This window comes from Gossypium hirsutum, chromosome A07 (genome assembly GCF_007990345.1).
Source record: "Gossypium hirsutum isolate 1008001.06 chromosome A07, Gossypium_hirsutum_v2.1, whole genome shotgun sequence".
In the NCBI taxonomy this organism is placed as follows: Eukaryota; Viridiplantae; Streptophyta; class Magnoliopsida; order Malvales; family Malvaceae; genus Gossypium; species Gossypium hirsutum.
Window position 1 is genome coordinate 2159410 of NC_053430.1, and position 72089 is coordinate 2231498.

The 72089-nt window shown below is 29.9% G+C and overlaps 6 protein-coding genes and 1 long non-coding RNA gene across 9 annotated transcripts; 4 read left to right on the forward strand and 3 right to left on the reverse strand.

Moving 5' to 3' along the window:
* Positions 1–154: 154 nt before the first annotated feature.
* LOC121231966 (ylmG homolog protein 2, chloroplastic) lies at positions 155–2308 on the forward strand. Of its 2 annotated transcripts, XM_041117142.1 has the most exons (4): positions 180–570; positions 661–875; positions 1433–1736; positions 1847–2308. In XM_041117142.1, exons 1-3 carry the CDS (start codon positions 220–222, stop codon positions 1704–1706), a joined length of 840 nt encoding a protein of 279 aa, XP_040973076.1. In that variant the 5' UTR covers positions 180–219; the 3' UTR covers positions 1707–1736; positions 1847–2308. The 2 variants fall into 2 exon arrangements, with proteins under 2 accessions (XP_040973075.1, XP_040973076.1); XM_041117141.1 differs by lacking the exon at positions 1847–2308 and having other exon boundaries at positions 155–570; positions 1433–1818.
* On the reverse strand, positions 2255–6016 carry LOC121231965 (F-box/LRR-repeat protein 4). The gene is made up of 6 exons (XM_041117140.1): positions 4272–6016; positions 3616–4049; positions 3374–3535; positions 3183–3258; positions 2817–2972; positions 2255–2679 (listed from the first exon to the last, which is right to left on the reverse strand). The coding sequence occupies exons 1-6, from the start codon at positions 5568–5570 to the stop codon at positions 2536–2538; spliced, it is 2271 nt and encodes a 756-aa protein (XP_040973074.1). The 5' UTR covers positions 5571–6016; the 3' UTR covers positions 2255–2535.
* Positions 6017–9947: 3931 nt separating this feature from the next.
* LOC107929921 (uncharacterized) lies at positions 9948–14138 on the forward strand. Its single transcript, XM_016861459.2, is given in 8 exon segments — positions 9948–10215; positions 10312–10351; positions 10435–10505; positions 11538–11635; positions 12786–12853; positions 13671–13781; positions 13896–13953; positions 13955–14138. Coding segments are annotated over 8 exon segments (699 nt in total). The 5' UTR covers positions 9948–10043; the 3' UTR covers positions 14036–14138.
* Positions 14139–14956: 818 nt separating this feature from the next.
* Positions 14957–21435, reverse strand: LOC107929920 (F-box/LRR-repeat protein 15). Its single transcript, XM_016861458.2, has 17 exons — positions 20569–21435; positions 20258–20480; positions 20028–20160; positions 19609–19708; positions 19321–19518; positions 18965–19235; positions 18772–18870; positions 18585–18673; positions 18334–18433; positions 18074–18244; positions 17619–17771; positions 17337–17497; positions 17055–17253; positions 15853–16307; positions 15702–15765; positions 15404–15490; positions 14957–15288 (listed from the first exon to the last, which is right to left on the reverse strand). The coding sequence occupies exons 1-17, from the start codon at positions 21012–21014 to the stop codon at positions 15208–15210; spliced, it is 3030 nt and encodes a 1009-aa protein (XP_016716947.2). The 5' UTR covers positions 21015–21435; the 3' UTR covers positions 14957–15207.
* A 17106-nt stretch (positions 21436–38541) lies between these two features.
* Positions 38542–39606, reverse strand: LOC121231968 (uncharacterized). Its single transcript, XR_005930193.1, has 2 exons — positions 39394–39606; positions 38542–38975 (listed from the first exon to the last, which is right to left on the reverse strand). It is a non-coding gene; the product is annotated as an uncharacterized lncRNA (long non-coding RNA).
* Positions 39192–41669, forward strand: LOC121231967 (uncharacterized). Its single transcript, XM_041117143.1, has 2 exons — positions 39192–39871; positions 39959–41669. The coding sequence occupies exons 1-2, from the start codon at positions 39405–39407 to the stop codon at positions 41271–41273; spliced, it is 1782 nt and encodes a 593-aa protein (XP_040973077.1). The 5' UTR covers positions 39192–39404; the 3' UTR covers positions 41274–41669.
* Positions 41670–57985: 16316 nt separating this feature from the next.
* LOC107929886 (transcription factor MYB123) lies at positions 57986–59280 on the forward strand. Of its 2 annotated transcripts, XM_041117145.1 has the most exons (4): positions 57986–58194; positions 58297–58426; positions 58516–58639; positions 58766–59280. In XM_041117145.1, exons 1-4 carry the CDS (start codon positions 57987–57989, stop codon positions 59126–59128), a joined length of 825 nt encoding a protein of 274 aa, XP_040973079.1. In that variant the 5' UTR covers position 57986; the 3' UTR covers positions 59129–59280. The 2 variants fall into 2 exon arrangements, with proteins under 2 accessions (XP_040973079.1, XP_016716909.2); XM_016861420.2 differs by having other exon boundaries at positions 58516–59280.
* Positions 59281–72089: the final 12809 nt, after the last annotated feature.

The window sequence follows — 72089 nt, forward strand, 5'->3', positions numbered from 1 at the left end:
AGACCTTAAAAACAACATCGTTGAAAGGAATTAAATCTCAAATTTTAAAGTACTATAATTAAATCTCAAATTCTAAAGAAGTATAAGGACTAATTACATATTTTAACTTATTTTTTTCTCCTGTAGTAAGTCCAAACCAGCAAATAAGTTGGTGCCACGTGAGAGACAAAAAATCTCTCTTTAAAAAAAAATCGTAATCCACAAAATCCACTTAAAAAAATGGAGGGGAAAACGCTATCTTCTTTTTCATCATCACTCAAAGCAAAGCTTCTCTCAGTTACGCTACAAAAAGAAATGGCCGTCACCGAGCTTACTGAACAAACCCCCAAAGCAAAATCCCTAAATTCATTTCCTACATCCTTATTACTCTCTTCGGCATTTATTCAAACGCCATTCGCACCTCCAATTTTGAAGCCATCAAAGCCCAATCTCGTCCCCGAAAATCTAATTCGTGACCTTCACCATTCAATCGTTTCAACCGCCGATAACTTCTTGAATTCCCTCCAACAAAATCCGGTTTTCAAAAACATCATCTCATTGTCCACTGAATTCCAAAGCTTCTTCAATGAGGTAACCCATCTCTATCATCTGTCTACTTTGTTTAATTACAACTTCTAGTTGACTACTGATTTTAATTTCTACTCTCTTCTTTTTCGGCAGGTGAAAACTTGCAGAAACGAGTACGTGAAGATTATGAATTATTCTCCAGTTTCAAATCACAAATTCGCTGCGGTTTTGCCTGGTGATTCAGTGGCAGGGGTCGTGGTTGCTAACGGAATCCTAAATTTCTTAAACATTTACAATACGTTGTTAATCGTTAGGCTGGTTTTGACTTGGTTCCCTAACTCACCTCCAGCCATTGTTAGTCCCCTCAGGTATTTCTACTCCCTATAATCAAATTGGTAAAAAGACCTTTTCAGTCCTTTCAATTTCGAAATTTGGCAAATTAGTCCCTCTAAAAAATCAAAGCAATTTAATCCTGTTCATAACGTTTAATGTTTTTAGGGTTTAGTTATCAACTGTACATGATTTTGATTGGTATAATAATAAATTTAGCCTTTAATATTAACACATTTGGTTAATTTGATCTTAATTTAACAAATTTATCCCGTAACATTTGTGTAAATACGTAAATGTTGAGATTAGATTTGTTGAATTTATTAAAATTAAGGTTAAAATGATAAAATATGTAATCATTGAAGGTTAAATTTGTCATTATACTAATCAAAGTTATGTCCAATTGACAAAAGATATTAATGCAGTGCTTAATTATCCTTAATTGCTCACTTTTGAAATTATCAGGAGTAAATTACGGTTTTTTTTAAGAGGAACGCACAATTTCAAATTGAAAGGGACCGGAGATACTTTTTACCAATCAAATTTCAAATAAAATATTTTAATTTAAAGCTTTTTAACTTTGATTATTGATCAGTACTATATGTGATCCGTACCTGAACATATTCCGGGGAATAATTCCACCATTGGGAGGAACATTGGATCTATCTCCAATACTTGCATTTCTGGTTCTCAACGCATTTACTAGTACCGCCGCAGCACTCCCGGTGGAGCTTCCGGTGGCTGGACAACCTCTGAGAAGAGCTTCATCTCCTTCGTTGTTCACTGCTTTAACGTCGTCGCAGAAGAAATGGATGAGACGACTCAACGAGAGCCGGTCCAAGAGCTCCAAATCGAATGCCACCAGTTAAACTTAGCACTTTCTTTTGAGTTAAATAAAGGTCCTTTAAACCTCTTACTCTGTATCAGTTTATCACTGGAAATTCTTTTGCTATAAAACTAGTCGATTTTCCATTTTGTTCATTTTGTTTTTTGTTTAATCATCTTGAAGGATCAAGGATATTTTGCAACTATGTTGCTCTCAAATCCATGAAGAGCGAGAGGCTTATGTCGTCTCTGGGTGGGTGGCCATATGTCTATGTACAGTTGAGGCACCCCTCTGTGAACCGTACACAGCTCTCTATGGAAGGGAACAATATTTTCCATTGTTAAAAGATCAAGTCGTATCCTCAAGGAGACACTTTGAAAACTTCTCTTGGGGGAGCCAATCTCTCCCCACAAGAAATTCATTCTTTTTGAAGTTACCATGTTTGACACGTGTCCAACATACTATAAAAACTTAAGAAAATCTAACCATATTGGTGTTGGGTACTCACACCCGAGTCCAAGTTACATAGTTTTACAGCTGAGATGGAAATAGAAGAAAACCATATAGAATAAACAGAAATAGTCTCAACAATGGAGAAAATTTCTCTCTCTTCAATTTGATTCATATCATGTGAACTATCCAAAACATTTCATTGAGCATTATACAGGTTTTGGATGATTGTGAATGTAATAGGACACCAAAAAGAAGTGAGAAGTATGTATCTCTACAGAGATTAGCTTGGTCTGGTGTATGGTAATTATTTTTGTAGGGTATGTTCTGATAAGGCTTTGAATGAATCAGTATTGCTTTTGTATATATGTCAATGAATGAAGCTGAAGCTAGCAAACTGAGGTTATTCAAGCTGGAACTAATTAGTGGAGATTATCGACCGGTGAATACCGCAATGGAGCTTCTCGGGGTTCAAACACGTTGAGAAATTCCAATAATGTTGCCATCTTCAGTCCAATGATCTGGACCTGGGGATTCGAATGCCCTTTTAGAAACACGTCGGTGATCTGCATTGAACTCAAAAAGGTCGATGATAAGAAGCGCGTTTTAATTTGCAGAAACACAGAAATCTAGCATTAAACTAAGGCAATCCTGCGGTGATGGGATGAGTTTTAGAGAGACAGAGAAAGTGCGGCAAGTTTACCTGTGTACATCCGAAGAGTTTTAGCAGCTTCAGTGACGAGCAACTATCTACAACCAACCCTAGTGCCTCATCGGTTAAATTCCGGCACCATGATAAGTCCAAACTGAACAATTTTCTCGAACATTTGGAAAGCGATATAGCAGTGTTCAGTCCCACCTGTTTCAAGTTGTTCAATGCGGTAAATGAATTGTTTACCGGTTACCACATGATCATAATATGAAATATGAGAAGCCGAAGCGGTTCAAGAGATGGAACATGAATGTCAATACAAGCATTTGCCTTTAAGCACAAAATAGTGAGTCATTCAATCAACAATCATTGCAAGATAATAGGTCCAAAAGCATAAGAAGGCAAGGCATATCTCACCGAGGCAATATTATTTAGGGAAAGTTCAGTTAGAGAACTTCCAGAGGCTTCAAAGAAGGCGGCAATAGCTTCATCGCTGTGGCACAAAATGAAATTCGTCAATTGCAGGTATCGCTTCCCTCAAAGTTGAAACAAATATATCATTATTTACAGAGGCTCGGAAATGAACAGATATATATAGAGAAGGAAACCTGAAACCATTGCGGCACAGTTTAAGCCTGTTAATTGATCGACAACCATTAGCGAGATATCTCATTGATAAATCCGTCAACTTCCGCAAGTAAGATAGGTCAATGGCGCATAATTTGGAACAATTTTTCCCCACAAATTTGAGAGATACATCAGTCAATTCCCTGCATCAGAAAAACACTTTTTTGTTACTACATCAGATGATAGATATACCTCTGAATCAATTAGATCTCGGAGAACTTACACACAACTAGCAAAAACTAGCTCTTTCATATTTTTGCCACATGCTTCGACCATTTTGATGACAAAGTCATCACAAACAGTCTGAATTCCAGCCATAGACAGCACTTCCAGACATTTAAGCTTCTTCAGTGCAGGCAATACAACCATGGCTTCTATATTATGACATTCATCAAAATAAAGCTCTCTTAAGGTAGATTCAAAGCAGTTAGCTAAATCATTGATGCCAGATGATGTGAGAAGGGAGCACTGGCTCAGATTTATTGACTGCAGAGCAGGTGCAGACAATGCGAGTGCATTTAGCCCTTGGTCCGTCAAGCGATATGCACCGTTCAAAGACAAGGTAACTAAAGCAGGAAGACTTTTCGATGAATGAGCTAACGTATCTTGTAGAACATAATCCGGTATACATGATCCACACAAGTCAAGCTGCAACACCTGCCTCCAGAATCAGGTATAAATAAGTCTCTCTCTGTCTAATATATATATATATATAGCGGAAGCAAGCAAAAGCTAAGTACTACTCTTTCAATTATAGCAACAGGACTTATGCAGGACAACAGGGTCAAATGATGCCTCTAAGTCAATTGATCATCTGGCAATTTTGGATTCAAATCAAGATGGTAAGAAATAGAACAAAATGTGAGAAAATTTACTTACAATCAAGTTTTTAGTCTCACAGCAACCAAATATCTTGGTGAATTCGTCTTCAGTGACTCGGGAGCAGTCATTGACTCGAATCTCTGTTGGTGATCCGCTAGCAAGAAGTTGCAAAAAATGGGCATCCATTTTCCTAGAATTGGACACTGATCGACTAAGCTTGTGCCGCAGCATATCAGGAACATGGTTGAGTGATACAATTGCTTCGGCATTCTTCGCAAGAGCACACAAACTAAGGTCAAGCAACGAAGGAACCTCACGAGCCATAAAAGAGGTTCTTTTAACATTCTTAGGTACCCATTTGAACTCAGCTCCCAATCCTTCACTTGATAACTTCTTCCTTCTTGAAGTTGAACTCGAAATTCGAGTTTTAATCACCTCCATTGCTATACTAAAAGGAGTTCCTAATTCTTCTTTATCATCATCATCAACAATAACACTCTTCGAAGCATCATCCTTAGTAGAAGAAGATTTTAAAAGGTCTCCTTCAGAATCAACTTCACGTGCAAGCCTTTGAGCAAAATCTTTAGCAATCTCATGCTGTCTTTTTGATTTCTCCTTTTTCAATAATTCTTGAAAATCCTCCAATAAATCAGCCCTTTCATGGTTAACAGTGTTATCACGTGTTAAACCTTGAAATTCAATGTAATTTGGCTTCTCTTCTTCAACTGGTGAATCCAAAATCGAAACCCATTTCTCTGGGTCTATTTGCATCAAATCATGAAGAATCTCTTTTTCGTCTAATTCAATACCAAACCCATCTAATTTTGCTTTGCCTTTTTCTTGAACGGAAAATTTCCTCTTTTTACTTGAACAACTAACGATTTCAACATCTGGGCATCTTTCCTTTCCCTTCAAATCGACACCAAAAACAACACTTCCTGAGTTTGTGAAGTTTTCTGTTTCTTTCTCGGGAAACCCAATATCAAAAACGACATTGGGGCTTCTTTTCGTCTTTATACTTGAAGGACTAACGATTTCAACACTTGGGCTTCTTTCCTTTCTCTCCAAATCGACACCAAGAACAACACTTTGTGACTCGGTGAAATTTTCCGTTTGTTTCTCGGGAAACCCAAAATCAAACCCCCCAAACTCGTTCCCGAAATCAATTTCCTCAGGCGGCTGCAGATTAAGATCGAGACCCAAGAACGTTGCATGCTGATGCTGCTGCTGCCTATAAAAAACGACAGCTTCTTCTTCCTCATGTTCATTTCTTTCCTTATTTTTTCCTTCACTTTCTTCCAAATTCCCTTCATTTTCCCGAGAATCTGTTTTCTCGAAAAACCCTACATCACCCATCCCCACTTTCTCGTTCTTCTTCGATATTCGCTATTAAAAAAAAATTTTAAAAACCTAGTAACGAAAATCAAGCTCTTTAAATAGCGCCCGCGAAAAAAAATTAACTGAAAATTTCGAGTTCCGTGCTAAACCTAAACCTTAAGAAAGAGTGGGTTTTTAAGTTTCATCTTGTAAGAGTTGTTAATTAGGAACATAAATTTTTAGTTTTGTTTGTGTTGGGGGTGATATGATGATGCCACGTGGAATTTGACTTTTGATCAATCGGTGGGTGTAAAAGCTATAGTCAATACTGGTGTTGTTAGGGGATGATAATGACTAGTGCTTTTTTGATGAAAATTGAAGCACATTATTTGATGGGGAAAGTTGTGAGAAGGTGAGACTACATTTTGTAGGAAAATGAGGCTTGAAAGATTATTGGTGTTTGGATGTGAAAAGGGTCAAAAGTAGAATAAAATCCAATCAAATTAAAAGAGAATTAAAGATAAAAAGGTGAGGACTTTGCTGGAAAAAAGAATTCCCTCTGGGTTTTTATAGGTCGAGATTAGAATTGCTTGCTTTCGATATGTTCCAAGGTAGAAAATTAGTGTTGCACACTGGCTTGCCAAGTGGAGCATTCAATTTTTGAACGACTTCATTGTGTTTGTTGAACCACCTTATGGTGTCTCCCAATCAATGCTATTTCAACATAGATTTATTGAACCGAAAATTGACCAATTTTTAAACTGGTTAGATCGAAAAATTGATATGAACTGGTTAAAAAATTAGTTAAATTAATAGTTAAAAAATTAATTAAATTAATAGTTAAATTAATAGTTAAATTTGAAGTTTTTTAAATTTTAAATAATTTTTTAATTAAATTGGTTGGATCGGTGAATTGGAGGCATGAATAAGTTGACCACATGTCAAATTGCTCCCAATTGTTACCGACAAATGCTCTTCAAATAGCATTTCTGAGATTAGTTACTAGTTAATTCTATAGAGTTTTTACTCTCTTATTTGATCAGGAAAAAAAAGTTTCTTATAAACACATTGAAATTAAAAAAAAAATTGCATCAGCATTTTAGCTAGAAAATTTATCAGTTGTTTAAACTAACTAATAATATTATAAAAGAAGAATGATTAAATTATACCAAATTAAAATATAAAAACCAGTGAGCATTTGCTTTTAAATAATCTCACATTTTCGGGGGTAATGTTAGATTTTGGGTAACATTCCCACATTTGGGTTCCAAATTTCACCTTGAGCTAGTAATCTTTCATTCATAATAGTGCTAAGATTCCAGAATATAGAAGGGGCATTTTGTTCACAGAATGTAAGATTATTTTTGATAATAGGATTACCGGAATATAATATTACTTAACTGATGTGATCACAGCCACATCATGTTATTGGGCCTCTAATTGGAGTTAGATCAAATCACCCAAATCATATTTGTTTGGGCCAAGATGGGCTTTTGAAACAACAAAAATATTTAACCAACCTTTCGTTTCAATTAAAGGCGTTGGGCCTAAGAAGGCCAACCATGGATCGAGTCAACATAATTGGGCTCGAACTCATGTGAAGCTCAAATGAAAATGAAACAACCCAATTTCAATCTTTATATTATGGGATTCATTAATGTTCTATGTCCTAATGTGTGTTTGATAATAATTCATGCTTTTATATCCTGCTCTTATTATTGTCATGTTTATTTCTTGTCCAAGTATGTTAGTTGTGTCATTAGGACTATCATATGTTTAGTGTGTTTATATTGTTTTGTCATGTTTTAAAGTGTTATATATGTTTGCGTCATTTGTTTGTGTCACTTGTGTATGTATCAAAGTATCATGTTTTTAAGTGTTTGTAATTGTGTTCACGGCTTGAAAGTTATTTTTTATTGACTAGATTGTTTTTCATGAAATAAACACACCTTAAAAGTACTATTACATTTTGTAGATCATACGTTTCGTAAATTCTAAATTTAGACATAATGTAAGGAGTAAAACCTAAATTTAACATTGTTAAATATGCATTAGGTTTGTTATATCCCTCCAAAAAAATAGGCACGTGTCAAGCTTTAAAGGTATCGTTGACTTTGCATAGACCCTCTAAGCATACTCATTCGACTCACTTCAAATGGAACCTATCACCCGTGTTCATAAGAGAACATTATCCTAAACACACTTAAGGAAACCATTTAAGCTTAGCTACATTATACAAATAAAATCTCATGATACGTGGCCATGATTATCCATCCATTATGCGTTTAACGAAACTAAATTACAGGATTAACCCTTTTTATACCCTAGAGTTACTACAAGTAAGGGATTAATCTTTTTTATAAACTAGAATTACTTTGAATATTTATCTTTTCAATTAATCTCCTCTTATCATTATTCGAACTCTCAACCTCTACAAATAAACCGACCCTCACTACATCATTTTGATGTCCTCTTCATTCCACCTTATAACATTATTGTTTATAAAAGTCACATGGCACTTATGAATTTGACCACTAAATTGAACTTTACAAGTTTCATCCTTTGTAGTGTAAAGCATGTTCTTTCTTCTTTCCTTTTTGTCGTTAATCACAATTGTTTTCAAGTTGATGTAACGTGTATCTAAAAATAGTTGATCTTACAAAATTACACGCATTTAATTTTTATATATTTATGAAATTTCATGACGTGTACTTTAATCTAAAATTAGAATATGAGGTTTAATTTAATTTGTTTGTACAATTAGATATTCAATAGATTTTGTTTTGATTCTTGATTTGGTTCCCACTAATATTATCGTAATTCAAATTTATTAAAGCGCGATTTTTTTTATTTAAAAGTTGAGTAGAGATTATAAATAATTTAAAACATTGTATAAATATACTTAATAAATTTAAATTTTAATATTAACATTTATAACTCTTTTTCATTTCTTAGCAATGATGTTTTAGAAGAGGTTTTACCATTGATTTAAAAATCAATCTAATTACCAATTAAATTTGATTATGAATCAGATAGTTGGTTTGGTTCAGAAGGTTTAGTTTATTTAGGTCAGATATAAATAATAATTTTTATGTCTTAATTTAAATAATAAATTTAAATTTAAATTAATTATAAAAATATTAATAATATAAAAATATTTTTAAATATTTTATTAAATTTTAATAGTAAAATAATTTTTTTTGGCTGAACAAGCTGGCTCGAAAAATAGGTCTAGGTTGAAAATGTTTTAAAATCAAGCCACATTTCAGCTCGGCCCATGCACAACTTTATTACCCATAAAAAAATCTTTATGGACAGCAAAACAAATACCTTAATTATAAAAAAAATCAAACTAATTTGTTATTCAATCATATAAATTGAGAGGAAAAAAAAGGAGAAAACTTATCAGGAACAATTTTTTAAGAATCGATAAAATCAATTTTGTTATGAATATTTTATTATTAAGTGGATGTTCATTAATATCAAGATGAATTTAATGTATTTTAGGACTCTAATATTTAATTAAAGGTAGAGTTTTATTTCATTTATACATCTTATGTCTATTAATATAGATTTTAAAGAAGTATGGTAAATATCTCTATTCATCAATAAAAATATGTACTTTTTTTGTCCCTTTTTCTTGTTCTTTTACTTTATTATTTATATCATAATATATTATCGGTGCGACGATTTTTCCCCACACATTCCGTCCTTATTTTTAACCCTTTATTTTCCCAATAAAACTTCCATCTATATCTAGTATGTTTCTTCCCATTCTTTATAGATTTTAATATTTGTAATAGTGCTTGTGATAATAACCAAAGTGATTACGATGATGCTAACTATTTTCATTTTTAATTTTTCAAATTTTTTTCAACGCCATTATAAAATAAAAAACCATTCAAATAATTTTTTCTAATGCTATTGTAACTTACAAGTATGACCTTGTTAACATTTGGGTTTTCAGGTTCAATTTGAAATAAGATCTAAACCAAAGGATTAAAATGTTATACGTCTTTGGAATTTAGTCACAATACTTTTATTTTCAGGAATTTAATCTTCCTTTTTAGATTTCGAAATTCAGATCCAATTGCTAATGTTGCTAATTTTTTCTGTTGAATTAGTTGTGTGACATTTCGAAACTAAGAAAAAAAAAACTTACTTGGTAGCATATAACTAAAAAGTAGTGTTGTAATAAGCCTCAATTTAATAAAATGATTTTAATAGTTTTAAAAAGTTGGACTTACATTTTGAAATTTAAAAAGTAAAGGATTAAATTCGTAAAATAAAAGTTAGAGACTAAATTTTAAATTTACTAAGAGTACAGGGACTTATATCATAGTTTAACGTTTAAAAACTAGTGGCAACCATTTTTTTCAAATTATTAAAAAAACCTGAAAGTTAAAATTGTGATTTATGAATAACTTTTAAATATACATATATACACTAACGGATAAGATTTTCTTTTTTTTTTGTCACTGTTTTTTTTTTTATCTCCGGACAAATCCACCGATGTTGTTGTGTCGGACCGGCCACAATCGGCGGCTACCCTTTTCTTCGCTTTCCTCCGCCAAACCTAAGCAATACTCCATCAGGTCCGCCGTGTCACCACCGGAATGGCGGGAGAGCCGGCGGTCGGTTTCTATATCTCTGTTTCTATCTCACTTGCTCCTTGCACCTAAACGTACGTTTCGTTGTTTTTTTTTCTTCCATTTATGCATCTATCACTTTAAAAAGACTTAGTTTCAAAGCTAAAATCATAGTTTATTTTCCAATGCAGATGCGATTGCAGGTAACTTCTTGGATAAATACGTGAAAAAGTAATCACTTACATCTTTTTGAATTTGTATTTTATACTCTGGGTTTTATTTATTTTATAATTAAATGATATGCAATTTAACAGGAAAAAGCTGGATCCGCTTGAGGTTTATGTGCCTGCTGTTATATTGACTCAAATACAAATTAAAGACCTGGGTAAGTCTTAAATTATGGTTTGATCCTTGATTTTTTGAAATGGGAATTTTCCATAATTAAACCTCATTCTTGCTCTACTTTACTTTATTCTTTTGCTGGATGAATAATTTTGTTTCTTGTTTCGAGTTTGAGATGAAGAACATAAGTAGAGGAGAGTATTTGGTCAGTTTGGTTGGTTCGATTAGAAGATTGAAAAATCGACTCAACCGATCGACCTCATTAACCGAGCTAACTTAACATCTCAGTTTGATCAATTAAGTAGATTATAAAAATTCATAACCGATAACCAACCGGCTTAATCTATATAATCACCTATAAAATCAAATTCACCATCATAACCAACTTGCACACAGGTGAAGCAAGAAATACATTCTAGGGCCAAATTTTAACTATAATTTTTTGAAAGGATCAAAATATAATTTTCCATTGGTTAAAAAATGCCATAAGATTCCCTATACTCCTCAAAAAATTGAAATTTAGTCCCTCTACTTTTCAGATTTCAAAACTCAAGTTCAATGGTTAATAGCGTTAAAATTAATTTGTTAAATTCAAATTCATTACGTCATTTTTTTAGTTACATGGCTAGCAAGTCAGTATATTTTTATTTCAAAATGCAATGCTAACAAATTTAACAAAAAAAAAAGCATTGTTAACAGTTGAATTTTGAAATCTGAAAAGTAGTGGGACTAAATTTCAAATTTTCAAAGTGTATAGAGACTTATGGCATATTTTAAAGATTAGACTATCATTTTTATTTTTATTTTTGAAGAGCTAGAATGAAATTATAAATATTTAGGGGACCAAGACCTGTTCTCGCCCCTAATACAGTTAAATTGATTTGAACTAACTTTTGCTCGGTCCTATTTTATTTTTAATGATGACCTATGTTTATCCTACAAAATGAATTCCCATTTCATTTTTTATAAACCCCTTTCTTTTTCATTTTAAAATTCTTGAATATGTTGTGGTTTCATCAAATGAAGATTGAAGAATATTGTGAAACTTAGATTTATAATCATCTAACCATTGCAGAGAAAACTTTAGAAGTTGATGATAAACCGGAATATGCAGCCTGCAGATCCCTGCTACGTTCTGGTCCGGCTGCATCTCTTCGTGTAAATATACGAGCTGTAAGTCGAGTTGTTCAATCTTTTCTCGTTTCTTTGTTACATTAATTGTTGGCACATTCGAGAATTCGTTCCTACTCCTAACAGCAATCGTGTTTCAAAAAAGAAAAAGGATTTTTGCATTTTCTGAAACTATCAACTTGCTAAGGAAATTCTGTTCATCAGAGAATGGTGTATGACAGATAGGTTATGCTTGTTGCTAAACCATCTGCAGTTGCACTTTCATTCTATTTAGTTTACAGCAGCTATATCTATAACTTTGGAGGGTATTTTTTATATTTTTATATAAAATCCAGACAATAAGTGAACATGAAGGGATTTGAACCCCAGATATCGTGATCTCTCTTCTTTCAACCTTCCCATTTCAACCAAATTTAATCTAGTATATACATAGAAAAAAATTTCCACAAGCAGATTTAGAATGATTTTTTTTAGATTTTCAAATGGTAAAAGTATTATAGAGGCCCTTGTACTACAAGTCAGATTGCATTTTACCCCCTCTACTCAAAAAATGGGCAAATTAGTCCTTGTGCATTAGACTAAAGATCAAATTAATCATTCCTATTAAAAATTGCATATATTTGTACTGTTAAAATTCGGTGTGTTTGACGAAATAACTGACCTACAAGGACCAATTTTTAACTGTAGAAATGGATGGAATTTTTAACAGAATGACTAGTTTATTCTTTGATCTAACGTATAAGGACTAATCTACCCATTTTTGAATAGAGGGGGCAAAATGCAATCTAACTCCTACTATATGAGCCTCTATATACTTTTACTATTTTCAAATATATCGTGTTATCATCTTAGCTTTGCCTGTGAATTTTTGCTTTCCACTGCCAATAAGGCCTTATGTCAAGGTTGAGCTCCTAAGAAACCTCAATGTCTAACATTCAAGTCCCATCATGTGTAAATATCACCTGTGAATCCTCTGCCAGGTTTATTTTGAGTTTAAGTCATCATGTGTTAGCACTGTCGGAATATATTTCAGTTTTCAGTCTGATTGTGCTTTTTATTGATTTGTTTCTAGTTATATTTGAACATGTATTATTTGTGACTGTACTTGCACTTATAAACTCCTTCAATATATATATATATGCATATAACTCTGGAGTTGCTGAAGTATTGGGAATTTTGTTTGGAAGTTCAGGTGGCACAATATGCTTCTGATGCTGGAAATGGTGAAAACGCTTTCAAAGACGTGGATCAATGTCTCAGGTACTCTATTTAAGCAATGGATGAAAATTTAAAACAATTGTATTCAATTTATAAGATGCAAAGGCCATTTTGTTTAAGTAGATCAATTACAGGGTTCACTCACTGGCTGGACGTTGGGGATATTAAGTGCTTTGTTATGTCATAATTTGGCATATTCTTTAAGAAAAATGGTTTCTTGGAAAAAATCATAACAAAACCAGATTTAATAAATTACCTTTACAAGTTTGGTCAAAATGTGATGCCAATCCTTGTACTTTGGCAAAATTTAAAATTTAGTTCATATAGTTGAAAAGTTAAAATTTATCCTATTACTTTTTTTATTTAAAAATTATAGTCCAACTATTGACATTGTTGGTATTTTCTGTCAAAATTTACCTACCATCAGATGGTCCATAATGATTTGTTTTTAAAGTTTATATTATTACATGAGTGTGTTTATGAAAAATTTTGAAAAAACATACAAACAGTGTCAATTATTTGACCAGGACTATAATCTTTAAATAGAAAAAAAAGGAAGATTTCATTTTTAACTTTTTTTTAAGTACAGGAGCAAAATCTCAGACAAGGACAAATAACATATTTTGACCTACAAGTATTTGATTAAAAAAAAAACAAATTGATGCAATTAAACTTTAGTTTAGTTGGTATTATTGTTGTTGCAACATACAAGAGGATGTGGGTAAGAATGTACCTAAGCGCATATTATCTTCTGATTTACGGATTTGTGGTGTTATTTGTAGAAGTACAAATCGTATAGAAAAAAAAAAAAAGAAGAGCAAACTTATGAGTGCATTGTAACCTATTGTTATTGATTTAGGGCATTGGAGGAACTAGATTCCTTGTTTCTACATGCATCAAGAAATGAACCAGATGCTTCAGTAAAAGTCATGAAAGCAAAGATTGGTACTGCCCTCAATGCCCTCGACAGGTATTATTGTTTTACACTTTCCATATATGTATGTATATCATTGTTGTCATGCATGGAACATGTAGATTAGGACAAAGTAAAATTCATGTCCTTATAAGCTATTTCCATTGGCAGCCTGCTTCAAACTGTTCCATCCGATGTATTAAATCAAGGCAAGGAAATTGCTGATGCTTTATAGAGCCCCTGATGATGAAGACCTGAAGCAACCTGAGGAGCTAGACCCGGATCTGAAGCAATTGGAATCAATTCTATAATATCAACCCATCCCATAGAGGGGTTCACTTACTGTAATGCTAAAATAATTTTGCGTACTTATGTAACTTCTGTATGATTTATATTCAATGGTTTATTTATATAGATTTTGCATGTTGAGTTTTAAATAAATTAAAAATATCTTATTTATATCATATAAAAACTTCAACTGTTAAATTAATGAAGTATTCTGAATTTATATGATGATATGGGATCAATATACATGGAATTATATTAGATGATTAAAATATTAATAAGAAAGCATGTACAACTAAGGATGAATCCAATGCCTCCCCAAATGAAATATTGAAATTATACTTTTGACCTCTTTTAACATATGATTTCTAGCTGTAACTCTCACCCCATTTATATCTTTATCTCGGCCCAACAAAATATTATTGACTTTGCCTTGATAAAATTACACTTTAAAGAAAATTATTTCATATGTATCCCAATTTCTCAATTTAAAAATCAAATTTGATATTTTTTAAATAGTTAAATTAAAATACTCTAGCACCAACAACCAATAACATAGTCATTTGGTATCTAAATTTTATTTATTTTTTTACCGTTTGAAATACTCTAGCACCAACAACTAACAACATAGTGACACATAATATAATGACACAAACTCACATTTTAACATGTAACAAAAACTAAAAAGAAGTTCAAAATTTATAATAAAAAAAATTACATGTCTAAATATAAAACACCGTACTATTAGTCATCAATGTCATATTAACATAATTTAACAGTGTTAGTAACATACCTATAAGTACAAAAGAGTTCAGGTAACCCTTTTTTAAGAATTTCTCACATATACAAGTTAATTATGTGCTCTGCACTTGAATTATCTTACTATAAACCCTAATATCTCCAGAATAGTAATTGAATCTTAACCCAAAGAAAAAGGAAAACCAATATAGCGAATATAGAAATATTGGTAATAATTTATTACACTGTTACACAAGGATGCAAGTAGGTCAAGTACCTATATGTATATTTTTTTTATATTTATATATAAAATATTCAAAACAAACAGAGGAAAGGATGCTGACCATTTACATACAAACAGAGCCCTACCATAACAAAAATACCAAGCTGTTGCTGCCATTAATTTGAGGCAAATATCCACATCCCAAGTGAAATAAAAATTCTTTTTATCACATTCTCATCATGCAGATGACAAGCTACTAAATATACGCTTCAAACTCGGACAAACTGCACGTAACCTCCCCATATTCATCAAGCAAATCTATCATTCACGTGAAAAATTCATGAACATGATTTAAGCAAAGCATGGTATAAGAAGGGAATACAGATGGGAGCAAAAATGGAGGGGGAACAAAAAGGAAAAAGAATGCTCTCACCTTTGGACAAAAGCGAACATCCAAAGTCTCCAGCATGCTACACTGTGATATAGCAGTTTCAACGGTTTCTTCCTCTATGTTGCAGGACTTCAAAACACCGATACACAAAATAAAACAGCATCATATGAGAAGCATATCCTTGTGACGAAATAAACAAATATAACAAAGACCTCACAGAAACCTTCAAAAAATATAGTCATCTGCAAGTTTGTACTCATGATAGAAAACCAGCAGAGCAAAGAGGCAAAAAGGACCTAAAAGTTAAACATCTATGGTTTTATAGACCGAGAATGCATACCTGAAGAAACAGACTGGTCAGTCTAGGACACCCAAGCTTCAAAATTTCCAAAGAGCAACAATTGCTGATTTATAAAAGAGGCAGAAAAATTGAGAAGAGTACCAGATAAAACAAAAACAGATAATAACCATGAAAGGAGTTGTATCAATACCTTAGGTTAAGAAAGGACAAATTGTAACAAGCAAGGTCAACTTCCTTTAAATTGACTGACAAAGAAAGATTTAGGGATGATAAGTGGAAACAACGTGCAGCTGGTGGGATGAGCACCTTCCTAATATTTGGACAACCTACGCAATTGAGGTTCTGCAGTAAACGATTTGGTTGCTCAATTGAGTCATTCATGTTCTCAAAAGGAAACATGCTAGATCCGTTAAGTGATTCAAATCCACCACCAGTAGAACCCCAATTTAGGTCATGCATATTTATGCATCCATTCAAGCTCACATGGGTAAGATGTGTGCAATAAGCAAGAAGCTCCTCTATGGCAGACTGGCACAGGGTACCATATGACAAGTCCAAATCCCGGAGTTCTCGTAAAGCACCTTCCTTGTAAAGGGGCTCCAATGATGAGTCCGCCAGATACTTGCATGCTTGTAATTTTAACACCTTCAATAAAGGAAAAGTGAGCCAAAGAACATAGCAGTAAATCATGAAAACACTGGAAGCTTGATTGAGACAATTTACAAGAATGTGAAAATTTTCTTAAACTTGCTCGCATCTTTTTTTTTTCCGGCAAAGTTGAAACAAGCTTTACTAGTAGAAAAAGAAGCAACACAATGCTTGTTATGGGAGAAAACTCTCCTCCTAAGTAAATATAATGGCATTAAAATTTAGATCAAAAAACAAAATCACTAAGAGCACAAACCAATATGACACACATATTGTGGTAGGGGCGATAATAGTTCACAGTTCAAATGGGTTTGGAAAAGGATTGCCGTTGCCTTGTAGTATTCTGGTTCTTAAAAAAGGAACCGAATTCCAATTATTTGGACCAGTTTGGTTCATCAGTTTTTAAAATTTTTCTAAAAAATTCCTATATACTTCTTAAGTTATTTTCACTAATTTATGTATAAAATATTTATTTCTATATTATACAAAAACTATAAATAAAATATAAATAAAAAATATAAATAAAATAAAATAAAATTTATTTTTATATTATAAAAATCAAATTTAATAAAACGAACTGAAATTGGATCAAATTTAATAAAACTGAACCAAACACTATGATTCAAATTGTTTTTTCAGTTTTTTTTCCCAACCCTATATTGTGGAGTACAATGAACTTAACATGAATAAACCAATGTGTTGTACGGTTAATCAATGCTTATATATCAAGGATTTTAAAGTTACCTTGAGCTGCAAACAAGACTCAAAAACTGGCTGCAAATTCGTCAAAAAGGTGTAAGACAAATCAAGTGTAGTTAAATTTGGAAGCCAGCGCAAAGAGAAAAGACCATCAGAACCAATAGATGGGCAAGACATCAATATTAGTGACTCAATAAGAGGGCAGGAAGCAGTGGTTGCAGATAAGCAATCATCCTTGAGTTGGCTGCATATAAAATTAAATAGAAGCGTCAGCCATGGGTCAAAACAAAGAATCATAAAAAAGAAGGTAGCACAATTGCAACAAACCTGCAAAAGGATGCATCAAGAGATGTCAATAGAGGACAATTTATTGATCCTTCAGATAATACACCACATCCTTTCAACTCAAGAGACACCATACATGGAGCATCAATTCTGAGCGTGTTCAATTTGGGGCATATTCCAAGATTAAGTGACCGAAGAGCAGCCTAAAAGGAGCAAAATGAATCAGCTTTTACATAACGGCATGGAATTATGCGAACCAAATAGTCGATAATACATAAGCAAATTAATATCAGTGAAAGTGTGCTACAGTCACTCTAAACTTACAGGACAAAATGATGCTCTTTCGAGATGATCACACCCATCCAAGCAGATTTTCTCAAGACAAGGACATGCAAGATCTAGAGTAGTAATAGCACGACACCCAACCAGAGAAAGACTGACTAAAGATGTACTGGACAACTGCACTGCTGTCAAGCTCTGGGCAACAAGAAAACAAGAAATATTTGTCAGAAAGCACAAAAAAACAACATGCAACAATGCAGGACCAAGGAGCTCTATTTATTTAGTAGCAACAAAAGGTAAGTAAGCAATGCTAGATGCAGACCAGAATTAAGACAGATAAATCTATGGTCCCATTTGAAGTTATCAATCAGCTGATAAAGCTAATCTCATAGATCTCTATCACCCAATCCTCGAATGTCCGATATAAAAGGGCTTTCTACATACACATGCATAACTGAGACAATGGTTTAGCATAAAGAAAAAGCCTATTCACAAACCTCGCAGTTATCCAGAACCAATGATTTTAGCATAGGGCAACCACCCCCATCACTAAATACATTACATATGGAATTTGTCAAAGATGCACAATCTGTAAGATCTACTTCTTGCAAACATTGACATTGCAGGGCCAACATCGTCAAATTCTCCTGCTTCTGCAATGCTAGTTTCTGCATTTTAATAAAATCAACAGCACAAAATCAATTTTTTATCAACAACCAAGACAGCAACAACAGATCAAATCATCAAAAAAACATACTTGAAGTGAACTTGAACTGATGCTAATGCGATGGAGAGCAGTGCAATTGGACACCATTACAGATGATAGCATGGAACATTGTACATTCAAGTCAGCAAATCTGCATGGGCAAAATTATAAATCATTATAAACCCCAAAAAGAGAAGAGGCACAAAAAAAAAAAGCAAATAATCCATCCAAAAGCAAGAGTCGAGGAGATCCTTTTGGGTTTGGCAAGAAAAAGAGGGGAATAAAATGAATTAACAGTATACTTTCGACAGTGAACCAATCGAATTTTCTGCAAACGAGGAAGATCCAGTGACACTGACGTTAACATGTGGCAATTATCAAGCTCCAACTCCTGCAACAGGCAACAGAATCAGCATGTTCAGCTAAAGTTTTTAGAGAACCTCAAATATCCAGGTAATAACAATCTATACAAGGAAAAAAAACTCAAACCTCCAACATATAACTATGAGCTATTGCTGCCATTGAGGCTGATGTGATACCCTCGCAGTTGTCAAGCTTAAGAACTGTTAACATTGGCAGTCTTACAGACTTCAACAAAGAAAAAAGCAAATGCATCAAAATACACCTCAACCAAAAGAGTAGACCTCATTAGAACTAAATTAATCATTGGCAAGAAACCAACCTCGAGTGATATGTTAGGACAATAGGAAGAATTCAAAACATGGAGATTAGCGCAACTGTGAGCTATCTCACGCAATGTTTCATCACTAACACAAGAACAATTTGACATGTCTAAAGATTCTAACTGGGGGCAAGAAGTCACTGCCGAACGAATAGCTGCATCTGTAAGTTTGTGGCATGCGCTTATGTCAAGCAGATTTAAAAGAGGGCAATTCAGGGCCACCTGAGCCATGTTACTACGTTTCAAAGACAAACTTTTTAATTGTGGGCACCTGCAAAAGTTTCAGACTTTAGCATAAGGATAAGCACATTGACGCTTAGATAAAAGTTAATATTCAAATAAAGCTTTTGTTTTACCTGATAGATATTCGCATCACACGGCATTTTGTTACTTTCAGATCACACAATCGATCATGGTTAATAGGTATTTCTTGAACACCATTTCCAAGAATAGCATCATTCACATCCAAACTCCGTAACATACTACACTCTACCAACGCATGGAAAAAAACATCTCCTAGTTGCCCTCTTCCCAATGTTAAAGCCTCGATATTTCTACCATTCAGAACACTCAAATGAATAACAGCAAGCTCAACATATTCATTTGGTTAGAAGAATAAAAAAATTATGATGAGAAAATATTACCGTAAAGATGAGACAGCTCTCATAACAAGCAGGTGCATATTAGTAGTGCCACTGAGATTCACTTCAGTAGCATTTGGATACCGTTGACACATGTCCTCAACTGAGAAATAAAATGCAAAATTATAGCAGTTATGAATCCAACTATATTACTAACAATGGACAATTGCCTTACAAAAATGACTACATGCATGTATCTTCTTGCCTAGGAACCAGCATTGTAGAAGGCAATCTCAACATATATAAATATAAAAGGACTGCTTCTATATAGTTGCATGCTTGCTTAATTCTTTTCATTAACATCCTAAGCCATTTAGACTATCTTTCTCATTTTGACAGCTAATTTCTATTATCTTTTTGGAGTTCTCTTTTTCAACCAAATGAAGAACAACGCAAAGATATTAAGCAAATACAAGACTCACATTGTTCAAGAGATATATTCCTGTTTTCAAAATTCAAACACCTCCAGAAATCCTCATGAGCACTAGCTGCTCGCCACTGCCTACAAACCATAGCAGCACGACAAAGATTACAATGGTCCAAGAATGAGAACACCTGAAAAAAGGAAAACAAAAGACAAGGTTCAACACAATGGAACAATGTGAAAAATTATAGTAACTAGAATAGAAACGAAATAGTTCAAGCTACCTACCATATGCAATAAATCATCAGTCAGATCCATTCGTATTTCGAAATCTTCCGCCCTCAAACCACCCTCATGTTTCTCATCTATCCCACCATTTCCATCAAAAGGATGCCCATCGCTCCCATCATTCAAAATGAAATTATGATCAAATAACCCATTATTAGATGAATTCGAAGAGCCTTGGCTAATGTTGTAATCTCTCCCTGTCGAAGGGCAAGACGTGTTCTCACTGCAGTCAAAACGTTGCAGAATAAGTATGACAAAAAAATTCTAGAATTTATTTATTAAATTTGTCTGTAGCTTTCAAGTTGACTCACTGAAAACCGGAGTACACTTTGGCTCGCTTATGGTACGAATCGTGGTTGTCACAAACTTCAACGGCAGTCGAAGCGGAGGCGCTAGTCTCACCTTCGGAAAGACGAGAGCACCGGTTCAAAGGGCGCCACGTAGGATCGTCCCAGCTCCCACCGCATCTCATGGCGGAGACCATTTCTTCAAACAACAACGACCCTTCTTCTCCTTGTCTTCGCCTGTTTAGGGTTAAGGAAAATTGAGCCGCCGCCGCGGCGGAGACAGCGACAGTAGAGGGGGCTTCTTCCTCTTCCCCTTCTTCTCGTTCCTCGCGGTCATCGTCGTCGTCGTCATTCACGATATTCCCCTCAAAACCGTCGACATTTGCTAAAAAACCTTCCTTCATGTTTCCTCCCGGTCGATTACCTTCCTCTTCGTCGTCGGTAAACCATAGGCAGCACCAAATCCTCATACACCCGGAGGTCAAAAACCAAACCCCTCACCAAAACAAGAAGAAAAAAAAATGAAAAATGAAAACCTAGCTCACGATCCTCCACATTCCATCCCCCCCCCCCAAGAAAACGAAAAAAATAACCCTAAATTTTAAAGAAAACAGAAGTAAAGCTCCGGCCTTTGAGGAACCCTAAGGGGGAAAAATCGGCTTGAAACTTCAATCTTTTTCATCAATTGAAAGAACAATCGATCGATACATACAAATAAACAAATATAGAGAGAGAAATTGAAAGTTTTAGAGGTAGAGAGGGAGGGACATGACCGGATCTGATCGGATCTTAAGAGCTCATAGTTGTTAAAGAAAGGAACTTTTTTTTTTTTTGAGCAAAGCTTGAAAAAATAAAAATAAAAATAAAAATAGACCGGCGCTAATGGGTTGAAAATAATCCGAGGGAATTCGTGCTTTTATTGAGGGGAGGAAAAAAAATCACTACTTTTTTCATTTTCTTTGTTTCTTTCTTTCATTTTCTTTTGGCTAAATTCTATAAAAGGTCCTTGTACTATATGTTTTTATTGGATTTAATTTCTCTATTATTTTTTTTATTTTTTTGAAATATGTTTTTTCAGTCCCGAATATAAAGTTTTTTTTCCTGTTCATTACATCAAATAAATTGAAATGGCTTTTTTTATAAACATATCACAGTTTAAGAAAATTATTTAGCTAAATTAATTGATTAAAATTAATATTAAAACTGAAAATAAAAAATAGAAATATTAAATTATAATAGAGGGACTAAATCTACTAAAGATATATCATAGAGGGACTTTTTAACAATTTGACATTTCTTTTCCCTCTTTTCTTGTAGGGTAGCCTTTCTTTCCGTTACGTGTTAAACGACACCGTTCGACAAACTTTATTAGAAAAAAACACATGATAGTTAAAGATCATTGTAAAATCCGAAAAAGAAAAAATTTACAGAGATAAAAAAATTTTAATAATTTATACTTGATATTATGATGGTATTTTTTAAAAATTATATTTTGTGAGATAAAAAAATGGAGGCTTTAATGGTAAAATTATCCTTGAATTATATAGTCCGGTTCTCAAATTGGTCTTTTCTTTTTGTCGTAATTAGTCCCTAAGGTTTCATTCTTTATGTGTTTTGGCCCCTGAACTGCAACTCCTTTAAAAGAATCTATGTGGCACTTTGTCCAAATGAAATCGTGAATTCTTGTTCTTCTGCCTCTCACCCTCTCCCCAGCAACCCAAATGAGGTTCTTATAGCTGAAGTGTCTTCCAGTTCTTGTAGCTGAATGATATATTGCAAGCAATTCATGGGGAGATGCTGACAAGCAAGACGAGTTTAGTAAGACTTTTGCAATAGAGTCATTGTTGTGTAAGTTAAATAATGCAGTTGATTGAATCTTAACTCGATTAGCATAGGCATTGTGATTAATGTAAAAGAATGTGGGTTCAAATGCGTTGAAGCACGTTATTCTCCTATTTATGGATTGAATAAGGGCTATAGATAATTTTAAGAATCATGTCAAAAAAAGCAGATATAATAAGACGAGGAAGGAAAAGAAAAAGAAAAGATTGTTATGGGGAGGGAGAGAGGAAGAAGAAGAAGAAAAATAAAAATTATATTAAATTTAATTAAAAAATTTCATGTGTTGCGATTTTATTGTTGAAATGTGCTACAATGATTTTTTTAACAGAATTATAAGTTAGGGGCCAAAACACGTGACGAAAGAAAACAATAGGGATTACTTATGACAAAAGAAAGGTAAGGGCCAATAAAAGAATCGAGGTTTAATTCACGAGTCAATTTTAAAGTTAAAGTAAAAAAATTACTATATATGTATTATTTTTAGTATAATGATAAATTTAATCTTTAATGTTTCCGCATTTATCATTTTGGTCCTATTTCTTATTTTTATCACTTTCCGAAAAACTTGATGAAATGTAATTTTTTTCACTAATATATATGTTATTTATAAATTCTTTAATAAAATAATTGTTTTTCCATCTATAACTTATAATATATATTTTAACTAATAAAAACATTTATTATATTAATTAGAATTATTATTTAATTTATAGTTCAAAGTATAACTTCATAAATTAATTTTGTTAAATTAATATTTTTATGGTAAATAAAATTTTATTTCGCGTTAAAAGTTTCAATTTGGTACTGACCTTAAAAATAATCAATTTATTGTTGTAAGTAAAAACAATTGAGACTTAAACAAAATTAATACACAATTTTTTAGTCAAATAAACTTTTAATTTGTATTAATTAAATAACCAAACTTATAATTTGTATTAATCCCAACATGCCTTTCTTCGTTATCTGTCTTTGAAACCTCAATAATCTCGAAACATACTTAAAAGAACAACTATAAACATACATAATCCCTTCGCAGATGATATTTTTAAACGTCTCTTGATTGTGATATCAAAATAACCTTCAACTCGTCAAAGCATGCACAAATATACCAAGTACCATGATACATATGAAAGTAGCATATTTATGTATGTAGACATCTTGAGTATAGATGATAGCTACTATCATGCTCTTGAAAGTATTGATGATAGTGTGATGTCATAGGTTGAGTAGAGCTTCAAGACTTCCAACGAGTCGATATCTACGTGCAAAAACAACAATTCACGAGTATACTTAATAAGTCCAAATGTGAATTATCATACTTATCTTATACTTTGAGGGATTCCATTAGACAAATGTGAATATAAAAAAAAAAGTAACATAAAAACAATTCTAAAGACTTAAATGACAGGCAAGGTCGAATTTTACAAAACCATATAGAAATTACTAACATCATTCAATTCATAAATAATGGGGTATTAAACATTATTAAATCTAATTCATAATCTCGTAAGTTTATTTTTTTCCAAATTGGATATCGTTATACAAATCTCATCTTTATTAACATTTTAAATATTTTTCTTCCTTTTTGGCTATTTATAACCTTAGTGAAACGAGAGTCAGATACTTGAAAATTCCACTCAACACAATTAAATATGTACATAAGTATATTACTATACGTGCATTTTCAACCCATATAATACTAAGAATGCTCCAACCAATACAACCAATGTTTTCAAAAGAAAATGTCCCCATGGCCCACATAGAAAGGTAGCATAACAAAGCTCCAAATCGATCCAACTAAAGTTCTAAAAAAATAACATGTTTTACTTTCGATACTTTACTTATCTCTTTCACTTCAATACATAGAAAAACACACGAATTTATTAAAACTAAATCTAAGTTATCAACTCCATGACAATTAATCTAAATTGATGTTAATTTAATCTTAATCCTAACTTAAATAATTATAAATCAAATTAATCAAATTTAATCGGTATCCTTGAAAGTAAAACTAACAACATCAAACTAGAATTATACATTAAACAAAAACTAAAAAACATAAAATTGTTATCAACTTGACATCATAACATGACTTAGCACTAAAATTTTAAACAACCTATATATATGTGTGTAAAATTTATCAATAGAATTAGTCATCTTTAAAGTTAAATCAAGCCTACATAAATTTAAACTAAATGAATTCTAAATCTTCTAACTCCAAAGACAATTAATAGCCATGTCCATTTAATAAAGGCATAAACTAGTGAACTAACATGTATTAGGTAATAGTTAATTAGGGGATAATCCAACACCTAGCAATTGAAGCAATGGGCAACAACATTGAAGCAAACCACATCTAACTGAAGTAGCAAGACTCAAGGAATTTGACAAGATAAAGCAAGAATGAGAAGTGGCACAATTGAAGCAAATATTGGCTATGAGGAGACACCAAGCAATAGCAAAAAATAACAGCAAATTGAGGGAAGAAGGTAACAAAATATGGGATGATGGAGGTATCAGCTTTTAAGGGATATTGGTCGACAATGGAATTGAAGAATCGGGCAACAATTTAATAAAGCGAGTGGAAGGGACTTGGTGCGAATTGAAGAAGATGACGACAGCTATGTGGGCGAAATTATAGCATCAAATGGATCAAGAATAGCAACGACAATTCGAAACCAATTGGTGGCAAAGAGAAATTGGTGTGATCAACTAAGAGAAAAAAAAAAGAAGGGTTAACTTCAATTTAATCCTTAAAATAAAGTTTAAATTCAATTCAGTCACGAATGTAAACTAAATGTTCAAATTTGTCCGTAATCCATAAAAATACTAAAAATTTAAATTTTATTCTTTCATTCGAAATTCTAAGAATAATTTATTTGACCAATATTGATGAATAAATGATGTAAATTATTCAAAAATTTTACCGAATTTATCTCGGATTGACACGAAATCCAATATTGAAATTTCGAGGCGTTACAAATGGGATTATCTTTCATCACTCTAATGTCAACTTCATATTCTTACAGAAAAAACAACATAATTTTATGGTATTGCACTTTTCCTTTCTCCTATGGATCTTCTTAATAAAATTAATTCTTGAGATCATAAAGTTTATTCTTTTGGAATAAATTCTAGTACTTGATTGGAAAGTTCAATGATATTATCTTGAGCTAGAGTTGTTGCTTGAACAATATCAAGTATAGTAGACTATTTTTTTTATTAATTATTAATAGCAATTACAAGAATGTGCTGAGGAAACGTCATTGTATTCATCTTCAAAAACAATACACTTACTTCTTTCTCCTTATAAACTCGACCTCTTTAAAATTCATGAATATTATCTTTTATTTTATAAGAGTAATTTTGTAAAATAATTATTTTTTATATTTTAATCAGTTTTTTAAATGTATATCAAATATTATAAAATAATTTTTTCTGCAATAACATTTCCATCAATCACATCAGCGAGTTTAATAGTATTAATTATTTTATTTAAGTTTTAAAATTAAAAAGTATAATGAATTAAATTTCTCAAAAATAAAATAGAAAGACTACGGATATTGTTTAAGTAAATGAAAGTTCCGGTAAATAAAAAAATTATCTAACCTTTTATTTCTTTAAATATTAGTTATTTTAAATAAAAATTATATGTAAAAATATTTATATATTTTCATCTAACATATTCATAATAAATAAGTGGATATCTGTTGCATTAAAATTTCATCAGCAGAATTAAGGTTCATTGTTACAAGCCTACATACACTGCCCTCCAAATCCAATAATTTTGCTCATGCAATGAAAAACATTAAATAACATAAACCACATTTATTTTACATTTTTACTTTTTGCTTTTATCATCAGATAGGTCAAAAGTTAATAACCATATGCACTACAATGATTATTATGTTTTTAAGCATTTGATCAACATTAATGTTTATCATTCTTATATAGGATTAATAATCTTATTAAATATATAATATAATACTTTTTATAATTATTCAAAGTTTGTTAAAATATGCTTATAGTCTTTTTACTTTTTGAATATTAGGAATTTAGTCCCTATACTTGTATTTTCAATAATTTAGTCTATCTACTTTTTAAATTTCAAAATTCAAGTTAATTACAAGCATCTTTTTCTGATTACGTGTTTACCAAATGTGTAGGTTCTTTTTTTTTGTTATTTCAAAATGTTACAATAACAAATTTTACAAAAAAAAAAAAGAATTAACAGTACTAACAGTTTGACCTAATTTTTTAAAAAATGAAAAGTAAAAGAATTAAATTCTTAATTTTTGAAAAGTTTATAGGCACATTTTAACCTTATTCAAATCTCAATACCGTGGGTGATAAAAAATCGTTATGCCTCATAATTATTAAAAAAAAGGTAAATATACATATAAAATTTTTAAATTATTGGTGATTTTTAGAGTAATTTACATTTATACTTAACACCATATATTCATATAAGTTACAAATCTTTAATTTCATCGAATTAAACTATTAATTTTTTTTAACTTTTATGTAAGTTACAAATTTTTTTGATTAAATAAACAAAGAAAATTACAAAGAAAAAATAGTAAATAAGTTAACAAAAGAACTATCATTCTTCAGAATCTCCTTAATCTCTAACGGGGGTTCCTCAATAATGTTCAAAGATTCAGCACTTGACAGAGCCATTTTCGCCAAAGCATCAGCTACCCGATTAGTATCTCTGGGAGCATAATTCAAGGACCACTTCTCTTTAAATGCTAGAATTTGTTGAATTCTCCTTATCAAAGAGTTTTTTGGATCACCCGTTTTACTATCATTGATTGAGATCACGTTCTCAAGATTGTTTCATTGTATAATGACCTCATCATAGCCTTGTTTTTGAAGAATAAGTAATCCATCCAGTATGCCCCACAATTCAGCTGTCGCAATTAAGCATTCCCCTAAGAAGCGATTGTCGCCTAAGATCCACTCCCCTTTGCCATTACGTATCACACCACCTGCAGCAAAAAGACCAGACACAAGGTGAACAACACCATCAGTATTAAGGAAAACGCACATACCTGAATTATGATGGGCTGAAAACTGCTTCGGCTAAGAAGCCATCTCTTCATTATGGACGGAGAGAAAGCGCTTTGCCCAGCTATAAGAGACACTGATAATGTCCTTTGGATGGATAACATGACCTTGAAAGATGTACAAATTTCAATTCTTCCAGATGCGCCAAAGAATGATCCCAAAAAGACAAGCTCAGGATGAGTCACCCATCTTGTTTGCGAAGAGAAATTGTAGATTCGAGAAAAGTCACTCCGAAATATTACCAGAAAGGAAATTCCCAAGATGATTAGGAGGGATGATGTTATGCCAAATCTCCCTCGCAAGAGAACAATCTCTAAGAACATGAAAAGTATCTTCCTTAATATGACCACAAATGTGACACGTCGCATCTTGCGCAATACAAGTTACAAAATTTTTAATTGATAAAATTACATTACTAAAAAATTATTATTAATAAATTAAGCCATTTAAATTGATGTCGTTATGTAATTCTAACAGAAGAACTAAAAATGTCTATATAAATGTCCAATAAATTTTTAAAATTATTCTCTTTTTTTTTGTCATAATTAGGGTATCCACCGTCAGTAGCAATGACTAATCTCTTCATCGCAAATATTCTTCAAATAGATAAATAGCTGACCATGCAATGTGCTCCATTCCCATGACTAAAATTAATTAATGTATGCCTGAACAACCAGCACAACTCAAACTTAGGCCATACCTAAAGCAATGAACACCCTTAACCATCAGGCCATCACATGGATTCCTTCTTATTATTTTTATTTTCTGAGGGTTTTTATGGAATGGATCATTATTTTTTATGGTGAAGGGTGACCTTCCCCGTTTTAAAAAATACACCTTTAATTTTTTTTATTTTTTAAAATTTTAATTAGGCACCAATATTTTTTAAAATGATTTTTATGTAATTTTCACTAAATTAACTCATGAAACTAAACTTAAAAGCATTTTTTAAACCTTATTTATTTAATATTTAAACTAAAATATTTTTATGCCCGTTTTATGACTTTTCCTTTTAATAATATGAGCTCCTCACGGGCAGTGTAATGTTCATTATTTTATTTTAATATATAATGAATTGTTTTTAATAAATAAATCAATGTTACTAGAGATCAAACTTTTTAAAAAAATCTATTTATTTTTATATCTGGTTTTATAAAATAATTATCCAAATATAGTGAAATATAAGAATGAGAAGGTTTTTGAAGGATTTTATTACCTACGATGATTATATACGCAAATTAACATGATTATGTTTTAAATTTTGTGAAATTCCTGAGGATGAACTAAATTATTATGCCGTCTCATACATTTTTTTTGTGATTAGAAAGGAATATGATTTCATAAAAATATCTTTTTTTTATGATTCAATTTACTTTTTTTTAAAAACTAAAAACTAAAATGGTATTTAAAATTATATTGAGTTCATACTATTACTAGAAAATATGGATTTTATTTTAGGTAAAATTACATCATTAGTAATTATAGGTAAATTTTCGTTTTGGTCATGTAATTAAAAAAATTATAATTTGGTCACTAATATTTTTAAAGTTGTTTTTTTTAACCCAACTATTAAGTGGCACTTTTTTAATTGGTATAATAATAATTTTAGTCTTCAGTTTTTATACTTTCTATTAATTTGACCCTAATTATATAGAAATTTTTAAAATTAAAAGTTAAACAAACGTATATAAATATTTAAAAATAAATAAAGTGAGAGAAAATCAAGGAAACTTGTTTTTAAACACTCTAAATTTCTTTAAAAAACATAAAAAAAATTGTTTATTTGTTTTTTACTTCTTCTATTTCGTGACATAACTTTTTCATTATAAGAAAAGAAAAAAAATCAAAGTATAATTTATTTTTACAATTTGGGTTTTGAAAAAAAAATTAGAATTGAATCTAAAAAAGGAAATTTTGTGGTACATTTTGTATGTTTGGCTAAAAAAATTGACATCAGAGCCTATTTTACAAGTCTCCATAATATCAATTATGGATGTTATTCAAGGGCATGAAATTTGACTTAAAGATATTACCAATTTGGTTTCGAGAAACATTGAGGAAGCATGTAACTATTTAACTTTTTTTTAAAATTGTTATTGGATTCTATTGAATGATAAATTTTTTTATTTTCCATACATATTAGTTTTCCAACAACAAGGGCAAAGCCAAAATTTAATTTTTTAGGGGGCAAAGTTAAGTTGTATATTTTTATGATAGTAAAATGCAATTTCACCATTTTTATGATCAGGTTCAAATTAAAATAAAATATAAAAATGAAAGATTAAATTTGTTATTATACAAATTAAAAAGTGTTACTTAACAAAGTGACAAAAAAAACCTAAAACATTAATGATTAAATTGTAACTTTTTTTAATAATCCATATTTTTATCATTTTTAAAGGATTAAATCAACTTTTTATCATTTAGAGAAACAAAATTCAAATTTACCATTATTAATTTAAATCTGTATAAATTATAAAGTGACTAAAAAATAAATTTTCCATTTTAAGGTGTTGGGCCTACCAACTCCTATTCAATAATCAACAACATTTTGAAGATTTTATTTTTCTAGATTTTTTATATAGAAATTTTTATTTTAAAATGATTTTGAGTTTTTAATAATTTTTATATATGACCAAAGTCAATTTAAAATAAAATATAAATATTAAATATTAAATTTATTATTATATCAATTAAAATGTGTTACTTAACATAATGATAAAAAAAATAAAATATTAATGATTAAATTGTAACTTTTTTTTGTTGAGAAAGTAATGTGGATTTGGAATTCCTATGAATGCATACATATATAATATACTACTAAAATTTTTATCATAGGGGTATGGAAATTATGTATTTAAATTTAAAAATAATATATATTAAATATAAAAAAATATATGATTTGAAATTAATAATATTATTATATTTATAATATTTATAAAATTAAAATGAAAAAATTAGTTTAAATTGTGAGTAAAAAGAAATTTAAATAGGTAAATACATCAAATTAATAATTTTAATTGCATTATAATTATTTATAATGGTATTGTCATTTCTCTACAACACGTCAAAATGGTATCATATTGGTGAAAGGAAAATTCAATATTGAGTTGACTTGTGACACAAACTCAATCAATATGAGGGCACACTTGTCTTTTTTAAATAAAATTAATAAAAATGTACAAATATTAAAATTTGAACCCATGCCATTAGAAACAATAAAACCTTAATTTTACCATTACAACTAAATCTTTATTTTCATTTGTTTTGTACATTTTAATATCGAATCTCATCACATGCAAGGGATTTATCGGTTTTATTAAAAAGACAAAAAGACAAAAGTATCATTGTAATAATATAAATTATTTTAAAAATGAAAGTACATTTTAGTAATTTCTTGGGTTGAAATGGTGTCTGGTTGACTTGAGACATTAACTTGGCTAGGGGTTTAAATAAAATAGTATAGATACAAACAACGTGGATGAAAAAGTTTGTCTAATAATATTAAAATATACAAAAAAATAAATAAAGCTTTAATTGAAATGGTAAAGGTAAAGTTTTGTAAATGTTGATGGTATAGGTTTAAATCCTGTCATGTAAAAGATTTTTATTGATTGTAATAAAAATATAAAAAGGATAAAAGTGTCATTGTAATAATATAACTTATTCTAAACATGAAATGACATTTTAGTAATTTTTTAAATTGAGTTGGTGCCTGATTAACTTGTGAATAAGTATATAACTACTCAAGAACTATAACTTATTATTTTGTTGTTGCCAATCTTTTGAACCAAAACAATTAGCATTGATTTTGTTGATCTCGTGGAAGTGTGTTAGCTCATGTTTGATGATAGAACTTTGGAAGATACAAATAGAAGAAGAAATGATTGTCAAGATTCTTGGATTAGTGGATAATGCTAAATTGGAGTATATCAATAATATTTCAGCATTTATCATTGTATTTATTAGGATACTTGCAAAGCCCTTTTTAAATTTATTTTAGTGAAATTTTGATTGTGATTGATAGGAATCTTAGCAAGCCTTTAACTCTTATATAATAAAGGCTTCTGTAAGTAAAAAGTGTGAGAGTCAGCACTTATATTTTGTTCAATGATGAACTTATTTGAGAGTACATATTTTTAAGTAAAACTTAATCGAGCCGTTTAATCTTACAAACTAAATTTTCAGGGAAAAACTTAGTGTAGATATCTTAGTACGAGCTGCATATACTTGTTTGGGAAAGGAGTTGCGAGCTTTAGCCGATAAGGAAAGATTGATTAAAGATTTATCTTGAGCGAGACTCCGCAAATGAAAGATCGTTTTGTATGAACTGCATAAACAAATATTGATAGTGTCTTTTTTTTTACACTATTTGTTTTCATTCTAACTACAGTTACAATGAACGTTAAGTTAAATCAATTTATCATATCTACAGACTAAATATTTTTTAAATGATAATCAAGTGATCTAACTTTTAGTAGCCAAAATATACAACTCATCCTTACGATTAGTGAGAATCATTAATTAACAATCAAGTGTTTTAAATATTTAAAAAAATAGACGCATAATATTTTTAAAAAAATTACATTGTCAGAATATTAAATACTAATTCTTAAATAAAATATATACTTTGACTTAAAAAACTAAAAAGTTCAAATATCCTAAATTGAAAAAAATGAAAAAAAATAGATTTATCAAAAAAATCCAAGTAATCCAAAATTTTAATTAAAAAAAACTAAGGGTTTTTGTTTATAATAGTACAAAACTACAAACCACCTATTGAATCGAAGGAAACAAAGAGAAAAGACAATGACATCAAAGCTCCACGCTTGGTTGGGACGAGTAGTAAAGAATCCTAGTACTCCCCAAACACCCTAACTCATCACTTTGGCCACCTCTCTCTCACATCATGCTTTCAAAAATTAAGTTCCCCATTTTGGAAACACTTGATGCATCACTAGCCAATTTATTATTTCTTTCTTTCCTAATTTCATAAATATGTTCCCTCCTATTTTTGTTTTAATCTTTTTTCTAATAATTATAATAACAGAAATATCTTAACCATTTGATCAAATTTAATGATTATAAGTCTTAAATTCTGTATTTATCTTACATTATCATGATAAAACTAACAACACCCAATCTTTTTATTCTTTTTTCTTTCCCCTCCAATTTTATTCTAAAAAAATTGAAAATAAAAATTATCCAAAAATTTTCCACACTAGTACTTTAATTACACGGTAAAAAGAAAAAAAATGAAGGGAAAGATCGGGTGTTGTTGGTTTTATTTTAATAAAGTAAGATAAATATAAGATCTAAGTCTTAGAACCATTCATTCTGATCTAATGATTAAGATCATTTTGATTCTCATTTTAAAAATTCTCATTATAATTGCCACAAATCTTCTCACCCTTTTTAAAAATTTTAAGATTTTATATTGCTTAACAAAAAACAACAATTTTATTCTATGAACTTGACTCACAATAACTTTATACATGGAAACTTATTTAGATTCTAAATAAAAAATGCTATATTGTTTAAGATTCGTAAAAAATGATATCGACTTGTCAAAGTTTAATTTCTGCTCTATTGAGCCTGTTGCTTCTTCGAACAATTTTAGGTACTTAGGCTCTTCGTTTTACTCACAAGTGCTTTATATGCTATATGGCATAGGTTCAAACTCTACCAAATGCAAATATCTATATTTCTTTGATAGGTAATTTAGCACTACGCATGGTTTATTTTAACTAGGTATTCCTACTTTATTAAACCCGTTGTCTTTTCAAGTAGCCTCAGACACTCTACTCTTTATAAAGCTGGAAGACAAAATCCCATCCCAAGAAGACTTCTCCTGAAGGAGTCAGTCTCCCCCTTAACAAAAAAGCGATATTGTCCACGGTTGGTGTTTTGTCTCTTTACTCTAATGAGAACTTGAATGCTTGAGGCTGCTTAAAAAGGCAACAGGTTCAACAAAGTGAGAGCGTCTTATCAAGTTTTTTACAAAATGGATTGTACGTGACACATGACCACCTATCAAAATATGGGCATATGTGCTTGGTAGATTTTGAGCTCGTGCTCTACAACATAAAGGGCACTTGTGAGCAACTATGCTATCACGACTTGTTTTGGTGAGATGCTCTGACTCTATTGAACTCACCGCCTCTTTAGAAAGCCTTAGACACTCAAACTCTCCATAAGGTTAGGAGACAAAACCTAGATTAAGAGCAATACAAACCCGTTGAGATGTTTGTTAGCCTTGTGCAAATAACACTTCAAAGATTTCTTATAAGGAGTGGACTCCCCTAAACAAATTTAATTACAATAAACTTATCAATAAGAATAAAAATATAATTATCTTTAAAAAATCCACTAATTTAATTATATATATATATGAAGATGATGAAATCTAGTTATCGTTAATTAACGTGTTAAAACAACTTAGATAATTAGCATGATTAGTAGGAAACAATTGGTTTTCTATGGCCACCTGATGTGGAGACATGTGGGTCCCAGTAGCTATAATCAACGGTGGAAAAAAGATATGGAAGAGATCCGGACACAATGTTTGATTTTTTGCTCTTCCTAAATGGCCGACCACTTACTATCCCATTCAAAAAATGTGGCAAATTAATACATTTTCTTAAAATTTACAATTGGCATCATCAACAAACTTTATTTAAATATAATTAAAAAATTATTATCACGTCAAAATGAAGCAAATACTTTAAAGAAATTACAAGTTGAAAGAATTTTTAAAGGTTCTTAAAAATAATTTTTATATAATGATTAAATTATGATATACTGAGTAAAAAAAATGTCAAATAACTTTACATATTAGTTTTTGTTATAAGACTAAATTATGTTAGTAGTAATTATATTTTTATTTTCTTTTTTGTCTTTCAATTATAAAAAAAATATTATTTAATTTTATATTTTTTTGTCACTAATTAACGTAAAAATAGAAATACTCAAAAATAAAAAAAAAATCGGGTGACCAAAAAAGACTATTAAATAGTTGAATGACTTTTTGTAACTTTTCATAATCAGGTGATCAAGAAATGAAAAGAAAAATATAATTAAATGACTATTAGCACAATTTACCCTTATTATAAATATATGTACATAATTCTCTAAACCCCATTAATTTATGAGAATGAATAGTGCAAGAGTAAAGTGAATGTTTCAATCAAAGCAATTAAACCTTAATTTAGTTGTACTTAATTAAATGTAAGAAAGCCCTTATATTATTTAAATATATTTTTATTCCAACAGTAACTTGTAAAAACTTATATTATCCAATTATGAAGCCATTGTATTGCATTCGAAGTTGAATTGCATTTTACATTTTCTATTAAAAATAGCAAATTGGTCTCTATACGTTAAATCAAATAGCAAATTGGTCCTCTTATTAAAAATTTCATTCATTCTTCCCGTTAAAAACTTGTCCCTGCACATCAACATGAGCTACACATGACACGAACGTGTTATTGTCCGATTATTCTGTTAGCCATGTCAGTTTTTAACAGTACAAATGGATGGAATTTTAACAAAAATGACCAATTTATTCTTTGCTCTAATGTACAATAACTACTTTACCGGTTTTTTTAAGTAGAGTGAGCAAAATACGACTTTACTCTTAATATAAAGTCGTCAATAATACTTTTACTGAATTTTGTAAATTATTTATTTCCAAGATGTCCTTAATTTTAACCAAGTATAAAATGGGCCTAACCCTTGATTAGCATTGCTATTTTTCCCGTTTTTTAAAGAAGTTGAGTCCAAGCAATGATGTAGGTCCAGTCCCATACACAAAGCAACAATATTTTTGAGTTTTTAGTTTTTTCTTATTGTGGGCTTTCCTAACAACAATCTACTACATTATATCCAACACAACTAATTACATTTATAATGAATTTTATTTTTTTAATAAAAACATATTTATGACCTAATAATTACTTAAAACCGAATTACAATTAATTAAAAACGTCTTGACCCAATAACAACAATTATTTTTCTATAAAAGATTGAAAATGAAGACTTAAATTCAAATCTTTTGTCACCCAATAGTTCATTCACCAATGACAAAAAGTTTTAAGCCATTGAAATTTAAATTTTAATATCTATGTATGAATATACATAGTGGCAATACTGAATTGAAATACTTATTTCAAAAAAATAAAAATTTAAAGGTTAAATATGTTATAAGTCTTTATACTTTACATAAATTTGAAATTTAGTTCCTATACTTTTATTTTTAGGATTTAGTCAATCTATTTTTCGGATTTAAAAATTTAAGTTCAACTATTAACATTGTTAATGTTTTTGTTAATTTTGTTGGTGTGACATTTTGAAATTTAAAAAAAAAAACCCACTTGGTAACAATGTAACTAAAAAATGACGTTGTAATGAATTTAAATTTAACAAAATCATCTTAACAATATTAATAGTTAGACCTAAATTTTAGAATATGCTTTTTTGTTGGATGCACCGGGTTACTAATAAAATATTTTATTCTCTTGCGAAGATGGCATTATTTTATGTGAATCACATTGAATGAGGTTGATCTCTGAACGATTTTCCCCAATTTTATTTTGTGATACCACATTTGATATCACTAATGAAGATGAATGACGTTAAGAAGTGTGCACGGGATAAGCTTATTGAAATCTAATTTATCCTTTCCTTTGGTATTTGTATATTATCTTATTTTGATTTTTTTAATAAAAGTTACATTTTCTTTAAGAAAAGAAAAAAAGAAATCAACATATATTTAATAAATTTTATATATAATTCTTTTTATCACTTTAACTATAATTTTTGTTGAGTAAATCGGAAAGAATATTTTTACATAAAATATATTTTTACTCATATTTTCAGTGAGGGAGAAAAATTAAGAAAACTTGATGGTTTAAAAATTATATGATAGTAAGTTTATATTTTGGTCACTCAAAATGGTTACTGGACTATTCAAAAGTTTTTATTTAAGTCACAAGACAATTAAAATTTTCGTTGTATGGCATTATCTGTTCCCACATCTTGATCAATCGAAAATTCTTATTTCCCATCTCTTTTACATTTCACTTTTTTATGAAATAACTTTGAATGTTGGAATCTGCGAACCAAAATTCAAATAATTTTCTTCTTCGATCTTCTATACTGATTGCCAGATCAACTTGAATTTAAGATATGTTCTTCTACTCATCAATGGGCATTAATCCACTTTACCGATCATCAAATTATCGCTTGGAGCTAATTAATTGTACCTAAAAAAAAAAACTTAACCGTACACTGACTATTTTATAACATTTTAAAATTAAATATTAAAATATAAACTTATTAATAATTTAATGACATAATTTAATTTTTTTATAAATTCTATATAAAAATTATAAAAGAATTCTAAACTCATTATAAATGAATTATTTTGCAATAAATTTTCAATTGAATTAACTTCAACTTATAGTAATTATATATTATAATAAGAAACTAAATTCCCAAAAGAAGAGTATAGGAATATACTGAATGAAATGTCAAAAACGAAGGAGATGAGTGTGGGACAGGACGACAACTTACTGTACCCGATTCACGTGCACATCAATTCCATGTTGTCTCTAATTTCTGCACTCTAACACGTGTCACCTTTTCTGTTCTTAATTCCAAAATACTACGGTTCTTTTGGGTCCCACCATACCTTTGTCTCGTAATATTGGATTTTTTATATGAATTATTTTATTAAATCGTTATTACGGATATTAATTCAATTATGAAAATTATTAAAATATTTTTATATTTATAATTTAAGTTATATATATTTTAAAGTATCTTAGTTTTTTATTTAATAAAAATAAAATATATAATTAAAGTATTAATTAATTTTTATATTTTTAATAAATATATTTATTATATAATTTTTCCACGTGTTCTCTATACCTTAAAACCATAATTCTAGTTTAATATATATGTTAGATTGCAATTCAACGTGAGTAAAAAATTATATAATAAAATTAAAAAATATATATACAACATAAATGGGGTTTTAATTAACATGGTGAAATTAAGATATAGAAAGCTATGATGTTTTAGATTTAAATCTTATTAAGTTTGTGTATTTTTTTTAGATTTTATATAAAAAAATATAAAAATGTATTTATAATAATATTTGTTCTTTTTAATTTTCTAATTGAGTTGAGACCAATTGGTAAGTGACATAAATTTAGTAAGACACTTAAACAATAGTATAAATATTTCGAGTTTCTCTTATTTTTTATAGTGATATAAAATCTCGACTAATTTTAATAAATTAGATCAAGCGTTGAATTTTAAAAATACATTTAAAAATATATTTAAAAATAAGGTTTTGGTTTAAATATATTTAGAAGTGTTTATGGGTTAGGTTGAGTTTTGGTCGGATTTAGGCATGATATTAACACACTTTAAGCTTATTAAGGTTGGTCTGACCCGAAATATGGGTCTAAATATTGTCCAAGCCCGCCCATATTTGTAAATAGCTAACTCAAGTCCATTTTTGATCTGTTCATATCATTTTTAACAAAATTTAAAAATATATTTATATTAATTTTAAGTTAATATTTAATAAATTTATATTTTTTATTAAAAGTACATATACAGTCATCTTTATATTTTTAAATGTATATATATTATAGTAGTGTTATATAGTACTATAGATTTATTTATATTTTGTTAAAAGAAAGAAGCTGGACAGAAAAAAACCAATCAATTTAAACAATAGCAGCAATGTTCATCCCTACACTATTTTGCAAGAGAATCGAAGCGGTATCCTCTAGTGCATGATTGGAAACATACATTCTTATGAGGTGATTTCTTGCTATCTTAGCTAGGTTATCAACAATCCTATTTGCAAACCGAGAAGTGTGTTGCAATTTGATTTCTTCACATTTTATGTTATAAATTATATAAAATAGTATAAATTTACAAAAACGGGTTGGGTTGAATTGTGCTGGGCTCGAAGGCTTGAATTTAGAATGTTCAAGTTCAAATTCGACCCATATATTAAACGAGCTTACTTTTTAAAATTTTAAATAAACTTTCAAACTCGAACTAATAAATTAACCAATAAGAAGATCTACTCAAATATCACCGCTATAATATTTTACAATGGCAGTCTCAGAGCGCCGCTATAGGTGATCAAAACACTGCTATATTAGACGATAATATTAGCGGCTTTCTGGGCAGCATTTTTGATAGTGTCGCTAAGTTTTTTTGCGGCTTTTATAAATGCCGCTAAAGGTGAAAAAGACCCCGCTATATCATTGATTTCCTGTAATGTAACTCGTAGAGAAAGATGACTAAGGTAGGACTATGAAGTAGTGACCAAAACTAAGACTTTGCATAACCATCCACTAAATAGTAATTATTTTCCAAATGCATTAATTGAATAGTACTTGACGGTTTTCATAGGGTATAAACCTTGTTCTTTCTTCCCTATTATTATTAATCGGATCCACCACCTATTGCTGGAGCTGAACCGCCCTGCATCACTTGAAAGAGAAATTATATATATTAACTCATGTTTTTTTTTTTGAATAATTTTATTATAAATTTTGATTATATTTATTCTTTTTAACATAATATCTAAAATTATTTATTACAGAATCTCTATTTTATGGATAAAAAATTTCAATGGACCCAAAACTATGTCTTCAAATATTAAATTTTATTTTTAAATATTAAAAATTACTTATTTATTTATTTTTGTATAAACCGAAACCCTATACCACTTCTAGAAATATCTAATGTTACAATTTATAATCCCATTCCCATAAAACAGCTGCTCTTTTTTTCCTTTAAAAAAAAATCAGTGTTTAATTCAACATTTCTATGAAGAAAGACCCTCGTTTGGTTCCTTCTTGGATTAATGTTGTTCAATAAACATTAAAAAAAAAGTAGAAAAAAAACCTTCAAAAGAAATGCATCCCATCAAATATGGTGCCCATCATCACCACCATCATCATCATCATCTACAACAACAGCAATTCATGGAGGATGATGATGCTTCTTCATCCGCTTCAATTTTCTTCATTTCCAATCCTCATAATCACCAACAACAACCTGTTTTCCCTTACCCTTCTCAACAACATAATAAACAACATGAAAATCCAGTTACCCATCAGCTTTTCCACCATCAGTTTCAACCATTTCAACACCCAGAACCTGTTCATCATCATAGTCAACAACAACAACAACCCTTTTTGGCTGTTAATTTCAAGTTGGGTCTTAACGAAAACAGTGGGAAAAAAGAGGCTGCTTTACCTTTGAATCATCAGCAAAATGGTGCTACTTTTCTGGATGGAAATGAGCAACAGCAACAACATTCCCCTTTCTTGCCCCGTTGTTTGCCTCCTCAAGAAGATTTTCCCATCAAAGAACCCTTTTGGTAATTTATAAAGATTGCTCTTTTTTTATTCTTTTCTTTTCAAAGTTGATTTCTTTGTCAGCCATGTGTTTGTTAAAATGTTACCAGGAAACCCTTAAACAGATGTGATGATAGGCAGTGTAGTGCAGATGGAGCTAAAATGATAGAGGGGACTAAGTACAACAAAGTTTGGCAACAACCTGGTCAATCTACAAGTGAGAGAAGCAGGAATTTGGATAGTAAATATGGACTGTTTGGTGAGCTTGAAGCAATTTATGGACTTGGAAAGCGTGGAGAAGCTGCTCAAGCTGGTTCAGGGTCTGCTCTCACAGGCGAGAATTGGCCTGCAAATGTTGGCCCTTCCATGAACTTAACTAAGTTTCAAGAGCATGACGTAGTAGGTGCCAATGGTGGGGGTGGTAATGTTGTTGCTACTGGGGTTGATCATGGATCCGAAGCTTCTATTGGGAAAGAAGCTTCATTAAGGAAGGTTCAAAAGAAGAAGAGGAAGATGAAAATGAAGGAGCAATTGAGTTCAATGGTTGTGTTTTTCGAGAGCTTGGTGAAGCAAGTGACTGACCATCAAGAGTGTCTCCATAAAAGGTTCTTGCAATTTATTGAAAGAATGGAGAAAGAAAGGTCAGTGAAAGAAGAATCATGGAGGCAACAAGAGGCTGAAAAACACAATAGGGAAGCCGTTGCAAGGGCACATGAACAAGCTTTAGCTTCAAGTAGAGAAGCTCTTATAGTTTCCTATTTGGAGAAAATTACAGGTGAAAGCATCAATCTTCCTGGAAAGACTCCATTACAGCAACCTGGAAATGCAATGGAACCCTTCAATGGAGTGAAAGTTGATAACAGTATCAGGTGGCCTATAGCTGAAGTTGAGGCCTTGATTCAAGTGAGATGTGACTTAGAATCAAAGTTTCGAGAACCTGGATTAAAAGGACCTGTTTGGGAACAAGTGAGCTCTTTGATGTCTTCCTTTGGTTATCAAAGAAGTGCCAAAAAATGCAAAGAAAAGTGGGAAAACATCAACAAGTATTTCAGGAAAAGCAAAGAAAGTGGTAAGAAACGTTCTCAACAATCAAAAACATGCAGTTATTTTGATCAATTGGGTCAGCTTTACTCAAGAATACCCATTACTTGTCCCACTTCACCAACACCTTTGATTAACAATGACATTGAGGTACAAAAGCAAGGTGATTCAGACTTTTTAGAAGCCTATCTTCCTGAGAGAGACCTTGTCACTGCACAAGTAAACATTAGTGGGAACCTTAAAGATTCTGAAATGAACATCCCAAAATTGGATTTTGATGGCATAGTTGGTGAGAATGTAGCAGAAGGAAGCAAGGTAAAGTACAATGAAAGCCATGAAAGTGAACTAGATGGTGATGATAATGACAGTGATAAGGGAGAATGAGAATTGTGGTCAAATGGTAAAAACCAGTCAGCTACAAGGTAAGTATCTGTTCCATATGATGGTGCGTTTAGTTCCACAATGTTGCCATCAACTATGGGTTTGAACTAAAATTTCATTACAAACTGACTGTCTATAAGGAATTAGGATATGAATTTAGTACTTTCAGATTCAGTCCATATAAAATAGTTGATGAAATAAAGTAAATGGGGACATCTGAACTTTTCTTGATGTGTTAGCCATTGCTTTTTCTCTTTTTCTTTGTTTTTTTTTGCTTTTGTATCATCTGCTTATGGACCATGGGTAGTTTTTGTCTAAAGATTTTGTTTCAAAATTTGAAACTCAATCTTTTGTCTCCCTCTTCTCTTCATAATAATAATGTCGTTGCTTTGGCTGCTATGATGAATCTATTTTTGTCCAAGTTGAATTATTTGTTGGAAGTTTGTGCTTGTATGATACTAATGAAACAGATAGAATATATATACATATAAACTGTCTTGAGAAACAACACTACTCAATATATACTTGCAAATGAAGTTAGCATTTGTATATGTCATTGTAATAGCACGGGTGCATTTTTTTTGTCTTTCTACTTTCAAATTGTGCAAAAAGGTTTTTGTCAATTAAAAAAAATGAGTAAAATGGTCCATTTTTTTAAAGTAGAAAGAAAAACTGATAATTTTGAGAGGAGGAATTATTTAAATAAGGAGTGCCCTTGTATCTTAAAAAATAAGAACAGTTTCATTTAATTGATAATTAGGACATGAAATTGAATCATGTTAAATACAAAATGATATGTAATTACATATGATTTAATTAAAAATTAGTCATTGTATCTTAAAATGAGGTATATGTAGCACACGTGTAAGTCTAGTTGGTTTGTCATCTGCATGAGTTTCTAATAATAGAAATAGATAAAATTTTCAATTGAAAGAATTAATTTACTCTTTTATCTAATATATAAAAATTAATTTATTTATTCTTTTAAATAAAAAAATAAAAAAAAATATAATATAACTTCTAATACACAGGTACGGATCATGATGATACGTTTACCCATAAAACCTATACAACACTTTCTTTAAAGAAGATGCTAAGCTAGCATGTCATTAATATTGTATTTGATGTAGATGGTATAGTTTTGTTTAGGGGTAAAAAAGAAGCATATAATGAAATTTCTCCGAAGAACAGTGCATGCAAATGGAAAGTACGTGTGTGTGTGTGGGGCCTATTTTCTGCATGGCATGGGACAAGACAACACACAGAAGAGAAATGATATGAGAATGGTGGGGGGTTTCCTTCACTCTTCCATTATAGAGTTGAAAATGAAATATCTGAAAAAACTGAGTACGTATATATATTGATTTTAATTAACAGATGAGAGATGACATCAACGTTGTAAGAAGAGCATGCACGAACGGTTGTGACCCGATTCTCACATGGCTGCCTGCATCTGATATTTTACTTTTCCAGCAGACCACTCCACTTGTTTTTCTGCAATCTTCTTTCATTGCTTTTTCCTTTCCATTGCTTTGTATCCAGCAGCAATTAAACTCATACAGCCTTCAACAGCCAATAATTTTCTTTTTGGGTTTATCAAAATTTTGGCTTTTTCATTTTTCAATATTTTTTTTGTTATTTTAATGTATATTACTATTATTATTGAATTCAAAAGATATAAAAACATTATTTATATTTTTCCTTACACAAAAAGAGATAGGTTAGAGTTGGGTAAAATTGAACTTCAACTAGGTTCGCTTACCCAAATTTTGTTTTAGTTTTTTAGTGAATTATAAGAAAAATTTCGAATAATAAACATAATTAGTGTAATTTATATCAATCTACATTTAAGGCGATAAGCACCCTTAACTATCAGCGAGGGAATGAATATAATAATAAAACTGTAATCTTTTGTAATTTTTTATCATTGTATCAATAATTTGTAATTGTGCCTATAATTTATGAATTAATCAGTCTATTTTTTTAGAGTTTTTTTTTGTGTGTTTGTTTTCATATTTAATTAACATTAATAAGATATTTTGGATCTTATGTTATTTCCGGTTTCATCATATTGGGTTTGTAGTTTTTCTAGGTTTAGATTTTTTTATCATTTCAGGTTTGAACTCTCAAGACTAATAATTGAGTTTTGGGCAAACTATATTCTAGTCTAATTTCAAGTGATTATGGATTTAAACTCCTTCAATTACAATTCAAGGATTAAGGATATAATTTTTATTTTAAAAAAAAATATAGGCATAATAATTTATTTGGCCCTCCAATTTTATAAAAAAAATTTCATTTTAGTCTTCCATTTATTTTTAGCCTCTTTTAACGATTAAACTTGCTGTTTTTGTCAAATTACCCAAAATGAATGGAAAAGTGAACGTTTGTTAACTTTGTTGACGTTGCATCCATATGGAAATCCGTGTCAACAATTAATTAATTTTTAGAATTTTAAAAATTATTTTTTTAAAAAATTATAAAAAAAAATAAGTAATTGCTAATGTGGTATACATGTTGTAATCCACATGTATTCTACACCAGAAGTCATTATGTCAAAAATCAAATATGCCTTTTTTTATTATCTAATTAAACCTTAGAATTGATAATTTTTAACAAGTAGTATTTTTGACTAACAAAAATCGCCTTTAAACATTAACATAATTAATTCCTACTAATATGATCATTAAGAGATGCATAATCTCTAACTTTTTTATATATGTAATAATTTACATACAAAAACATACTAAAAGCCAAATTAATAAATATATAAAAATTCCAAAAGATAGTGCATAATATTTAATATTTAAATCTATAGTGGTCCCTCCATGAGCTTCTTGGCTTTGATTTCTATTTAGACACCTTCAACGGGGAAAAAGACCATTTCAAATTATCCTAGAAAGCACAACATCATACACTTCCACCACTTGGCATATAGATTTCTTTGTTGCAGCTTTACTAGAAAGATACAAAAAGGTGTTCGATTCAGACATATTCCATCTAACTTAATATCTGTTTAAAACATTAAATATTGAGTCAAGAGTGATCTAATCTCCCACAATTATCAACCACCAAACTACAAATGTCATAGTTTGATTAATCTTGGGATGGGATCAAATCTAGTGATGGTAACGACGCTGAATGGGGTAAGGTGTGTCGGATTATTGCATGCCCCAAACTTGATTATATGTTCTATTCTCACGTCTTAATTTTGATTTTAAAAACATTTAACTTGTCATGAATTTGAAAATTAAGTGTATATTTGATATCAGAGTTTAATTTTTTTTTAAATTGTGATTAATTCATTTTAAAAAAAATATTTTGGCATCTCTTCGCATTGAACTTTTTACATTTTTTTTTTATTTTCAATATTGAATTTGCTACGTTCATGGTTTACTTTTGAGCTAACTATGCTTTACAACAAAGAGCATGCTTTAAGTAAAAAAAATACATCACGTACAGAAGAAAAAATAAGGAACGAAAATGAGAGGGAGACTTGGGAAAATAAATTAAAAAGAGATGAGGAAATAAACTGGTGTGAAATGGGAGTAAAGGTGGTAAAATAATGTTGCTAGTGATAAATTTTAAGGGTTTTTTAATTTAATTAATATTAAATATATTTCGATGCAGTTTTCACACTAAACTTGACTCAACCCGTCCTCTCTAGAAATCCAATTTTTATTTTAAAAAACAGCCCCTATTGAGTTAAATCGGCTTGGTTTTATGATTTTTTTTCCATCCTTAATTAAATGAAGAAATCTGGGGCAAAATTTTCTTGAAATAATGCAAAGCTATCTAGAAATAGATCGATGGTTGAACCATTCAAATTATTATTTTTGTGGTTTAATCATTCCAATTGATTAATCTTATTTAATTAAATAAATTATTTAAAAAATCATAAAAATAAAATAAAATAAAGCTAAATTTAAGTATCCTTAAATAACATAACTCCTTTATTAATAGAGAACATTAAGTTTCTCGTATATTTTTCAAATTAGGAACTATTTTTTGAAAATATCTCGTAATCTTTGATTGATTACTTATTGTGTTAGTGAGAGTTACACTTAAAAATACAAAAATAAGATCATAACTTATTGGTGTTGGAGTTGGGCTCAAATCATTATTCTTTGTACTGAGTCAATCTTAATAAATTGGTTCTTTAAATAAAACTCTGCAAACATAAATTAAGTCTTACATTAAGAATATTTGGTTACAAAGTTTTCTTGTTGTTCCTACCAAACTTTTAACTCCACATAACCATACATGCATGCATTCCAACCCATCAATAGCAATTTTTGAAAATTCAACCTTTGGATAACCTTGCCCACATACCCTGAAGCTGGTCAGCTATCAGCGAAATTCTATAAAAACAAGCATATGCTAATAGAAATTTTGCTTTTAACTTAGAATTTTTGGTATACCCCTTTTTTTCTCTAGTATTCAACAAAACCTCTTCAACTATTTTTTTTATTCCTCGACTTTTGTTGCACTGTTTTCAATCTGGTCCCTGATCACATAAATTCTAATTTCCGGTTCTATACAAAACAAAATTGGTAATTTCTATAATTCTTTTAGTAATTTCTAAAAAATTTTAAATATATTTTTAATTATATATATTCTTAATTTTTAAAAAAAAATTGTTAAAAATAATAAAAATGTAAAAAAGTATTAAAAATATATTTAAAAATTGTAAAATTATTAAAAGTTATAAAAAATATATAATTTTTTACAAATCGTAAATAGAGCAAAACAAAAACAACAACCCATAAACTCAACATGAGTAATATAAGCTCTTGAAAATACTTTTTAATCATTTTTACAATTTTTAAAATTTTTTTAATAACTTTTACATTTTAAAAAAAAATTCAATTTTAGTAATTTTTTTTACAAATTTTTAATAAATTTTACAATTTTCTATAAATTTTAATAAATTTTCTAACTTTTTAATAATATGTGTTCTTAAATTTCTAATGACATTAGAAATTCTAGTATCACTTAAAAATTTTGGTATCGTGTTAAAAATTTTAGTATTGGTAAATTTTCTTTTTTGTATCCATTAAAAATTTTGGTATTACTTAGAAATCTGGATATCATGTTAGAAATATTGATATCCATTATAAAATTTTGATATCATATTAGAAGTATTGATATCACGTTAGAAACTTTGGTATTAGTTAAAAATTTTGATATCGCCTTAGAAGTATTGATATCACGTTAAAAATTTTAGTATTACGTTAGAAATTTTAATATCCATTAAAAATTTAAAAACACTGATATCGTATCAGAATCGGTGGTATCAAATTAGAAATTTGAATATTAACTTATTTGATTGAATGTTTTCTTAAACTTTTCTTTAGCATGCAGCAGAACTTCCCAGAGCTGGGGGTAACTTCCTTCAAACCCAATCATTCATAAAGAGGTAGATTGATGATTGTGTTAGGTTGCATGTGGGTTGTAAAATTTTCATGATTAGATTTTGTGAAGTTCATCCCATTGTTAGGTTGAATTGATGTGACTCTATATTCGGTCAACCGCTTAATTTGAGCTATAAAATGTTATAACGATAAAATTTTGACATTGTTCAAAATTTAATATAAAATAACTAAACAATTCATTTGCAATTATTTTCCATGTTATTCAATCAAAACGGAATTTAATTCGAACTTACAGAACATTTAGAATAAATCGGGAACAATTCTGAATTAAAATTAATTTTTTGTGAAAATTTGAGTTAAAAGTGAAAACAAGGGTCACACGGCCGTATGACCAAGCCGTGTGACAGAGTTCAGCCCGTGTGGCTTCAGAATACGGTTGTGTGACCCTGAGTTACATGAGCATAGATTGTTACACGATTTGACCATACGACTATGTTTTTGAACCATACGAGCTGAGGAATCTAATTTAAATATTTTAAAATTGTCAAAAATTTAGGGTAGAGATAATTAAAATTTTCAGAAACTGAGGGGCCAAAACCTAAAAGGCTCCAACAAGTATCCGCCTTTGCCAAGCTCTTTAAAGTACTACTCCTTTTTAATCTCCTCATCCACCGTACACAAAGTGAATATCTCTTTCTCTTTCTTCATAACCTATATTTGTAATAAAATCAAGGTTAAAATATACTATTAGCCCTTGTATTTTAATGAAATTCAAATTTAGTCATTATGCTTAACAAGTTGAAAATTAAATTCTCTAGCTAATTTTTTTATTTAAAACTTTTAGCACAATCATCAAAATCATAAATATTTTTTATCCAAATTTTTCAACATGGAATTTTGATTAGATTGTTTACGTATGGTGAATGGAATAAACATAAGTTGACAAATTTTGATAAAAACTACCAACAATGATAATAATTTGACTGAAATTTTTTAAAATAAAAATATTGGAAAATTGAATTCTTAACTTTTAAAATATAGGAATTAAATATTAAATTCTATAAACAAATATGAATTATATCCATAAATAAAATAAAATAAAATATATTGGTATGGTATTAAGAAGAACATGATTTAAATCCATAGAAATTGGAGGATTTTTTAAAGAATAAATCTTTAAGAAGAAATAAATATTGTATTTTAGTAAATTATTTATATTTATATTTATATTTATATAAAGTGTTTTAAATCGATGTCAAGAGTTAACTTAACACCAACTCAGTTAGAAATTGTAACACCCCCTAACTCCAAACTGTCGTCAGAACAGGGTTACGAAGCATTACCGAATCTATCAAACAATTTACAATTAATTCAAAATAAATGATATACATAACTTGATTTAATTATAAAGTCCCTATAATGGACCCTCGAGGTCCAATTCGCATGTTAGAATTGAATCAGGACTTATCCGGGAACTCCGATTTTTATTTTTTTATTGTGCGAACTCAATATAACCCCTTTATAAATATCTAACTTTCCCTGCAAATTCAAATCAAGACCAATCCAAACAAATCAATTCATGAATTTATACATCTCTAATTATAACAAACTAATAATAATATAAAGTTCTAACATTTTTATGTTTATAACAATCTAACATAAAATGTCTAATTGATTCATTTAGATTATCATTTAATAAAATTGCCCAATACTATGTTTAAGACATATATAATTGTATGGAACAACCATTATCATCATTTATCATTAATATTTATGTATCAAAATAACAACAAATTACAACCTAGGCACATGCCATTTTCAAAATAGAAAAGTACATCACCACGTATTTGAGTTCGGGATTGGCTTGGATGCTGAGTCGTTAATCACTTTAGTACCTAACCTACGCACGGAAACAAACCATACGCTGAGTATGCACTCAGTGGTATTTCTATAAACTAACACTTAAATAGCTATAAAATACATATATAACACTACTCAAATTTAATAATTATTTAAATATTCAACTTTTAATCCAGTGCTCTATTTTAATTCAAACTCAGTATCAATCATTATTTTTCAATAACAATTATTTGATTATTGTTATTTAATAACAATCAGTTATTCAGTATCAAACTATCAATACCAATCAGTTATTCAGTCCAGTAATAAAGTCATTCAATTATTCAGTGCAATTGTTTACCCCTATTAACATAACTCGGACTTAGACAGATATATGGATCCAACCAACAAACCAGTATGGCACTCAGTGCCTCATCGGCTTTGCCGAAGTAAACAGTAGTAGTACAGTACTTAGTACCTCATTGGATTAAACTGAAGTAACAGTAACAGTACGACACACAATGTGCCTCATCGACTCGAAGTCGAAGTAACAGTACGACACTTATAGTTCCTCATCGACTGAAGGCCGAAGTATTCCTGAACACTTCCAATCCTATGGCATGCCAACTATATCTGACTCAACCCAATACAGTTAATAGGGTATTCAATTCATTTCTCAATTCATAGTAATTAATTATTTCAATATCTATTTCACAATAATCACAAATTCACATACATTCAATTCAATATCAAAACACTAATACTTACCTTAATATCTTTCCATATACATCAAATAATAACATCAAAAATTTAAATGTTAAGTTCGGTTTATAGAAATACAAACCGTAATTCAATAACAATCAGTTATTCAGTATCAAACTATCAATATCAATCAGTTATTCAGTCCAGTAATAAAGCCATTCAATTATTCAGTGCAATTGTTTACCCCTATTAACATAACTCGGACTTAGACAGATATATGGATCCAACCAACAAACCAGTACGGCACTCAGTGCCTCATCGGCTTTGCCGAAGTAAAAAGTAGTAGTACGGTACTTAGTACCTCATTGGATTAAACTGAAGTAACAGTAACAGTACGACACACAATATGCCTCATCGACTCGAAGTCGAAGTAACAGTACGACACTTATAGTTCCTCATCGACTGAAGGCCGAAGTATTACTGAACACTTCCAATCCTATGGCATGCCAACTATATCCGACTCAACCCAATACAGTTAATAGGGTATTCAATTCATTTCTCAATTCACAGTAATTAATTATTTCAATATCTATTTCACAATAATCACAAATTCACATACATTCAATTCAATATCAAAACACTAATACTGACCTTAATATCTTTCCATATACATCAAATAATAAAATAAAAAATTTAAATGTTAAGTTCGGTTTATAGAAATACAAACCGTAATTCTCGGATTACTCTTCGTCAACCTTCTCTTTTCCTTTTTTTGTCGATGTCTACGGTTCTTTGTTAACTACGAAAATAAAAATAAAAATAAAAATAAAAATAATTTATATTATTAATACAACACTAATTTGTATTGAAAATTTGAATTTTTATTCAATTTTTACCTTACTTTCAATTAGGTCCTTACTAACTCATTCACTTTACTAACTTAATTTATACTTCATTCTTATTCAAATTCCTTCCATATTCTACTTAACTATCTAATGTTCATAATAGAATCCTAATTTAAAATTTCTTTCAATTTAATCCCTACAGCACAAAACTTATAGCCTAATTTACAATTTAATCCTTTAATCAATTCTAACTTAAAATTCATTCAATTAAACCCCTAATTATGTAATATCCTGATTTTGGGCCTAGTCGGAATAGTGGTTTCGTGACCACAAAATCTGAGATAGAAATAATTATTTTATGATTATTTTTAGGCCTATGATATGATTGCATGATTGTGTGAAAATTTCGTGAAGAAATTTTATGCATTAAGTGCTTAAATTGAAATTAGGGACTAAATCGAATAATTTGTAAAACTTGCATTCTAGAAGTTTCTAGTATGAAATTGTTTTGAAATATTAATTAGGAGGTCTTAAATAGCAATTTTACCAATTTATAAGTCTATGGACAAAAATTGGACATGGATGGAATTTTTGGAAAGTTTAGTAGTAAGGGCATTTTGGTCATTTAGGGGTAAAAAGAATTAAAATACAAAATTTAAAGGCCAATTTTGCTCATCTTCAACCCCATGGCCTAATATAGCAAGGAGAAACATGGCTAGGGTTTTTCAATCTTCCAAGCTCGATTGTAAGTCTGTTCTAGCCTCGTTTTTAATGATTTTTACGTTTTTGGAGTCCCGGTAGCTCGATTTAGCTTATGCTAGCAATAATTTAACCTAGGGTTTATATTTGGAAAAATAACCATAGGTGAAATTTGTGTATTTTGGTATTTTATGATAGAATATGAGGTTTTAAATTATGTTAGGCAACTTGTGCTACTCGGTTTTAAGCGAAAACTAGCAAAAGGGCTTAATCGGTAAAAATACCTAATAGTCATAAGTACATGTTAGAGTGAGAATTTGATGTTGCCATAGAAGGGAAAAATGATCAGCATGTCATAAAATATAAGAAAATAGGCTGAAGTTTAATTTACGAGCTTTGGGGAAAAAGTGTGAATATGCAAAAGTTTAGGGGCAAAACTGTAATTTTGCCAAAATATGATTTTGGGTCAATTTGTATAATGTGATTCCTAATTAGACTATATTTTAAATTATAGAGCAAGGAAAACTAAAATTCGGGCTAAAATGGGGAAAATACCAAGTTGTGGACGAAATGATAAAAGTAGCCATTTTCGCATACGAGGTAAGTTCATATGTAAATGTTGGTAACATAGTTATTATTTTAAATGTTTTAATGTTATTTAAATGATATGATAATTATTATGAAATATCATACTTGTGACAATTGTTTGATAATATGTCAAATTATGTGATATACTTGGAAAATGTGAAATACTACCGAGTATCGGTATCAGCATTCCGTAGAAGATGGTTGAGACACATGATTGGGAAAAAGGTCCCGTTGAACCTTAGGAATGGATTAGGATACAAGTGACATGTCACTAGGATGTTTGGGCATCCGAACTCGTTGAGTTGAGTCCGAGTTCACTTATGGATGCAAATGTCCGAACTCGTTGAGTTGAGTCCGAGTTCACTTATGGATGCGAACGCCCGAGCTCGTTGAGTTGAGTCTGAGTTCACTTATAGGCGGGTTACATGGTAGCTTGGCTACATATGTGGCACTTATGTGCAAACTTTCCATGTATCCGAATTATATTCCGATGTGTTCAACGGGTAAAATTCTACTCAAATGGAGGAATACTCGAGATGAAAGGGACGTACTGGTAAGTGTTGTGAAATGGATACTTTGAATAGGTATGTACTTAACCCTCGGGTTGAAAACTCGATATAACAACAATATGGTAAGATGATAAATGAAAATGTGATATGAATGTCTCGGTGATGATTATGCAAATGATGTTTTATGTTTGCGCATATAGTTGTGTTACTTGCTATTTGCATGTGAGCTTACTAAGCATTTATGCTTACTCCCTCCTTTTCATTCCTTGTAGTGTTGACAAGCCAGCTCGGAAATCGGAAACGGTCGGAGGCACGCTCACACTATCCGTATACCATCTTAGCATAATGGCTTGTATATTTTGAGTATGGCATGTATAGCATTATAATCATTTTGTGTATATGGTCTTATGATATGGTTATTGAGTGGTATGAAAATGCTCGGTAATGATTAGCCATTGGAATGGCTAATCATGATCATATTTGGTGTTATGTATGCTAAATTGCTAGCTAATCTATGGAAACCATGAAATAGGTAAAATTTACCATAAAATAGATTCAGTCAGCAGCAGTGACGTGAGTTTGAAAAATCACTATAAATAGTAGAGATACAATTAGATGATGAATAATATATGGAATTTAAGAATTATGAGTCTATTTTCATATGGATGGAACAAAACAGGTATATGAGTTATATTTTATGAGATGTTTAAATTTTTGTGAAACAGGGCCAGAGCAATTTCTGGATCCCCTGTTATGACTTTGGAAATTCACCATAAATTGTTCAAAGATAATTAGAAGTCATAATTTATATTTAAAGATTCCTTATTGAGTCTAGTTTTATTAGAAGCAAACGGTATAGTCATTGAAACTCTGTACAGGGAGATATTTGATTCGTAACACACAGGGGTCAGAGCAGTCAAACTCTGAAACAGGGGAGACTTTAACTAATAAACTGTACTAATTTGCTTGACCAAAAATTCTATAAAAAAATTATTGAATATATAAATGAGTCTAGTTTCAGGGAAAATTTACGGAATTGGATTTCGAGTTTCATAACTCGAGATATGAATTTTTAAGCGACTATGACGCAGATTGTTAGCTTGACTGAAAATTTTAAAAATAAATTGTTTGAGCTGTTTAAGTAATTAATTAAGTCTATTAACACCTCGTGTTCGACTCCGGCGACGGTCTCGGGTACGGGGTGTTACAAATTAATTATTTTGTTCAGCATGAACTATGTTCAATAACCTAAAAACTTCCAAAACCTCAACTTAATTTCAACAAAACTTTATTCTAAAACTTCTAAAATATCAAATTTAAGTAAAAAAGACTTAATTTAACTTACCAATTAAACTTCAAGCTTCAAATCCCTAGTTTTCCCTTTTATTTTTCTTTCCTATTCTTTCTTTCCCTGTTCGAATGGCTTCTGCTGTTCTTTTTGTTTCTTTTACCATTTTTTTTCTTTTATTTATTTTATTGTTTTAATTACTTAATAATTAATATAATATAATATAAAATATCTTATGCTTAAATTTTAAGTAAATCAATTATTTAATTACATTTGTACATATTTATATTATTACACTTGTATAAATTTTGTACCATATATTTGTCAATTATCTTATTTATTTAATAGAAATCTATTTAACAACAAATAATAATATTACAAATGTACATATATATTTTATTCATAAATGTACAATATCATCTATACCATACACATGTATAATTCAATTAATTATCTAATAATTATCTTTTACTTAAAAAAATAAATATTAAATATCTTATACTTGAATAATACATGTATTACAATTGTATGTATTTTAATTAATACACTTGTATTAAATCATTACCATACATTTGTCTTTATTTAACTTATCTCATAATATAATAATAATTATTATAATTTTTAATTTTTAATTAAATATCATGTAATATCTTCATATTTATGAATTGGCTTAATTCCCATTTTGGCCCTTTATACTTTCTTTTAATCTATAATTTAATTTTTACACCTTATTCTATTTAGTCCTTTTTCCTAATGTCTCTTAAATAAACTAAATTCATCTAGTTAAAACTTAATTAGACACATAACTAGACTCATAATTACTCCTAATAATTATTTACGGACTCGGTTTGCTAAGACGAAGCCTCGATAATGTACTTTTCCGATGACCGTGAATTTTGGGTCATTACAAAAAATTACTTCAAAGGCCTCTTTTAATAAAGAATTTAGGTATAAATATGCCAAGGATCTCTGTATTCTTCTAGAATTTAAAATTTAGTCTTCTATTTAATTTTGAAACATTAAGTCCCTATTCCTTTTTTTATTTATTTAAAAATCTTAGTCCCTGCATCAATTTTGTTATTAGAATTGATGATGTGGTTGCTATAAGAAAGATAAAATAACTCTTTAATATAAGTAAAGATAAGGACTTTATATCTCAAAATTAAAGTATAAGGACTAAATTTAAATTTTCAAAAGAGTTCAAAGACCTTTGATATGCTGAAACCAATAATATAATATTAATAAATGGTGTTTTTGTCTTTTACTAATTTTATATGAAACAACTAAAAATACAATGCCTAAAGGTTGAATCGAAACCTAAAGAAATTTTAGGTATACTTATAACTCAATTATTGTTTTTTTTAAATAAAATTTTGATACATGTATTTCTTTCACCCATGTCACGAGCGTGACAAAATTTGATATATTTAAACAACTGATTGAATTGGTATCACATATCAGGATCTCAACTCGATTGAACAATTATTGAAAATCCTTTCTTTAATAAAATAACACATATTAATATGGATGTATTTTTTGTCGGGAGTTCGTGTGACCTATTAACTTGGTCATAACTCAATTGAGTTATTAAAATTGTGTCCCCCGTGTAATATTACGAACTTTTAAAATGAAAAAAATTGTTTAAGCCCGCCATACCCATGTATCTTTAAAAAACTATTAAAAGAATTAAATAAGTTAGAGGTTCTTGTACTTTTTTTTTAATTTAGGGTAGGTTTAGATGGACGGTATGTTTACTTACGGTTAATGTAAAAATAGCGGTGATAGTGAGATTAAATACTGTAACAATATTATAGCGCAAGATGAAAAATAAGTTAAATGCACCGTATCGTATCGTCTATCCAAACTTACCCTTAAAATTTTAAGAAATTGATTTTTTATATTTTTTCTTAATTTTAAAAATTTAATTTCTATGAATTTTACAATTAAAGTTATTAATGTAACGATTATAAAAAATTAAATTAATATTTTTATCCCTTAATATTTACTGTTTTTATCAATTTAATCTTATTCTTTAAAAGGAAATAAAAATTAACTTGTCCTTTTTTTTTTCTCATTCCATTTTGCAAGGAAAAATTTTTAGATGAGAAAGGGCTTGGACATGTGAGCTTAATAATTAAGATTGAACTTGATGTGACATAGTCTTTAATGGTGTTGTGATGATGTTCCTTGAGCATTTGGGTTGACGTGGGCTCCAATAATAAGGCGTAAGAGATCTTTCGAGGTAGAGATGAAACAATTTTAGTAAGATATGTTTTACCGTTTTTAAAAAAATATTTTTAGCTCTAAAAATATTTTTAGAAGAAAAGTTGTTCAGAACAAATTATTTTTAGCTGAAATTTTTAATTTTTTAAAAATATTTTTAAAAAGCACTTTTAAAAAGGAGAAGTTAAAATTTTTACCTTTTCCCATCTTAAAATTATTTTTAGTGTTTAATTACTTTTTCATCCTTCCAATAATATAGTACTTTCTTTTTTCTTTTGGTGCTTAATTACAAATGTGTTAAAATTATTAATTAAAAATAAAAAATATTTTTAAAAATATTAATTACAAATATTTAATGATTATATTTAAATATTTAAAATGTAATTTATATATTCTAATTAAATTTTATAAATAATTAATATTTATTACTTGAAAATATTTAAAATTTATATTTTATATATTAAAATATTAAAAAGTTATAATAATTTTTTTATATTCTTACGAAAAAATAATAATATTAACTAATTTAAATTTTATTTAAATGCATATTTATTACTTGATAATAATATGTCTAAAATAGACATTTTATTTTTTAAAAGTATTTTTTGACAGTAATGCTAAACATTTAAATTTTAAATTAAACTTTTCAAAAATACTTCTTAAAAGCACTTTTCTATAACACTTTTCAAAAACATTGCCAAACTAGCTCTAAGTCCAAAACCTAAATCTTTAGACTAAATTATGGTTTTATGTCGAAAATAAAAAATATTGGGTCAAATACTCCGTTTGTTTTTAAATTTAAGAAAATAGATTAATTTTGAAAAGAGTGTACGAAAACATATACAGTTAAGCACGCTTTTTTTTAATGGTAACGGTTAAAATTTCTATATAATTAACAACTAGACGCACTTTCACAACTTATTTTTAAAATCAAACTATTTTCCTATATTTTAAAAAAATTAACTTATTTTCAACATATATTCCTAATTCAGCCAAATCGTTATATGGAATTAAAAAAAAATTCAAAAGTATTCAAAATTAAAAGCCAAAGATTTAACTCGATAAAAAAAAATTCAATAATATGCTAAATAATCTTAATAAATAATAATTTTATTATGAGAGATAAAAGGTTGTTTTCCAGATTCCAACATCATGATGTAACTATCAGTGTTATTTAAACTCATTTATATACAAAAATTTCTAACGTTATTCCAATATTAAAATTTTTAATATTTACCGAAATTTTTAACCTTTTAGTTTCTTCTTCGAGCCCACCGTAGATTTCTAAAAACCTACGAACCATATTTCAGATTTCAGCTTTTAAATAGTCACATCTCAATTGCTTTGCAGTGGTATGATTGTCGAGTTTACCGACAGTAGTAGGCTTTTAAAAGTAACTTGTTTTTTTTAAAAAAAGATTATAATATTTTTATGAAAAAAAAAAGCTGCTAAGAAATGATTAATTAAGAGCTTGATAAGCTTTTAATAATTGTTTAGAAAAAAGCAACTTGCTCGAAATATAAGAGCCACCCCATGCATTATCAATATGCTTAGTGGTCCAAATGCAAAACATAAAAAAGTAAAACCGAGATGGTGAATGTTGCTGCAATAAGATAAAAGAGAAGAATGAAAAAAAAAATAGAAAATTCAAATTATCAAAGAATAAAATAATATTTTTATTAAAATTTTTATCTATTTTTACTGTTAATAAATATTCATTGTATATCAACATGACGTACATATAAAATATTATTTAATTATTTTGTTAAAAATATATATTTTTAATAATAAAAATAAATATAACTAATGAAATAAAACAAAGTTGGAAGACATAAAGTTGAACCCATCTCTTTCTCTCATTTCAACATACAGTTGATTTCATTTTCGGGGGCCCCTATAAGAAAAATTCATTTTTAATTTTACTCTATATTTGTATTCCATGTTAATGTTTTCATAAAGTTTAATTTTCTATCTTTTGAAATTAAAATAATTATATTTATAATAATTATTCGAAAGTTAAAGGTATGATTGAGATTCTACAATGCAAAATATGCTTGTGAAAAGATCCTAAAATTGACAAATGATTTGGGACTTCATCGTGTGTGCCACTTGCCATTCACTGTGCAACATATCATACACCTATGGACTAGGCTTTATTCATTTCTCCATGCTACTTAATTACATATTATTATTTTTATCATAATCAAAATATTAATGATAGGTGATAATGATTAATTTTCGTCTTGTGGATGCTCTTTAAAAAAAAATTCATCATGAAATGTATTTTAATTTTATAGATAGAGATTAAAATTTTAATCATATGATGAAGTGAACAACTATATAATATCTCTAAAGAATTAAATATTCTTTTCTAAAAGTTAACTAAAATCATAGACATAATTTTTCTAATATATATTATAAGGGCATGAGGGATTTAGCCTCCTGAGATTTTATTTTTTGAAATATTTAAAAATTTTCAATTAAACTCTCTCAAAATTTTGAAAATTTAATTTCACCAAAATTTTAATTAAACTTCACTTTAAAAAAAAATTATTAAAATTTTAAAATTCTTATTAGACGCGATAACTTAGTGCAATTCACCACCCTGTGTATATATATATATATATATATATGCACACACAAAGACTATGGGCTATAAAAGGGGAAAGGTCCTCTTCCATTTTAATGGTTTTAAGGTAGAGGGAGAGAGACATATGAGAGATATGGGGAGGAGTCCATCTTGCTCCAAGGAAGGACTCAACAAAGGAGCTTGGACTGCATTGGAGGATAAATTACTTGCATCATATATTAAAACTCATGGGGAAGGCAAATGGAGCGACCTCTCCAAGAGAGCTGGTATATATATATATATATATATATAAAACCCCAAAGTGAAATTATTGTAATTAAGCTTTTCAATTGATGCCTTTGGATGGTTTATTATCCCCCAAAATGCAGGCTTGAAAAGATGTGGCAAAAGTTGCAGACTTAGATGGCTGAATTATCTTAGACCAGATATCAAAAGAGGCAACATCTCCCATGATGAAGAAGAACTCATTATCAGACTCCATAATCTTCTTGGAAACAGGTTTTTAATCTCTCTCTCCCCTTCTTTTTTACAATGGGAATCGAAATTAAGAGGTACAGAGTTCCTTCTCATTGTGTGATGCTGTGCAGGTGGTCGTTAATAGCTGGAAGGTTACCGGGTCGTACAGATAATGAAATCAAGAACTACTGGAACACTGTTTTGAGAAAGAGAGCCAAAGCTCAAGCATCCATTGGAACTCCTCCAAGCAAATCTACACAAAAAATGCTATCAACCGAGTCTGGAGTCTGCGAACCGTTGCGTTCACCCCGGGCTACGAAAGCCAAAATCAAAGTGATTCTAACTAAAGCCACTAGGTCCAGCAGCAAGGTCAGGATCCCAACACAGCTACCTGCAGCTCAACAAATTGATAAGCTTCGAGATGGTCAGCTTAAGTCAACAAATAATAATCAAGAAATGAGTGGTGATATTGCAACAGTGGAAGCTCACAATGGAACCCAAATGATTGATTCGTTGTACAGTGATGGTGGCGGCTCAGATTTGTTAAATGAGCAGCTAAAGGAAAGCGATGTTGAATTTGAGGAGAACCTTATGCAGCCCTTAGCCTTTGATGAGGCAATGTTTAAGAATTGGACCGTAAATCCTTGTCTTAATGGCAAAGACGCCATGGATTTTGATTCTTTGGCCTTTTTGCTCGAGATGGATGAATATGGCTTTTATAGGAATATCAATTTCCAAACATAGGGTGGAAATTAATCTTTGGTTGTATCTATTCTTAGAGAAAATACTGCTACTTTGCTTGTTGCAAGCTGCATGTTACGAGTTATTGCTGTAAATCTGGAGTAAAATTGAAAGCTGAATATAATAAACTCATAAACGAGTATGGTTAATCCTGACCTTGATGTTTTTAGAATTGTTCATCCATTTGATCTTTGGAAGTTTTTGTTTTTAACTCAAGCGAATCACGCGTTTCTGAATTTGTCTTTATATCATATGAAGCCGACATTTATCCAAGATGATGGGTGCTAAGTCAATAATTGCTTTTGCATTTGAGGTTTTTTTTAACTTTTTGCGATGTCATTAGATTTTGTATTTAATTAAGGTGATTAAGATGAATGTATTTAGGAAGTAGTCATTTAATTAAGATGTATGAATGTATTAGACCAAATAGTCATGTTAATTAAGATGCATGTTTCTAAACATCTGGTAAAAGTATCATGGAAGTTCCTGTATTAAGAGTTAGATTGCAATTTACATTCTCTATTCAAAAAAAAAAATTAGTCCCTGTATATTAGATTAAAGGGCAAATTAATCCTTTCTATTAAAAATTTCATCCATTGATGTGTCATGTGTATCTCATACTGACGTACAATGACTAATTTTAACCATAGAAATAGACGAAATTTTTAACAAAATGACCAGTTTACTCTTTGATCTAATATATAGTGATTAATTTACTCATTTTTTAGTAAAGAGAGCAAAATACAATTCGACTCTTAATACAGAGATTTGCGTAATACTTTTACCTGAAACATGTATATAAAAGATTGTAAGTAATGAAGTCATAGTATGAAAGAAAGCTAGAAGTACATATAAATTTAATATTCCATTTTTAGTACCTCTTCTCTTTATCATCTTAGATTTTCTCCAACAATTATCTAATGTATTTTTAGAATTCGAGGACATCCAAAGATCGAATTTTGATGAATTTTGGTGTCCATAGGATTGAGTTTTTGCTAAATATTGTTTGATATGGTGTATTTTTGCTTTGTAGTATTTGATTGAGGTTGCGTTGGTTTTACCTTTTGTGATGTATCTTTAGGAATTGTTCTGGATTGACAGTGTTTCTGACTTTTATTTTAATATAATAAACGTTTTACCCAGAAAAAAAAATTGATTGAAAAATCTGATTGATATATCATACTTTAAGATTCGATTAAAAATTTAATTTTTAAATCTTTAATTTGAAAATGTCCCGTTAAATTAACTAAAAATAATTAACAAAGTAGATGATTTTAGGAAACTTATGTCATAATAAGGTATGATGAATGGACCAAAAGAAATTGTATATGAAAAATGTGTAATGCAAAAACAATTGCAATTCCCAAACATCATTGTTTTGTCCATAAGAGAATTAGGTTAATATTACATCGTATGATTTCATATTTTAAAATTTTAAAAATCAAATAATATTGAAATTTGAAAATTCAAGTTATTTTATTATGTAGGCCTAACAAGGAAAATGATAATTAAGATCAAAATTATCTAGGACGCAATTCATACTTACTTAATCTCATATTCTGATTATATCACATTATATCATTATAACCTATTTATAGGAGAGATCTTCTTGTCCACTGGTGTGACATGACATGATAAATACTTAGTCCCACCAAATGCGTAAAGGATATTCATGAATGTGAAGGACACGCATCGTGGGACTCATTCTGTTCTGTATTCAATTTGTAACATCTCATTTTTAGTGAAATCAGAATAGTAGTTTCGAGACCACAAATCTAAGTCCTGAAGAAAATTTATTTTAATATTATTATATAGTCTACAGTATGATAGGAATATCATATAAAAATTTTGTTAAGAAATTTTACTGATTTCATGTCTAATCTGATAAAAAGGACCAAATTGCATAAAGTGCAAAAGTTGAATTTTAGTAGCTAAAGTTATCAAATAACTATAGTATTCAAAATTTGAGGTCCTTATATGGCAAATATATCATTTAGAGGAGTTAGAAGATAAGTATGATTAGTTATCAATGGAAAATTTATTTAAAAAAAGGACTAAATTGAAAAGTAAAATAATAAAAGATGATAAATGATTAGATAATGAAAATATAATCATATTATCATATTTTCCAAATTATTTTTACATGGAAACCCTAGTTAGAAGAGCTTGAAGGTAGCAAGCTTATTTGGGTAAGTATCTTTGTCTCGTTTTTAATGATTTTTATATTTCTGATACTGTAATAGCTTAATCTAGCTATCTCAAGGATTAATTTGCAAAGTTATAAAAGTACTATGGTTTTTCCATGGAAAAGTATGTATGAATTATGAAGTTTTATGGAAGAAAATGAAAGGTTGTTGATAGATATACAACTTTTGTTAAGGGAATTTTGATGAAATTATGATTTAGGGACTAAATTAAAAAATATAAAATTCATTGGAAATTTTGAATTTTATGAAATACATGGACTGTTATTGTTACATGTAAAAATCGGCCAGGCTTGGAATAAGGATTAAATTGCATGAATTTCATTTTCCGAGCCTAAGGATGAAATTATAATTAATCAAAAGTATAGGGGCAAAATGGTAATTCTGCATAAGATGTGAATTTGATTGAATTGAATATGAATTGGATTAAATTAAGTTAAATTTACTCGTATAGATCCGGATGGGCCAAATACGGAGTTAGATCGTGGAAAAGAAAAAGTGTCGAATTAGTAGATTTTGCATACACGAACTCTTGTCGAGATAACTTCGTGTAACTAAATTGTATAATTATATGTTTGAATTGAATGTTATGTATGTGTATTATGTAATTGACATTTATGAAAGTCAGTCACATATTCGACAATGTTCGACAAATATTAAGTCCTATTTGAACAAATGAAATTCGATGGATACAGGGTTTCTGAATTGGTTGTGGTCTTGCATGTGTTGCGGGCATACCACAACTCAAAAGAGCGTCCTATTATTAGCTCTCAGGAGCATCCATTTATTTGGCTCTCACGAGCTTCCTGTTATATGGTTCTTGCGAGCTTCCCGTTAATAACTCTTTTGAGCATCCCAATTGGTTGTGATCCTGCATGTGTTATGGACACACCGTAACGATTGGTTGTGATCCTGCATATGTTGTGGACACATCGCAGTTCTTATAAGCGTCCCGATATATGGCTCTTCGGAGCTTCCTGTTAACTGGATCTTATGAGCTTCCCGATTAATGGCTTTCCGAAGCTTCCTGATATTGGCTCGCTTGAACTTCCCGATTACAGCTCTTATGAGCTTTCCAATATACAGCTCAATTGAGCTTCCCGTTATATGCTCTTATGAGCATTCTTAAATATGAATTGACGGATTACAGATTTGTACATTTCGTGTGTACTACCCGTGTATCCATCGTTATTTTAAATGATTCAACGGGTAAAGTTCTGACATGAGATAACATGAAATTGAAATGAATTATACCAGTATATACTCGAAATATATGGAATTGATGTATGAACATAAGATGTGGAAAGTTTATGAACATGGAAATTTGATATTTGATGAGTTCATTCATGTTTCTTGAAATTTATATGGAATACATGACTAACATGTTTGATAAGGATATGTGTTTAGGCTATTCGCCAAATTGCTTTGGATGTATTTTGTATGCTTACCTTAAATGTAAATGAATAGTAAGTTAATTTTTCGTTATACGAACTTACTTAGCTTAAAAGCTTACTCAGTTTTATTTTTCCTGTTTTATAGTAATTCAGAAGCTCAATTTGGTTGGAAGCTGGTCAGAGCGACATCAAACTATTTATCGGCCTTTTCGGTATATATATAGTAAACTCATTTTGGTTATAATGGCATGTATAGGTTAACTTGGCCAATGTTGGCATGTAAATGTTTTTGTTATAATTAGCGATTGGAATGGCTTGTGTGGGTATAATTTGGTATACATATATATATGAATGTGGCCTCAATAAATTGATATATGTATGGGTGAATGAATGGAAATGAAATGTAAATTGAATATGCATATGATAATTTAATCAATAAGCTAAGTTTATATACTTGGATGTGTGTGATATAATGTTATGTTTAAGGCTTGATATTGGTTTGAATTGAATGTGATATATTGGTTTGTGAATGTGTTAAAGTAATAATGTAGGTAGAAAGCAATTTTATGTGAGAAATGTGGCTAGTAATTAGCCTATTTTCGTTCACGCGGGTAGAGACACGGGCTTGTGTCTCAGCTATGTGTGACACACGGCCTGTAACAGCCCGTTTTTAGGATTAACTGGAACAGTGGTTTCGGGGTCACCAAATTCGGCGAGTAGGTTTGTAAATATTATATTTAATATTTACGAGTTAATTGTGATTTTTAAAAATATTTTTGATATTGTGATATTTGTTTTATAAGTGATTTATTAAGTTCAAGTGGTATGACCCTAAGGTCAAGTGGGTTTAGGAAATGAGGTATCAGGACCTCATTTCTATAAATCGAGTCGTAAATATTTTTATAAATATTTACAAAGTGGCAAAAAGATGGTATTAAAGTTTCGTTGAAAAATTTTATCGTTTTGATAGTTAATTAAGCAAAAAGGACTAAATCGCGTAAAATGTAAAAAGTTACATTCTAATTGTTTAAGTGTTTATTTTCCATGTTTTACTAAAGTAGAAGTCCCTATTTATCAATTAAACCATTACTTTATGATAGTGGAGATTGGTGGTTTGGCATATATGAAATTATGTATTATTATAAAGGACAAAAAGGTAAATGGAATATTAAAATGTATTAAATAAAAATAAATAAAGTAACAGCCCAATTTGGACCTTAATTAGAACGGTGGTTTCGGGACCACGAATCCGAGTTAGAATAATATTTAAATATCATTTTCTATGTTTAAAATGTGTGAAGTTGCTTTTGTGAAAGTTTCGTTTAAAAATTTTAGTGTTTGGAGGTCGATTGATGAAAAAATGGTTTAATCGCGTAAAATGGAAAATTTAAGGGTTAATGTATAAGGGCCAAATTATGATTGTTTTTATATTATGGAATATTAAGGTTGCAATTTGGCCATAAATAGGAATTGGTGGCCGACCAATATGCATGGATTAATGACTTGAATTGTTTGTTATATTTTATGGCATTATGGTATACTTTAATATATGTTAATATATTATATTTAATAAAAGATGAAAGTGTTCATCTTTCTTTTATTTTTACTCGGCCGAAACTAAGAGAAAGAAAGGAAAGTTTCAGCTTTGATATTTTCTGTCCTTGCATGTTCAATTAGGTAAGTGATTTGAGTTTGGTTTTTGTTAATTTTTACACTTTTGAGATAGTTGCTTTGAATACTATAAAGCCCATGCTTGAAATTTTGAAATTGATGATATAGTCATGAAGTGTCATTGTTAATAGTTTAATAAAATTTACGTTTGATGTGAGAAAATAAAATAAATGTGTTAGATTAACATTTTGGTATTGGGATTTTTGGTAATTTTGAGCATTTAGGGTTAAATTGAAAAAAAGTACTAAATTGAAGGACTAGATTGTGAAATTAGTGAAATGGGAGGATTTATATAAGCTTAGTGAACATTCGGCCCTAGCATTGTATATACAAATTCTTCATATTTTGTGTTTTGAGAAAATTGGATTAAATTGTAAAAGTGCATAATATTAGGGGTAAATTGGTAAATTGCTCAATTATGTGTATTTGTACCTAAATGAAGGAAATTCTATTTGAATGAGATTAATTTCGAAAATTTTAGATCAAGAACCAAAAAGATCGGACATGGATCGGGGAAAATAAAAAAAAAATCGTTGAGTAGCCGAATTCGACTGTCCGTCGAAATCCGAGGTAAGTCGTTAAGCAAATATTTATTGTTGGTTTAAATAAATATAATTTATATATTTGTGTGAGCCACGTTGAAATATATAAAATCTTGGTGTTGTCGAATGCAAATAGAAATAATAAATATGAAAATTTCACTAAGCATGCGAGTTTGATTATCGAGCACTAAGTGTGCGAAGGAAAATATTAAGCACTAAGTGTGCGATTTCATGGCCTTTCTAGTTAAACAATAGCACTAAGTGTGCGAATACAACGGGTGAAGGAAAATGATCAGACGATCTAATTATCAAATGCAAGAGTAGTAGTGTAATATTTATGTTCGTAATAATGAAGGTACGTAATCAAACCTTTGTGGTTGATATTATTGAACTTGAAATTATATGGTGGGTAGTTATAAATATAATATGTATGATAGATTTGGAAAAATGAGAGATGGATGAGTTGAAAAGTATAAAATAAAATAAATAATGATAATAATAATAAAATGATATGATATATATATAATAATGCTTGATTATTTATTTTATATATGAGTGAACATTCGACTAGGTATTAAATGGTAAGATGGGAAGTGTTAAGTAATTATTATTATTATTTTTAGAGTTTATGTATATTCGAACATGTTAGGTATTAAACTTGACTGATTGATATATATTGGTAGTCAAGTTTGGTTGAATATGTGATTTTAGTAGCAGGACTTGCTTACTCAAATTGAGTTTTTAATGTCTTTTAAATTGTTTAAATTGCTTATAACTAAGCTAAAATAGCTTACTTTGAGAATGTGAAAGTGTATATATGTGATAAGGCCTAATGGCCGATGTGATGAATGTGAAAGTGTATATATATGTGATAGGGCCTAATGGCCGATGTGATGAATGTGAAAGTGTGTATATATGTGATAGGGCCTAATGGCAGATGTGATGAATGTGATAAGTCCCGAAGGGCATTTGTGTCAGTACTATATCCGGGTTAAAACCCCGCAGGCTTTATGCGGGAATATTATCACTGATTAATGTCCGTAAGCTTCGTGCTCGTACTATATCCGAGCTCTAAAGACCCGATGACTACGTGTGGGGATTTTGTCCGGGTAAGACCCGATAACTTCGTGTGGAGATTATGTCCGGGTAAGACTTCGTAATAAGAATTGCTTATAAATATATTCAATGCGAAAGGTTAAACAGGTATGTACTCCAAGTTTATATGTGAGCTTGATTTGCACTAAATCATAAGGTAGTTATGTGACGCATACGAGAGCAATCTATGAGACTATTCCTATGATTATGTGACATCGGATCAGAGTGAGAGGTTATGTGAAATCATACGATATATCTATGTCACATGAGCTCACTTTTATGTGAAAGTTTATCTGCCTATTGTATATGATGAGATGTGCATATTCGGTAAAGGGATGGTATGCCCGAAGGAAGAGTGAAATAAAAATACGAACAACTATGTTATAATTTGATTGTTATCTGTTGACACTGCTTAAAACTTACTAAGCATTGTAATGCTTACTCCGTTTACTCTGTTTCCTCTGTTTTATAGATCTCATTGCGAAGCTACAGGCTCGGGGATCGTCAGCAACTAGTCACACTATCACTATCCACTGTTTGGTACTGCTATGTTTTGGATTATCTTATGCCATGTATAAAATAGACTAGTGGCGGAAGAATATTTTGGTTAATGTATATAGCCATGCAAAAATGGCTTATATATGTTTGAGCATAATGTTATAATCATTTGGTATGGAATGGTTAATCACTATCATAATTTGTGCTATTCATGCTAAAAGGGCTAGTTGAATAATGGAAACTATGAAATAGGTAAAGTCTACCTTAAAGGCAGATGCTGGCAGCAGCAGTGATGTAGATTTGGAAAATCACTAAAAATAGTAGGATTGGAATTAAATAATTAATAAATTATGTAAACGAACCTTGATGAATCTACTTTCATAGGAAAGTAACGAAACGATCATATGGACAGTATGTTAAGAGATATTCAGGTTCTCGTGAGACAGGGCCAGAACGGTTTCTGGATTCCCTGTTCCGACTTTGGAAATTCATTATAAATTAACCAGAGATAATTAAAAGTCATGCCATATATGTATAGATTCCTCTCTGAGTCTAGTTTCTATAGAAACAAACGGCATCAGTATTGAAGCTCTGTGCAGGGAGATATCCAAGTCGTAATGCGAAAAGGTCAGTGTAGTCGATCCCTGTAACATGGGAGACTTTGACTAATAAACTGTACTAATTGGCCCGACCAAAAATTCTAGAAAAAAATATGTAGATGGGAATATGAGTCTAGTTTCAGGGAAAAATTACGAAACTGATTTTCGAGTTGTGAAACTCAAGATATGATTTTTAAGGTGACAGTGTCGCAGTTAGCCAACTGCCTGGAAAATTTTAAAATGGACTGCGATAGTAAGCGAATTTAGTCTGTGAACCCCTCGTGTCCGACTCCGGCAACGGTCTCGGGTACGGGGTGTTACACGGCCTAGGACATGGGCATGTGTTTTGGCCGTATGTCCCCTGCATCTTTAAAATTTCAAAAAAAAAACTCAAAATTATTCAGATGACCTAGCACAAGGGCGTGTGACTTGTCATGTGACCCTTGCACCTATTTATTGCAAGTCAGTATGCTCACACGGCCTAGCACACGAGCGTGTGGTTTGACCGTATGATCCAAGTCAGTGAGCACCTTAATTTGGATCTGCTGGGACATGGTCGTGTGTCCCTATTTCGAATGGCCATACGGCCTAAAACACGGGCGTGTCAGTTGACTGTGTGAGACACACGGCCAGCCCACTCTGGCGTGTGACCCCTTCACCTTAGAAAAATTTTGAGATTTTGCGAAAAATTCTCTGAGTACCCGGTTTAGTCCCGACTTGTTTTTAATGTGTATTATGGGCCTCGAGGGCTCATATAAGAGACAATATGATTGATTTTTGTTATGAATGTTAAATTATATGAAATGTTTGTATTTGATTTGTAAACTTTGGTAATGCTTCGTAACCCTATTTCGGCGATGGATATGGGTTAGGGGTGTTACACAATTAGTATGAGGTTGTTACGCCTAAATGGGCTCAGAATTGTATTGAGGACGTGTTCACTCTTAAGGAGTGTTCACACCATCTCATTAAGAATGAATGGGAGGGCTTGTCAGGAGTGTTTATCCAATGGCAGGTCTTGATAACAGAAGGGTGCTGCTCCTCTAGTCCGGACGGGTGGTTAGCTAGAACACTATCTCAAATGGAGTCAAAGCGGAGGTCAACACATTCTACCTTGCTGACACGTGTCAAGACAGCAGAGGGATTTAATAGATATAATACTGTTGCAACATTGACTTCCAAAATTAAGGTAAAAATAATCATTAGTTGTATCTATTCATAGATAAAATATTTTTACTTTGCTTGTTGCAAGCTGCATGCTGTATGGTGGTCGAAGTTGTCAAAAATAAAGCCTCCTTAAAAAATATAAGATTAGTAGGTAGCAATAAGTAAGGGTTGTATTCACACAGACTAATGATAATTTTATTTCTTTAATAAAAATAAGATAAGGGGGTTTTAAAATTAAAAACTAAAATTAAAATTAAACAATGTGATTTTGATGGAATTTGATATTATATTATTGCTGAATTATTATTCGTAGTTAAAAACGATACAGGACCATTGAAAGGGAAAGGAAAGGTTAGAGTGGACGACAAGTGACGCGAGCTTTTGGTTTGTATCTTTATGACCCGAGACAAATTTAGTTATTGCATATTAATGACATTTTGCATTATATAATATTAAGTGAGTTATTAATGGTTATTGAGTTGAAATGCTATGACTGAAATTGAATATCAAGACAGGGACTAAATTGAATAGAATAGAAAGTTGTATGACTTAATTGATATAGGAAATTGAGTTGAATTTTGTTATGTTATATGATGAGATAATGAATTGATATTGAATTGAGAATGATGAAATGTGAATTGAACTATGTTATGAAATTGGAAATTGGTTATTCTATTAATTGTACAGGTCTATACTTTGATTTATCCAATGATGCACTTACGTGCCAATATATTTTTTTTCGGTATATTGTATGATGCACTTACGTGCCATTATATTTGCTTCGGCATATGGTGGCATTGAGGACTAAATGTTTTACTATACTAATTACAAAAAAAGGCACATCATCATTTCCATTAACCCTTTAACTGAAAGTAACCAAAACATAAATATTTTAAAACATTAATGATGAAATTGAAAATTTTTAGTTAGTGACTAAAACAGAAACACACTAATAATTTGGTGACTAATTGTATAGTTTACCTTTTTTCTAAATTGTGCTTGACAACCATATTAACTTTTTTACTTAATAGAAAATTGTTGAATATAATAAGCAGATAACACATGTTGAAGCTATTAAGTTGATTTTAGTTTTTCAAAATCTTATTTTTGAAATAAATTATTTCCTCATTTCATTAAAAAATAAAAAATTATATTATTATGTTTAACTTTTATCAAAAGAAAAATAAATAATATCATACTAATAAGAATAAAGTTATTAAATAATAAATTTTCAAAAATCAAGATTTACTCTGTGCTTAATTTTATATCAAACAATTTTATAATATAAAATTAACTTTTTTAAACCCTAAACTCTAAATACACTCTTAATTAATACTTTTCATATTCAGCTATCAATTAGGTTTAAAAGATTTAAGTACTAAAAGATATAAATTATTAAATTTAAATGTGAATGTATATATTAATAATTATTTTTTATTATAGAAAAAAAAAACCTTTATCCCCTATTTCAAACTAGTGGACTTTAATTTCACACATATTATGAATATTTATTTATCTATAAAATCCAGTCATTGACTCTGTCACAATGCTAATATAGCACGTGTTTGACTGATTCTTACGACTTCCTTGTGGCAACAATCACAATGGCATGTGGTGGGGTATTTTTTTTGTCTTTCACTCGATTTTATTTAAAAGTTTTAATATTAAAATCTGATTTTAAAAAAATAAAATCTCAAACTTTTGAGTGGATTTGAATAAGTGGTGGGTGCAATGCATTTTGTTTATTTTTTATCTTAAATTATAATATTGTATTTTATCGTTATTGTTATTTTTATATAAATCGCAGATAAATACTGTTAATTCAAACTCATCCTAAATTAATTTACTTAGAAATATTACACTTTTAATTATATTAGTATTCATAAAATTAAATAAAATGCATACTATAAAAAAATTTTAAAAATATAAATTAGTTAAAATATTATAAACAAAAATATTAATTTTTAAACATGGTGTCTCGAAACGTCCCTGCAACACAATCTTTTTGTAAAGTGTAGATTGACCTATTCGAGGTTTAATTTCGATTTTCCTTTTTGATAAAATAATAATCTGTTTGAAACATGAGAGCCTCCCCCATGTGAAGATAAAATATGCTTGAAACACTGAACACAAAAGTCCAGTCCAAAACAAAACCGAAACAGAGACACACACAAGGCTATTTTCATAATCATCCTTGCTTTAACCTTTGACAACATTTAATTGGCGGAAGACTCGAAGAGTCTCCCAATCTTTTTAATTTAAATAGTTTTTTTTATCAATTTTTTATATTAAAAAATTTTACTCTAATTTTTAATTTTTAAATTGATAGTATGATGATTAAGGGTGGGATTTAAATGGGCAGTATATTTATCTGTGATTAGTGTAAAAATAACGGTGACGGTGAGATTAGATATTGTAATACGAGACAAAAAATAAACTAAACGCATCACACCATACCCAATCGACCATCCAAACTATTTTGTCTATCCTTTTCATTTTTAATTTGTAATGTCTTCGAGGCTCTAGAATATCAACTAATTTGAGAAGAATTTTTTATGGAGTCAGACATTTTTTAGTTGAGTTATCTTTTTATAAACCGTAAAATTTTATGTTACTTAAAAATTTATTTAAGATAAACAAGTAATAAGACTTGTAAAATTGAATATTTAATTGGGAGAATATAATATATAGTCATAATATTCTAAAGAAAGTGTTTTTTTTTTATCACCAAATTGACTAAATAAAGAATAAACAGGTAGTTGATCGCATCCCTTGCATCAAGAGCCACTCACTCCTTGGTTTGGATCCTATAGATGATAGAATTTGAGTGTTGGCACCATTTTTTTGATGAAAAACGGGGTCGACTTGGGTTTTGAAAAATGAAACGGGAGTCGCCACCAATCCTTTTTTATGAAGTGTGATTGGATCACCTTGAAAAGTGGTTGTTTTTAATAAACGGTTTGATTTTATTAAAACAACAGGTTTGGTCCACGAAATTCAGAAAAACGGGTTCGGGAGTCGGTTACGCACGAGGAAGGATTAGAACCCTCGATACGCCCAAAATTGGTACCTTAGTTGATTACTTAATGTCTTAGTGTCGAAAAGCTGAAAACTTTAAAGAAATTTAAAAAAATACGATCCTTGTATTAAAAAGTTGAAAATTTTGAAAAAAAGTGGTATATTTCACGTTAATCGAGAAAAGACATCATATCCAGTAAGTTAGGATACAACGTCTCGAATTCTCGATACTGGAGTGAATGCTAAAATGTTACCCCTTTTCAAAAAAAAGTTTTATTATCTTGGGTTTAGAAAATAAATCTTGCCCAGTAAGTTAGGGCACGATCTTTTCTTAATTTCCGAGATCATTTTAAAAAACTTCGAATTTGAAAAAAATTCGTGTATTTAGATTTATTGAGAAATTCGAAACCCAGTAAGTTAGGGCACTATTTTCAAATATCTAAACACGAGATTTAATTTATTTGAAATGGATTTTGATATATTGGGCAAAATGAAACACGATGCTAATATGTATTGCGATATATAAAAAAAAATATGTATGTGAATTATAAAATATAGAAAATATGTAAGAAAAATATATATTTTAAAATATAAATAATATGTATAAGTATGTGTATATATATATAAAAACACGTACATACACATGTATATATATTATAAAAGTATAAATATGTACATATATAAATAAAAAATGGGTATGTGCATACATATATATTACATAAAATAAATGATATAAGTATGTATATTGTAAAATAAAACAGTGTAAGTATGTACAT

Bases quoted from the DNA above. Each gene is read 5' to 3' on its own strand.
- LOC107929886 (XM_016861420.2), top strand. From the start codon at position 57,987: ATGGGCTATAAAAGGGGAAAGGTCCTCTTCCATTTTAATGGTTTTAAG. The intron at 58,195-58,296 runs GTATATATATAT...CCCAAAATGCAG, and splicing joins CGACCTCTCCAAGAGAGCTG to GCTTGAAAAGATGTGGCAAA. The intron at 58,427-58,515 runs GTTTTTAATCTC...GATGCTGTGCAG, and splicing joins CATAATCTTCTTGGAAACAG to GTGGTCGTTAATAGCTGGAA.
- LOC121231965 (XM_041117140.1), bottom strand. From the start codon at position 5,570: ATGGGTGATGTAGGGTTTTTCGAGAAAACAGATTCTCGGGAAAATGAA. The intron at 4,050-4,271 runs GTAAGTAAATTT...TTCTGGAGGCAG, and splicing joins GTGAGACTAAAAACTTGATT to GTGTTGCAGCTTGACTTGTG. The intron at 3,536-3,615 runs GTAAGTTCTCCG...TTTCTGATGCAG, and splicing joins CTAGTTTTTGCTAGTTGTGT to GGAATTGACTGATGTATCTC.
- LOC107929920 (XM_016861458.2), bottom strand. From the start codon at position 21,014: ATGAGGATTTGGTGCTGCCTATGGTTTACCGACGACGAAGAGGAAGGT. The intron at 20,161-20,257 runs GTAGGTAGCTTG...TCCTTTTTTCAG, and splicing joins CTGATGATTTATTGCATATG to GTGTTCTCATTCTTGGACCA. The intron at 15,766-15,852 runs GTATTGATACAA...TTTATAAATCAG, and splicing joins TTGTCCTTTCTTAACCTAAG to CAATTGTTGCTCTTTGGAAA.
- LOC121231966 (XM_041117141.1), top strand. From the start codon at position 220: ATGGAGGGGAAAACGCTATCTTCTTTTTCATCATCACTCAAAGCAAAG. The intron at 571-660 runs GTAACCCATCTC...CTTTTTCGGCAG, and splicing joins TCCAAAGCTTCTTCAATGAG to GTGAAAACTTGCAGAAACGA. The intron at 876-1,432 runs GTATTTCTACTC...ATTATTGATCAG, and splicing joins GCCATTGTTAGTCCCCTCAG to TACTATATGTGATCCGTACC.
- LOC121231967 (XM_041117143.1), top strand. From the start codon at position 39,405: ATGCATCCCATCAAATATGGTGCCCATCATCACCACCATCATCATCAT. The intron at 39,872-39,958 runs GTAATTTATAAA...AAATGTTACCAG, and splicing joins CCCATCAAAGAACCCTTTTG to GAAACCCTTAAACAGATGTG.